At 40.8% G+C, this 72,089-nt stretch overlaps 3 protein-coding genes across 3 annotated transcripts; all 3 read right to left on the reverse strand.

Moving 5' to 3' along the window:
• Window positions 1-11,125: 11,125 nt before the first annotated feature.
• Window positions 11,126-12,208, reverse strand: LOC141601826 (ATP-dependent DNA helicase RRM3-like). The gene has a single exon (XM_074422132.1). It carries the CDS (start codon window positions 12,206-12,208, stop codon window positions 11,126-11,128), a length of 1,083 nt encoding a protein of 360 aa, XP_074278233.1.
• Window positions 12,209-12,325: 117 nt separating this feature from the next.
• LOC141601828 (uncharacterized) lies at window positions 12,326-12,976 on the reverse strand. Its single transcript, XM_074422133.1, has one exon. The coding sequence runs from the start codon at window positions 12,974-12,976 to the stop codon at window positions 12,326-12,328; it is 651 nt and encodes a 216-aa protein (XP_074278234.1).
• A 195-nt stretch (window positions 12,977-13,171) lies between these two features.
• LOC141601829 (uncharacterized) lies at window positions 13,172-13,861 on the reverse strand. The gene has a single exon (XM_074422134.1). It carries the CDS (start codon window positions 13,859-13,861, stop codon window positions 13,172-13,174), a length of 690 nt encoding a protein of 229 aa, XP_074278235.1.
• Between the last annotated feature and the right edge of the window lie 58,228 nt (window positions 13,862-72,089).

Here is a 72,089-nt window from a genome sequence, read left to right on the forward strand (position 1 = left end):
ACTTTCGAGTTGATCCCAAACAAGAGCCAAATCCCATTTGGAGGTTAGGGAAACGGAATCAGAGGGTGAAAGATACACCAATTTTTTCTTTGATTGTTTCGATTTTTTCAGGGGTGGTTCACTGGGTGTTTCATCAGGGGGATTGATTGTGGGGGTTTCAATATCGCTTTGTTCGACACTTTCAGAGATGGGAGGTAATTGGGATGAGGAGGCTTTATCCTTTCTTTTGTTACCTTTGGTTGCCGGAGCCGGAGCCGGAACCGAATCAATAGACATGGTCGGATTTTCATTCAAATCAATAGGGGTTTCTTCAGTGTCATCGATATTCACAGTAACGGTTTCGGTGACAGTCTCGGATGAGGAGCTAGTGACAGAGGTACCCTTCTTTCGGCCTCCTCGAGTACGACGCCCAACCATAGCGGAGATGGGGATGTCGTCAGATGGGACAGAGGTTGGTGGGATCGTGGAGAGCGGTGTAGGATGTGGATTAGGTGGTTCTGGGTTTGGTGATGGAGATGGAGTCGTGGTTGTATTTTGTGGAGGGAAGGCATGGGAGACTTTTTGGGCAGGCATGTTTGGAGAGGTCGGTGGTGGGTCAGATGTGACAGGTGGAGAGGTCATTTTCGTGGGTTTGGTGGGTATATGTGTATTGAAGGAAGTCTTTACCATGGTGGGTTAAGGGTAGGTTTAATGGGTAGGTGAGAAGGAGGTTAGGAGTTTAAAGATTTTTTGTGGGTTATGAAGTTTGGACGGAGGTTAGGGATAGGAAGTGGCCCAATTTATTAAATGTGGTAAGTGAGGTAGTTGGCCCAACTACTTAATTTTAATTATTCGAAATAAAACGCAAGGTAGTATATTATAAACGTAAATTTAGATATGAGGTTGAGTGATTATCGACTCACGAATACGGTGTCAATTTTTGGTCTAAAAATATTATGAATGCACTTAGAACACTAAAGAACATATATCCAATTTTAATTTAATCAATTAAGGAAATTTGTAAAACTCACACTAAAAATCACAAGCAATTAATTAACCCAATTTCTAGTCTAAATTTCTCAAAATGTTCTCTTGCAAGTGGCTTAGTGAAAATATCGGCAATTTGATTTTCGGTTTTGCAAAAGATAAGTTTAACATGTCCTTTTTCCACATGATCACGGATAAAATGGTGACGAATATCAATATGTTTGGTTTTAGAGTGTTGAATAGGATTTTTGGAAATATTTATTGCACTCGTATTATCACACATTATGGGAACGGAGTCAAAAATAATACCAAAATCCAAGAGTTGTTGTCTTACCCAAAGTAATTGAGAACAACAATGTGCGGCACTAACGTACTCACTTTCGGCCGTTGAAAGAGCTACCGTATTTTGTTTCTTTGATCCCCCAGAGATTAAACAAGGACCCAAGAATGTTGCAATTCCGGAGGTGCTCTTTCTATCAACCGTACATCCCGCATAGTCCGCATCCGAAAAGCCTATGAGATCAAAAGGACAATGTAAGGGATACCATAAGTAAAGATTTTGTGTTCCAATCAAATACCGAAGAATTCGTTTAACGACTTTAAAATGTGATTCTTTCGGATTTGCTTGGAATCTAGCACATAAGCAAACACTAAAGAGAATGTCGGGACGACTTGCGGTCAAGTAGAGAAGTGACCCTATCATACCTCTATACACCTTATCGCTAACATTCTTACCGAGTTCATGTTTTGTCCAATTTGGACCCGGCTACCATAGGTGTATCATGAGACTTACCATTAGTCATCCCAAATTTCTTAAGCATTTCCTTAATATACTTTTGTTGATGGATCATGATTCCATCCTTTGATTGCTTAATTTGGAGCCCAAGGAAAAATACTAGCTCACCCATCATGCTCATTTCAAACTCCGATTTCATTAGTTCCGAAAAGTATAAGTAAAGGAGTTCATTTGTTGCACCAAATATAATGTCATCAACATATACTTGTACAACCAACAGTTAAATCTGATTTGTGACTTTAAGAACAATGTTTTGTCAACGGAGCCTCTTTTGAAACCATTTTCAATAAGAAATTTTGACAATCTATCATACCAACACCTAGGTGCTTGTTTTAAACCATAAAGAGCTTTGTCTAATTTGAAAACATGGTTAGGCAAGTCATTGTTCTCAAAACCCGGTGGTTGCTCTACAAAGACATCTTCTTCCAAATATCCATTTAAGAAAGCGGTTTTAACATCCATTTGGAAGAGTTTAATGCCTTTGTGAGCCGTAAAAGCTATAAGTAATCGTATGGCCTCAAGTCTAGCTACCGGTGCATAGGTTTCATCGTAATCAATACCCTCTTGTTGGTTATAACCTTGCCCCACTAGCCTAGCCTTGTTCCTTACAATTTCTCCCGAGTCATCAAGCTTATTGCGAAAGACCCACCTAGTACCAATGACGGTACGATTAGGCGGTCTAGGGACTAAGTGCCATACCTCATTTCTCTTGAATTGATTGAGTTCTTCTTGCATGGCAAGCAACCAGTCTGCATCAGTCAAGGCGACTGTTACATTTGAAGGTTCAATTTGAGAAAGGAAGGCATTGTGGGCACAAAATTCATTGAGATGAGCGAGATTGTTGAGGGATGATCTTGTTCTAATTCCCGAGTTGAGATCACTTGTGAGATTAGTGAGTGGATGAGAACTTTGGTGTTTCCACTTCTTTGGAACAACGGTTTCTTATTCCCCCTCAGCAGCATCAGTCACAGTGACTGTTTCTTTTGGCCTGGAGGAATCTTCATCCTCACTGTTTTGGGTTGATTCAGTTCTGGAGGTGGAGGCAACAGTCATTGGGTCTGTTGCTTCCATAGAGGAAACAGCAGCAGATGTGCTACGTGTTCCCCCTGAACTGCTGATCTCCTTTGAAGGTGACAGTCCCTGTGTCTGTTGCAAGTCAGCGTTGGGAGCTTCTTCATTTTCAAACACGAAGTCTTTTCGAACAAGACCAATCTCAAACTCATCGTCATCATCGTCTTCATCATCCACGTTTTGTACCTGTCCAAGCACACTAGATTCATAAAAAATGACATGGATGCTTTCTTCAATTAACAAGGTTCGTTTATTGTAAACTTTATAGGCCTTGCTATGATCGGAGTAGCCAATAAATACTCCTTCATCACTACGTGGATCGAACTTACCAAAGTTGTTTTTACCATTGTTATGAAAAAAACATTTGCTTCCGAAACATCTAAAATAAGAAATGTTGGGTTTTCTTCCACGTAGCAATTCATAGGGAGTTTTATTCAAAATACTCCTTATCATGACACGATTATGAATGTAGCAAGCGGTATTTACCGCTTCGGCCCAAAAGTTCTTAGGCAACTTACTAGATAATAACATTGTTCTAGCCATTCCTTCAAGGGTTCTATTCATCCTTTCAACCACACCATTTTGTTGTGGTGTTCTAGGAGCCGAGAAGTTATGGTCTACACCATTGTCATCACAATAAGCACCAAATGATGAGTTTTCGAATTCGGTTCCGTGATCGGTTCTCATTGAAACAAGTTTTAAATCAAGTTTATTTTGAATCTTTCTTAACCAAATTAGAAACTCATCAAATGTCTCATCCTTAGAGCTTAAGAAGAGTGCCCAAATGAACCTAGAGTAATCATCAACAATGACACACATATAACGACTACCACCTCTACTTCTAGTTCTCATTGGTCCACACAAGTAGATATGTAAAAGTTTCAAAGGTTGAGATGTACTCACAATTCTTTTGGATTTAAAGGAACTTCTAACATGATTGCCTCTAGCACATTCATCACATACTTTATCAAAATCAAACTTCATGTTGGTAATACCTTCAACTAAGTCAAGTCTTTTAAGGGAATTAAGAGTTTTTGTACTAACATGACCAAACCTTTTATGCCATAACCAAGGATCATTGTTCATTACACTCATGCAAGACATGGTGTGACCGGATAGAGTGTTCAAATTAGTTAAGTAAACGTCTTTGACACGCCTTCCTTCGAGTATTAGTTTATTAGTAGTGGCATCAAATATTCGACACATATTAGCACTAAATTCTACAATATTACCCTTATCACAAAGATGAGAAATGCTAAGGAGATTATGTTTCAAACCTTTGAGAAGCCGCACGTTGTCGACACAAAGTAATGGTGACTTACCAAACTTTCCAATGCCAATCACTTCACCTTTCTTGTTGTCACCAAACCTTACCGTGCTACCATTGTATGCTTTAAGTGAGAGGAAATGGCTTCTATCACCCGTCATGTGACGAGAGTATCCACTATCCAAGTACCAATTGCGGCCGCCTCTCACCAAGCCCTACACAAGATTAGACTTTGAGTTTAGGAACCCAAACAAACTTGGGTCCCCTTTTGTGATCAACATATCTTATGGTATCATTCCTAATCCATATTTGCTTAATTATTTTGATGTTCTTGTTAATGTCATGAAACCTTTTTTCACAAGTGTTGAGGACATGGCCATTCTTACCACAATAATTGTAAATAATGTATTCGGGAAGACCAACATACTTTCTCCTTCTAAAATCGTTTTTAGGCTTCTGGATGTAACAGTCTGTCTGACTGTTCCATTTGAACCCTAAACCAGCAGTTTTGTTACATCTCTCGGTTTGATTCGTGAGGAAATTTAACACGGTTTGACTTCCTTCCCATTTTTCAGTGATGTTTTTAGCACTAACAAGTTCATTGGTCAAGTCATTGACACGTGAAAGAAGATGCAAATTCTTTTCTTTTTCTCTCTTGAGTTCATCATTGTTAACACTTTCAATAGACAACCTTTTCTCAACTATGAAGTCATGGGTGTGGTTGTTGAGTTTAGACACGAGATACATGATTCGTTCTTTGGACTCTTCATACTTAGACGTCATCTTATCAAGACTTTTGTTTAGATCAATGATTTCATCGGATCTATGATGAGGAGAAGACTTAGAAGTGCTACATTCGGGCATACCCTTTTTGAAAAAAGTAAGCCTATCATGAAGGACTCCTATTTCATTCTTGAGACAAACAACCTCACCTTTTAGACACTTGTTTTCATTTTCCAAACATTCAATCTTTTCTTTAGACTTGTCTAAATCTTTGTCAGAAGCAACAGTCTTAGACACTGTTTCTCTTAGGTCTACAACTTCAACTACAAAGTCATAGATCTCATTCTCAAGAGCATCTTTGTCCTTCAAAAGATCATCACGTTCCTTGGTTAGTGAGGAAACTTTCATCACCAAGGTAGTGTTGACATTTTCAAGGTCAGAGACGTCCGTGGGGGTCAACCTAAGACGCTCTAGTTCTTTAGTCAAATCTTTGTTTAACTTGTTGACTCTTTTAACTTCATCATAAGCCTCAGAGGTGACAATGACGCTGTCTGTTGCTTTTAGTTCATTTTTAATATTAAAGTTCTCTTGAGCAATTTCCTCAATTTCATTTTGCATTACCTCAAGCTTATCATTTTGAAACCGAGACTTATCAAGAAGTTGGTCAAGAAGCTTACATACTTTCTCTTTGGAGTAAGTTCTAGCCTTGGCCTTTAGATGATTTACCTCGTTGTCGGAATCGGAGTCGGAATCGTCGGGATTAGCCATGAAGCATCTTAAGTGTTCAAGTTTTGAGGTTTTTGAGACTTTTTCTTTAGAATGATTTGTAAGACACATTTTAGCCTCTAGTTCCTCCTCGATGAGTTCCTCATCTTCCTCGGAGTCGGACATTCCCCAAATAGCACTCATGACTCTATGTTTATAGTCCTTTTTAACCTTTTCTCTTCTTTCCTTTGATTTGATTTCATCCCACTTGGGACATTCTTTAATTTGGTGAGTTTTATCACCACATTTAAAGCATCCCACGGTGGAGTTAGGTCTTTTCTTAGGAAAGCGTTTTTTCGAGTAATTATTAGTGAACCTTTTGTTTCCTTGGCCATTGACCAACCCGGCTAGATTCCTTGTGAACATAGCAAACTCGTCTTCCTCCTCATCTTCTCCATCACTTGGAGAGGATGTGAGGGCGAGACTCTTTCCCTTTGAAGACTCACTAGAATGCTTATCGAGATTAAACTCGTGAGCCATTAGTGATCCCATTAGTTCATGAAGAGATAGGGTTGACAAGTCTTTAGCTTCCTCTATGGCGGTGACTTTGGGTTGCCACTTAGAGGTTAGACTACGAAGGATTTTTCGAATGATGTCCTCGGACTCGAAATTCCTTCCTAGACTTTTAAGCTCATTAATAATACAAGAAAAACGTGAAGAGAAACTATTTAAGGACTCGTCCTTTGACATTCTAAACATTTCATATTGTTGCATGAGAAGGTCAATACGGTGTTTTCTTACTTGGGACGTCCCTTCATAGGCAAGTACAAGGGAATCCCAAATAGATTTTGCCGTAGGACATCCGGAGATTCGACTAACTTCCCCCTCACCAACACAACGTTGAAGAATCGACATTGCTTTGGAATTCTTTTCGGCGAGTTTGAAGTCATTTTCATTGTAATTTCTTTCCTCTTTTGTCTTGGTGAAACCGTTTAAGATATCGGTTTCCTCAATGGCAAGAGGTCCATTTTGGATGATGTTCCAACATTGATAATCGATACTTTTGATGTAATGTTCCATTTGAGTTTCCACCATCCAAAATTCGAACCGGTAAAGACCGGGATCTTGGAGTGTTTCTCGCAATCCATTACCCACGAATCAAACTCTAAGGCGATTAGCCTCGATCAAGAGCACGAGGCTCTGATACCAATTGTTGAGTTTATGGATTCAAGTACCTAAGAGGGGGAGGGAGTGAATTAGGTACTATTTAAAAATTTTAACTTCAACTTTATTGATTTAAAGTGAGTTAAGAGAACAAAAGAGATTAGATAATACTTCGAGTAATATTGCGAGATTAGACGAGTATTGGAATGAATGTTTGCTGAAGTATGAGAGTAACAATGGTTCGGACTGTAGCTATTTGTCTCAGTTTATGAAGTACAGACTGCAGACCAAATGTGACAGCATGATGAACTGTTACTTCGAGGTTCAAGCAAAACAAAACAAAACAAAACAAACACAATAAAATTGCAGCGGAATAAAGTAAAAGAACAAATACGAGATTTTTGAATTGGTTCGGCAAGAAACACAAGTGCCTACGTCCAATCTACTTTTTATTGATTTCTTTTAGCGATCTACTCCGATTACTAAAAGACCCGTACAATAAAAGTAACAACCTACTCCGGTTGTGTTACAAGTCCAAGAACTACTCCGTTCTTGTGACAAGCCAACTCGCAACCTACTCCGGTTGCCAAAGAGTTGAAGACTACTCCGTCCTAACTCTACACACACACTAAGACTGTTTTATGGATCAAGCTTCCACTATCTTATTCTTAGCAAAGAATTGAGGTGGACAACTTTTACAAGATCAACAGTCTTAAGTGAGAGAGTTTAGTAAGTTAAAGTAACAGTAGCCAAGACTGTAACAACTTGAAGACTCTTAGAAGTTTTGCAAAGACACACGGTTTTAAGCTTTAAAAACAATTTGCAAACTTGAAAAAAATTTCAGAAAAGTCTTAAGATTTTTATGGAGAAATGGCTCGCCTTTTATAGAGGAAGTGAGTAAGGGGGTTTCTAGGGTTTTGAAGGGTCAAAGACCTCACATGTGAAGAGCTTCAACAACCACCCAATACTTGCACCAAAGAAGGTTCTTTTGCAAAGGCAAGAATAGAGAAAGAATGTTTGAAAGTTATCCATAAAAGCTCATGCAAATTCAGAAAACAAAGAGGGAAAAACAAGTCACATGATGACAAGTTTACACAAATATGGCAAAAAGCATTTCTTGTTTTCTAAAAGACCAAAGGGTCAAATTTGCACAAAGAGGAAACATTTTGAAAATGATAATTATTCAAACCACTCTTTATTGAAGACCAAATCCTAATAAAAATCTGAAGTTTATCTTTCAAAAAATAAGAGACACGAAAAGGCTTTTGAAAGATAAAAGGATAAAAAGAATTCAAGTGTTACGAATTTAGGCAACAGTCCAGGCAGCTGTTACTTTGTAAAAGTAACAGTCGTCTTGACTGTTTCTATTACTCTAGGATACTCTACTTTCTCACTTGTACATTAGATGACACATAAGACTCAATACAAAGGGATGATTAACAACTTAAACACTTCTTAATCCATGCTTGATTTAATCATTAATCCTGAAAAGGTAAACTAAGATAATACAAATCAAATGGGCATGTTATCATCAATTTAAGGAACCCAACAATCTTGCAGGACCACAGTTTGGTACAGAACATCTCTTGCAGACCTTTGGGGTTTCCCTTTCTGAACGACCTTGACTTTCACCTTATAATTCGTGATGTTGTTGTTGAGAGAGTCCAAGTACACCCACCGTCTGCCATAATAATCCCCTGTGCAGGAGTTAACATACAAATATGTAAGAGATGGTCGTCTCAAATAAGTGTGAAACTCTTGGTGGCCGTATGCTGCCCGAGTTAATAGCAGGATGTTACTCAGAACCTTATTGTCTATACCTTGCAGATTGTTTTCTGTTTTTTTTTTTAAAAAAAAAATCTAAACTGAACATTTTTAAACCTTAAAGGGAACTGCAGTGCAGATGACAACTATTGTAGTGATATTCACCACATGAAATTTACTCATTTCTTGCCTATTGTGAGTATATTGTCCCAAATACGCATCCAATTACATAATTTCCATTCATTGATGAGGATGCTAGAAATTTGTTTTCTTTTATTAACACGAGAAATGCATTTATAAAGTTAACATTTGCAAAGTGAGTGTAAACCTCTGAAGAGCAAAACTACTATAATATACACGTATCTCTGTTTAATCACAAATGAAAGTTAGCAACATTCAGTACATTAACACCGTTAGATTCTAGTATTTTGTATACCATGAAGGGTTTGCCAGTAATTTGCTGAAATAGAAATGTAGAGCTAATTTAAAGAGAGGTTAATGGTTTTAAGAGCGTACCTAGCATTCACCATTGTATTAGGAAAATGGTATAGAAGCACAGGCTATCAGCAAATCTCCCAAACTTGCTCTGCAAAATAAGGTGTGTAATATTGTTTTCTGGAGGGAACAATTGAGAAATGGTAAGTTAGTACACCTTTTTTTTCTTTTTGGCACATAGGGCATGGGCGGGACTGTAGATAGTACATAAAGTAGATTTGTGACAATAGACTATTGAGTGTATTAAGGGTTTTTGGTTTGATAGAATTTTGCATGTGTTGTTAACAAGTCTTATTTTTTGTGGGTTTTTTTATTAGCTCTTCAAATTTATAATAAATATTTCATTTGTCATTTCCATCAATTGACAAAAAATGTCATATTGTCCATACTCGTTCAGGGTAAACGACTTGCCACCCTTTGTATGTGTATTTATTTATGGCCCAAATCATCTTTAACCCATCTTATGATTAATCTTTGATTTCTTTATCTTTTCAAAACTTCGCTTCCACTTATTATATATATATTTTTTTTTCAATCTTAAATTCCCGTATCATGGTCCTTGTGGGACGATTATTCTGAGTACGAAGGAGTATATTATAAGCGATGAATTGTAGACCATGCGATTATTATTCTATAGGTAATTGTTTTTTGTGTGGTTTCTTAGGGGTCGAACTGTAATAATATGTCGTCCGTTCCGTTCATTTCCTTTGTTCCTTCCTTTTTAACTTTCCCCTTTTTAAAAATGTGTGTACACGTTTTAGCTAGTATTTTTTTTTTTTTTGTGTTTTAAAAAAAAAAAAATCTAAAGATGTTACTCGTGTCGGTGGTCAAAAGTTATTTACGTAATCTAATATATCTTACCACTTTCTTAATCGTCCTAAATTTAAACAGTTTCATTGTCGAACTGTAATTGCATGTTTGCTAACTTTAATACAGTTCACTTGCCGAGCTAAACAAGCTATGGCCCTCACTAAATTTTTGTATGTTCGCTATTGTCAACGTGGCCCAACCCTTCCTTTAGGAAATTTAGTACAGGCATTTTCCAGTGCACATTTTGTTTCCTTTTTTATTCTTTTTTACATTGTGTATTTAGTTCTTGTTTTCCTATTATTTGTCTGTCGTTGTTTGGTGTCTATTTTTTCTTCCAGTGACCATTACTTTAGTAGTTTGATCTCGTCCACTTATGCCTTTTACACAAAATAGAGAGTTGGTGTCGTCCAAATAAATACGCTTTGAGATTAAACATTAGTTTGTTCGTTGTGGCAGGCCACCCGCTCAAAAATAACATTGCATGGGAAACCTAATTAAATAACAAGATTGGGGGAGAGTAAGCACCAAAATCAGGAGTACCCAACAAACCTGGACCCTAAAAAGCTAGTAGCACATAGTACACACGTTACGCTGCAATTGGGCGGGCACTGCTAATGTAAGTTGGACGCGCGAAGTTAAGAATATCACGCCTTATGCTGGCGGTTTGTCTGTACACAGGCTAGCAACCACATATGTTGCACTTAAGAATACTTCACGGCTTAGCCTTCTACGCCTAATCTTCTTTTACCTAAATATGGCATACACTCAGTCACATATCAGGTTCGATTTATTATTAGCTCTGGAAGATTGAAATGGAAAACGTGAAGGTGTTAATAGGCTGAAAGTTATTAGTTACCTTTAACTAATAGCTTTGCTATATCATTTCGGCAAGAGTTAGTGCATCATAAGACACAACATTTTTGACAAATGTTGGCGGAACTGACTCTAGCCCTGGAGCTGCAAACACGGTTACTTGACATGCTTTCCTTGCCCTAGACAGTGCGACATAAAGCTGGCCGTGAGAGAAGCATGCTCGTGGTAGGTAAACAGCTACTTGGCTTAAAGTTTGGCCTTGACATTTGTTTACCATCATTGCAAAGCTGAGTTTTAAAGGGAATTGGTTCCGCTGAAATTAGAATGGGTAGTTAGTTGACGGACCCGGCCGTAGCTTGACGCGGGGTATGAACACATGATCCCATTTATGCTGTCCGGTCATTATTACACATTCAATTGAGTTTGGCAAGAATCGCTTGTAAATCAGGCGGGTGCCATTGCATAAACCAGATGATGGTTGGAGGTTCCGGATTAAAATGACAGGACAGTCTTCCTTGAGAACAAGCTCGTGGGGGCTCATTCCACCAGGGTTAAGTTTGTTGATGAACTGAGTAGAATGCACAGTTATCATCTAGCATTGTGTCATGACTTGTGTAGGTTACAGCTTGTCCTGGGAATTTGTCAATCAGTACACTGTTTATGGCATCTACATCGTCGTTCAACGGTGTCAGCACCGCCCGGTCTGTAAAAATGCTTGAATCCAGTGTGGCACTGTTGTCGAGTTCTGGAAATGCGATTGAGGCCAATTCACTGATTGGGTTTGCACTACTCGCCTCCAATGTCTTCACAAGTCCAGCAGGGAGTTCAATATATTCATGCTCTTTGGTTTGCAACTGTCCATTGCCAAGTGAAAGCGAGAACTGCGCAAATTCAGGGTCAGACTGGGCACAAATGTTCTCGGTCAGTCTGAACTTTATTAGCTGCGGCCAAATCTGGGAACTCAACAGGATGGCTTCAACAACTTCTCTTTGGGACTTCCGTGGTAGTATTGGTAAGGTCTGCCAAAAGTCTCCCCCAAAGACGACGACTTTCCCGCCAAAAAGCTGGGGTGGGTCACATAAATCCCTAAGAAGAAAGTCTAGGGACTCAATATTATGCCTATTGGACATTGAGGCTTCATCCCATATTATTAAGCTTGTGTCTACAATCGATGCAGCCAAGCTACTTTGTTTCGGAATGTCGCAGGCTAGCGAAACTTCACATTCAAGAGGAATCTTGAACTGTGAATGGGTTGTTCTGTCGGAAGGAATGTTGGCTGGAGCAATGCCTAACGATGCTGTTGGCAGCACGATCTTACCCATCAGACGGGTTTCAGCGTACAGGGCGTTGTATAAGAACGTTTTACCAGTACCCCCTGGCCCATCTACGAAAAATGCGCCAGGTTTAGCCTGCTGAACATGTTCCATAATTGTTGTGAACGCTTCTCTTTGGGCGGTATTAAGCTGCGACTTATACAATTTACATTCTGTAGGAACTGGTGCGTCAAGTGCGTCGACTATATCCCTGGTACGCCTTAACTCATCATCGATGCATGTATCTAGGTGGTCTAAACCAAAAGTTACCATGTTTTTACCCATTGCTTCCAGGTACCGCTCCATTGCCCTAGCTGTCATCTAGCACACTTTTTGGGGCTGGTTTGGGTATTTGTGATTGAAGTCTTCTGATAATGCTGCATAATGTGTTTCCCATAGCAAACATGGATCCTTTGGGTGCGAAAAAATGAGCAGGGTTTAGAATAGGCGTCTGAGTGCTGCGGGCATTTGTACTGCGCACGCTTCCGCCATGCACAGTTCAGCAGCATCTTCCTCTTCTAGGAGTCCATATCGTAAAGCAGCATCTTGGAACGTTGCACATGTGTACTCTTTCACAGTCTTTAAAGCTTCAAATGACGTTGGTCCACGGATGTGTAAGAGTAATAGCCTTAGGAAGAATCTCTCGCCTTCAGCTGGTGCCACAAAAACAAGCATGCCAATAACAATAACTTTATTCCTGCATTCTTCCCAGGTTCTAGTACTGGTGTCCCTGCGAAAGTGTTCTGTAAATTCGCCATACAAGAGACGCGGACAGCCTTTAGTCGTACTTTTCCTGAAAAACTCCGTAAGGGGAGTGCGTGTCTTTTCGTCAGCGACAATATTAGCTAAGTTATCAGTAGGCCTTAGGCGTATCGTTTGCATGTTGGGTAGATGCACTTGGAGGGGCATTACTGCTAGGTGGGTCTCAAATAGATCGAAACCAAAAATTTGCCATGCTGCTTCACAGGGAGAAACCCATCTTCCTGACTGAAATTGCAAAATCTCATCAATGGTTTTTAGCTCATCACTATCCGTTACACTAAAAGAGATTTTGTCATGGCCTTTGTATAAATACTTAACTGCGTGCATTGTTGAGCATACTTCGACATTCAAGTGGCAGTCGAACAGGGCTAGTAAGTACGGGTTATAAGGGATTACCCATCTGTTATCCAGTTTGTGTTTTCGAATCAGGGCTGTGTCACCCGTGTTCCGCCTTCTATACTCTGGGTATCCAGCAATATTGGTTGTTGTGGTAATCGAAAAGGATTTCGGATACTCATATTTTCACTTGTCAGGAGTTTTTGCATGCTTCATACATGAGCATTTCGGATCCAACTTGCCACACGACCCATGCATTATGTGTTTCAGCACAATCGTGCGTAGGGCAGGATTAGTCGTGCTTGGAATTTCAGCACACACAAATTGGTCGAAATCAGCAGGGCATTTCAGCCTATACCCATCCTTAAGTATTATCAGGAAATGAACATGAGGTAGGCCTCTTTTCTGGAATTCAACAACGTACACATAAGCAGCCACTTCTCCAAAGATGTGTCTATCAACAATTTGATTCTTACGGACTAAGAATTTGACCCGGAAAACTCTTGCCACCAAATCTGGACGGTTGTGCGCTTCCTCTCCTGGAGCAAGCTGGTCTTTAATTTCAGGCCAACCAGCATTGCACGTCATAGTGATAAAGAGATCAGGTTTCCCAAATCTATGTACCAGGGCCATTGAATTGAGATATCTCTTTTTTATGTCTCTAGAGCCACCCAAAAACGTTGGAGGCAGAATGACCCGCTTACCTACCTTTGTTGCACGGCATTCTCCATTCCCAACAGTGTCAATAATTCCTTGGTATAATTCAGCTCTTATTGTCTCTTGATTGTTTCTGAAATAATCAAGCCTCGTGTTCTTGATCTTAACGTACATGTCAACTATGTATTGTTGGAGACACCGGCCGCCTCTTAATAGCATATTTCCAGGGCGATTTTGTAACTTGTAGCTGTAATACTGGTGGCATGATATGACCTTATCCTTAGGACCATACCCCTATTCTGCATCTGTTTCAAAAGGTTTATTCCAAATTAGTAAAGAGCGGGTGTGGGGCATGCTATACTGTGACTTAGTAAATGAAGAGTTAGTTAAACTATGTTCCTACGCTCACATACGACGTAATTCTTCTTCTAACAGGCCTGCAACCGTTAGTGGCAGTTGTAAGGGGTTCCTGCCAGGCGGTCCATTTACTTGTCTGTTACGCACATCTGGAGTGACCTTTCGTAGACCATGTACCCATCCGCATTCCCCGCATGGGAATAGCAACGGGTACTACAAAGGATCATAACATCCATAATAGTGCATAATTATGTGTGTCTAGTTATCTTTTGCAGTTACAGTTATGTGCGGAGTACTAGATTCGCTCGAAGATGAACTGTCTGTCCAAATAACAGCAACCTCATCTGACGTGGGTGCATTATACACCCGTTGATCTAGAGTGGTGTTTCTGCTTAGCAATATTTTGGTATTTTCGTTTACAGGTAATTCTCTTAGAGATCGGAAGAAGCGTGTGCATAAGGATTTGACTCGGCAATTTGCATTAGGATGCTAACTATGTCTGGCCTTACCTCTGAGAAGCAACCTGCTCTATTCAATGCTTCATGCTGGCCATCATAGAAGTAGAGCTGAAGGTACTTTGGCCGACCGTCGTTCGGGAGCAGATTAGGGATGTGATGATATATTTGACCATGCAGCTGGAAAACATAAATACCTTTGTAGGTATTTGCATGATAGGTTCCGCCTATGGAGCGGAATGCAAAGAGGTTGTTGTACATCCTTGCAAACTTTCGGAAATGGATCGCATCTTCATCAGGAGAAGTAAAAAGTCTAACCAGCTGTGGAGGGTATTCATTTGTTGGTAATTGAATAGTCTCGTTTGCACAGCAGGAGAAAGGCGTCTCATATGCATATTTCTTGGCTTGGCATTTAGTACAAGCTTGAGCTCCTGGCAGCTTCAGCGGTTCAGTAGGCAATGGATTGCCAACATGTGCAAGAGGTAACCCTGGTGATCAAACGTGCTGAAGCTGATGAGCCATTTGTTGCTATGTAAAAAAAATATTTCACAAGTACATTTATTTGAGAGCGTTAATAGAGCTTACGTAGTCGGTTCGCTTGGGGTTTCTATCTCTTAATTGGACGCGTTTGTAGCGGTGTCTCAGGGTTGTTGCTGCAAGAAAGAGTTGTGGTTAGCCTGTATCAAGAAGCCTAAAGAATAGAAGCACGTAGGGTTAAGTCTAAACCCGGCTTTGCGACTACCAGGCTGTAGGAAGGTTGCTCGTGACCGCTTTGCACGCATAACTGCTACCAATGTTGTCAGGATCGGGATTCTACTTTGGATCGATGGGGAGGGTAGGATCGAATCGGTAGAATCGGATCGTAGAATCGCAAGATTCTACAAACTCACTAAATATAATTTTTTATTTGGTAAGAACATATAATTGAAAATTAAAACACTTATTTATTAATTTTTATTCATAAAATATTGGTAATTAATGATTTTAATGTCATTGTATGAACATGATTCTACAACTTACACGAAATGTGAGTTTACGGTGTCATTATATAAAAATATATATTAATTTTTTATTATGGAATCGGATCGCAGGATCGTAAAATCGTAGGATCGTGTTATGATCTCATCTCTAGAAATTTTCAAATTAACAGGATCGTAAGATTCTACAACTATGATGGAATTGTTGGATCCAGGATCGGTCAAGCATTTTCGGATCGTAAAATCGTAGAATCGTTGGATCGAATCGCGATTCTGACAAAAATGAGTGCTACAGGTGGTTGAAGTCCTGGACTGCAGTTGTAAGTTGGTGGGCAGGCCTGCGCGGAGCATTGAATCTGTGGCAATAGTAGTGTTAGGTCACGGTTTAATACAAATGATTTGTTTCATACAGGCTGATAGTGTTGGTGGTGGTGAGTGCGCGGGCGTGGTTGGGGGGGAGGAGGTAGTTGTATGTCTAGCAAATATTCCAGCCACCCATACAGGAAGCGTTGTGCGATTCTCGTGATGCACCAAGAATGCAAATGTAGTTATTAAGCAATTTTATTTTCATGACAAGTGCCTGAAATGCCTGTACTGGTTAAATAGCAGTAAGAGAAAATAGGAATAGTTCTGTAAGTACGACCGCCACCCAGACTATGCACGCAAAATGCAACTTCGGAAATACAACATATATACAAGTGACATCACATTTAACAGTTCTGGAGTTGAGCTACATCAACCAAAACCTTCCGTAATAAATAAACCCCATTGAAAATATAATTTCCGTTCACCTAACCAAGTATGGCTAGTTCATTTTACTAACCTACTTCGGGTTCAATGGTTTGAGAGTGACCCATTAACTTTTAAAGCAACCATGCTTGTATTTTAAGGTCTTTTTCTTTTCCTTTATTCAGTGAGGGGAGTCTTAAGCAGCCCAGGTTGTATTCGCGCGACGCTTACTTGAATGGTTAACGGAGTTACCTGTGTTTTTTATTGTCTTTGGACGTGGTAACTCCCTGACTTGCTTTGTGTTTAGATTATATTCTCAGCTACTTATGTTTGCTCTCTGTGTTTAAGAAGCGGTGCTGTGTCTTTTTTCTTTTGGGCTAGGATGCTTAATTAAATAGAATTTCGTAATAAATGTACCAGATGACTTCTACGCGGCAATAGGGTGCCAAAAGCCTTTATTTTTAAACAACAGTAGTACACTAAGCTGCGGAAAGGCCGTCGGGTCAAAATACAGCACACTAACTAGCCCAACAGCCAAAATACATAAAGCAAACCACACTCTTATAGTGTCAAAAAGTTATAGCAGCGTACTTTGCCTACATTAAGCACTAACAAGCACTGAACTACACAGACTACTGGAATAGTACCCGCTCCCAATAGTAGACATTTGTTGAGACTTCAACCCCGTTTTCTTATGCTATTTCTAACATAGCATTAAATTATCCTTTTTTGAAACGGTCGAACATCTCTTCCACATGTTTAGAAACTCTAAAGTACCGGGGGCGCTTTTTTCTTGCAGGTCGAACGTGGGACTTGTGTTCGCAGTTTGAACAAAATTTCAGTTTTTTAGGGGGTGGAGGCGGGCTGTTAGGTGGAGGGATCTGGAAAGCCTTGGCGCGTGGAGTTGTGGCTCCTTCCTCAAGGAGCAGACATGATGGTTCAAACTCTTCTTCTATGCATGTTAGCCTTGCCTTTGCAGCAAGGTAAGTCTCTCGCTCTAGTGCACAATCCAGAATGACACGATTAGTGGTAGAAGTATCATAGTTTGCATATATGATCTCAATGTTAAGTATCGGAGTAACATATTCAATTACTTTCTGGGCTGCGTCATGCTTTGCAGAATCAGGAAATTTGAAACAGACACTTACTGTATCTTTTTTTCCCACTAATCACGCCAGGCAGGGTTACGGTAATAAATGCAGTGTACCGTTCCTGGCCATGGCGAAGGGTCTCCAATCTAATGCTTTGAAGAGGTTGATGAAATAAGGTAAGCTCCAACCCATAAGGCCTACACCTGATCCAGAAAAGAAGTCTAAGTTCTGGACGAAAATTCATATTGCGAATATCATAGAGGTAAGGGACACGATACAGAGAAGTGTTATAAACTAAAACATGTCCTTCAAGATATGATCGAGGATGGTCGCCTACCCATGCCTCCTGGAGGTAAGCCTAACAATACTCGGAATCCTCTTGGAGTTCTGATTATTACAAGTGAAGAATCTACCATTTCTCCTAACATAGATGACTTTGTTGCATGGGCAAGGAGCGTGAATAGACAAGTCTTAGAACTGGAAAGTGTAGTAGCATCCCTCTGCAATCCAAACACCATACCTAAGGAGAGCATGCCACTAAATCTCTCCCGAAATTCTACAATGCAAGAAGTGGTAATTGTGGTTGATAGCCTAATCGCTCAAATAATCCACTTAGAAGCTGAAATCATCAGGTTGAGAGAGCTTACTACCGTCAACGGAATATGGGCCGATGACGATGAAGACGAATACCTCACCGAGCACTACCTAGTCAAGATTAGTGAGGACATAGTCAAAAATAGTGAAGACCAAGATATAGACCACCTTACTCGTTCAGGGTGTCCATATCAAAATGTTTCTCAAAATGGTCCCATAGCTAATGGCCCAGTCACTAACACCAACGTCGTCACACCAAATGACTGCGAAGATACATCTACCGACCACTTGCTAAAACAATTACAGAAGACAAAGACTGATCTTTCAGTCTGGCAACTAGTTGCAAGCTCATTTCCTCATCGCCAAGCTCTACTGCAAGCCTTGGCTAAATTAAACGTGGCACATAACTCTCTACACCTGATGAGGTAGTCAACTTGGTCTTCCAACATTCAACTATGCTAAGTAACCCGGTTACTTTCTCAGATGAGGATTTACCACCTTTCGGCGCTAGTCACAACTTGGCTCTATACATTACTGTCATTTGCTTAAAGAAGAATGTGCCAATGACTTTGGTAGATGATGGCTCCGCTGTCAACGTCATACCATTAAAAACGGCATATAAGTTGGGCATGAAAGAGTCGGATTGGACCCCTACCAACCAAGGTGTTCACGCATACGACGGTACACGATGTAAGGTAGTAGGACTAGTCAACCTTACCATAGCCACAAGGCCGATTGAGCGAAAGGTTAACTTTAAAATAGTGGATATCGAAGCATCATTCAACATACTTCTGGGAAGGCCTTGGATTCACGCTTCCAAAGCGGTAACATCCACCCTCCACCAGAAAATCAAGATTCCATTAGATGGCAAAGTAGTGACGATCACTTCGTCACCTATCAAGGCAGTGATAGAAAAGATGTCAAGCAACCAAGTGGTTACAGATCCAGTATACGATCTTGGGGGCTTCCATAGCATAAACCTCGTAGAAAGTGAACTGGCACTCTTATACTTCAATCCATATTCCAATTTAGTGGTTAACCACATACTCAAGTCTCAGGGATACTTCCCGGGAATGGCACTGAATCCTGTCCGAAGAAATACCTTTGCACCTTATAAGGAAGGAAACTCTCAAAGGATACCATTAGGATTGGGATACAAACCCACGAAAGACGAAGCTCTAGAGATGCTCACACAGTTTCAAAACCGCAAGGACGTGGGAATCCAAATGCGACCCTACCTCCCTACCCTAAATGGATACTTTGTTAGAGAAGGGAATCGCGAATACTTTCAGGGGTTTCCCGAACCTTGGCACTACAAAGGAAGGCAACTAGCTGGAATCAAGATCTTTCACGATTGCTATTTCATTCCTTCAGAAACGGTTCCTACCGTCAAGACTAGTCAAGCACCTTGCTTAGACGAATAGGTTGTTAGCCTTCTGTTTGGAGAAGATCGATTTGTTAGAGCTGCGTAGGATGAGATAATTACCATGATACTTCAAGATGACCATTTCAACCCTGCCGCGTTAATCACCAAAACCAGTTCGAATCAGCAAAAAGGATGGAGAAAGTCGATCAAATGGTCAAACAACCAAAGAAGACTCTTCAAACTCACCACTGGAGAAGGAGAGATGTTCAAAGGAGAACCAAAAGACAACGAGTTCGAGTCAGAGTCGGAGTCGGAATCAGAGTCGGAGTTTAGAGAAGTGCCTAAAGAGTCTCCTCGTGTCGCCACTCTCAATCCCCTTGTTTCTCATAGCATAGTATCAAGTAGAAACAATAGCTTGGGAAATGTCCCAACATCTGTCCCTCTACCGCCACTGACGAGTGAACAGATGGCTTCTTTGTTTCAACTATTTTAAAATTTAGTATGAATAAATCAGATTTTGCTTACTCTATGTGTTATTCTGAATGCAATTCTATTTACGATTATAATGAGGATGATCCAGACCCAGACTCAATCGAACTACCTCCCTACATAGCTAAAGAAATATTAGAAGAAGGGGAAGAGGCATCGGTTATAGAGAACATTGAACCCATCAACGTAAGAACTGAACTAGAACCCCAAGAACTTAGGATAGGGACAACCCTAAGCCCAACCGAAAGGGCTAGTTTCATAGACCTCCTACACGAGTTCAAAGATGTTTTTGCTTGGTCCTACAAAGACATGCCAGGAATCGACAGAGATATTACAGAACACAGAGTTCCAATCAAACCAAGTTTCAAACCTGTAAAGCAGAAGCTTCGTTGAATGAGGACAGAATGGGCTCTTAAGACCAAAGAAGAAGTTGATAAACAATTCAAAGCCGGGTTCATCAAAGTTTCCGAGTATTCAGACTGGGTGGCTAACATACTACCCGTACCCAAAAAGGATGGAAGAATCCGAGTTTGTATTGATTTCATAGATTTAAACAAAGCGAGTCCCAAGGATGACTTTCCTCTACCACATATCGACATATTGGTGGACAATACAGCAGATCACGCGTTATTCTCCTTCATGGACGGATACGCAGGATATAATCAGATCAATATGGCTATAGAAGACATGCATAAGACCGCCTTTGTTACTCAATAGGGCACCTATTGCTATACTGTTATGCCATTCGGGTTAATCAATGTTGGAGCTACGTATTAACGCACTACAACCACACTCCTACATGACATGATGCATAAAGAAGTAGAGGTGTACATGGATGATATGATTGTCAAGTCCAAAGATAGGAAGGGGCACATTGATAATCTTCGCAAATTATTCCTAAGACTACGAAAGTACAACATGAGGCTCAATCCTCAGAAATGCGCATTCGGAGTAACGTCAGGCAAGCTTCTGGGATATGTCGTCTGTCAACGGGGAATAGAAATCGACCCTTCCAAAATCAAAGCTCTAGTCGAAATGCCACAACCTCAGACAGAGAAAGAGGTTAGAGGATTTTTAGGCAAGGTGCAATACATAAGTCGATTCATATCGAACCTTACCATGATCTGTGAACCCATCTTCAAAAAGCTAAAGAAAACAAATCATACCATGTGGGATGATGACTGTCAGAAGAAGATCAACCACCAGTGCTCATGCCTCCTCAAGGAGATCAACCTATTGGTTTATATCTCACAGTGACCGAAATAGCCATGGGGGCTATGCTAGCACAAACCATTGGAAAAGAAGAAAGAGCCATCTACTACCTTAGTAAGAAGTTCTTGGACTACGAATGCAAGTACACACCTCTCGAAAAGACATGCCTCGCTCTTGTGTGGGCAACAAAAAAGCTACGCCATTACATGCTTAGCTACTCCGTCAAGGTGTACTCCAAAATGGATCCTGTCAAATACCTCTTCGAAAAACCCGTTCTCAATGGACGCTTGGCAAGGTGGACATTAATGCTCTCAGAATTCGATCTCAAATAAATACCTCTGAATGTTATAAAAGGGTATGCCATCACCGAGTGCTTTGCATATAATCCCATCAACGACAAGCAGGCAGTAGACACATGGTCATTCCCAGACAAGGACATACTACAAACCAGTGTAGACTCTTGGGACCTTTATTTCGATGGAGCATCGAATCTAAGAGGGTTTGGAATAGGAGTATTGCTCATTTCTCGTGAAGGTGAGCATACGCCAGTATCTGTCAAACTCGACTTCGAGGTGACAAATAATGCAGCAGAATATAAAGCTTGCCTTATTGGACTACAAGCAGCAGTAGGTTTAGGCATCAAAAATCTCCGGGTTCACGGAGATTCTTCCTTGATCATCAACCAAATTACGGGATCTTGGAAAATTCGAAGTGAAAGTCTAGCACCTTATCAGGCCAGGATAGACCAAGTTGCCCAATTCTTTGATCAAGTAACTTATCTACATCTACCTCGAGAAGAAAATCAGTTTACAGACACTCTTGCAAAACTTGCATCACTGATTAACATGCCAGACGATATGGTAGAAATTCCTTTATGCATCGAACGACGGTCAGAACCAGACGATATGGTAGAAGCGGCTTCTTACACTAGTCTCACAGCCAAGAACGTGGCAAAGTTCATACAAACCAATATCATCTGTCGATATGGTTGTCCACATGAGATCATCAGTGATAATGGATCACACTTCCAGGCTGAGACTGAACAATTGCTAGCCAAGTACAAAATCAAGCATCACCATTCCTCGCCATACAGACCACAAACTAATGGCGCAGTGTAAGCAGCCAATAAGAATGTTGTCACAATCCTCAAGAAAATGATCGATGATTATCGAGATTGGCCCAATAAGATACTGTTCGCCTTATGGGATATCGCACATCCGTTAGGATACCCACTGGGGCTACTCCTTTCTATTTGACTTACGGCATGAAAGCTGTACAACCAGTTGAACTAGAGATCCCATCCTTATGTATCCTACTCGAAAGCCAAATTCCAGAAGCCGATTGGAAAAGAGATAGGTATGAAGAAATCATCCTCTTGGATGAACGAAGATTGCGCGCATTGCATAATGTGCAAACATATCAGGCACGTATCAAACGAGCCTTCAACAAAAGGGTTAAGCCAAGAAACACTAAAGAAGGAGACTTAGTCCTCAAATCAGTTAGAGCACTTCTCCTTGTCGATCCACGAGGAAAGTTCAAACCCAACTGGGCCGGACCATTCTTTGTCAAGTCCATACTCCCGGGGGGTGCGGTTAGAATCACAGACCTAGATGGGAATGAATTTGCTAGCCCAACTAACCTCGACCAACTGAAACGATATTATGCCTAGAATAGGACAGAAACGTGCCTCGCGTAACACCCACGTACCGCTCATGCGACACGAAACAAAAACGGCCCATGGCCCGCTGAAATAAAGCTTATGTCACCTTACTCTTGCATTTTGACAATTCATCATCCTCGTATCATCAAATAAATTGAATTGTATTCTAGGAGTAAGTAAAGCTCATGCTCATTTTCTAGTTCACTACAAGCTCTTGCTTAGAACAATTATTCTTTTATATTTACTTGAACTACGCGCAAGGGTTTGATTTCATTTTTTTTAAATGAATACGTAGGCAATCCTTCGTAGGATACAACCCATTATTCTAAATGTAAATAGAAGGACATTTGCATTTGCATTTGAAATTCGACAAGAATAATAAAGGAAAGGAAATCACAACAGTTTCATAACTAATTAATCTTTATTTCATTTCTCCCATAAATAATAATAATACTCCACATAATATATAAATGCTGAAAAAATAAATAGGCTAGGATTCTAAAAACCCCATCATCTATTACAAATAATAATAATAATAAATAATGCTACGACTTAGGCTACTCTTCCATCTTTCCTTTGCCTTTGTCATTTTTATCATACTTCTTGTCTCGACCACGAGCCGGGCGCTCCTGTGCTATTTCGGACCTGATCACCAAAGGTTTCTCTCGCGGTCTAGCCTTACCATTTCGATCAACCACCATCTCTGCGGCAGGAGAAGTCTTTGGTTTCTTCGACGGGTGAACGACTCGGAATCCGGCTTCTTCCTTCCCCTCAGTCAAATACTTCTGGTTCTCCTTTGCTACCTCACGAATCTTGTAGTCAACGGGCTCTCGCTTCCTCAATTTCTCGCGTTCCTCGAGAGTAGTAGCCTTCCTCCATTGCAAATAGGAATCCGATACCCACAATGAACTAACAGAAGGATGTATGAACCACATGTTCCCCTGAGCCCACTTGACGGCCCACTCTCTACGACTCTCGGTAGTATGTGCCACTGCAGTCTGAGGAACGGTATCAAGCTTGGGAATCTTCTGTTTAAGGCCCACCTGCCTCATCAATTTCTCTGGGAAGATGCATACCATGAATTCCAAGCCAGGAATGCGTACTAACCGAGTAAGATCTAAGGATGACACTCCAGTGACTGACTTAAGATGCCACCATGGCACGACCCATCTGATCAAAGGACCACCTTAATTCTTCAACTTGTTCTCCCAATAGTTACAAACCCGAGTGAAGTCCACCATATAGAGCCTGGTTCTCATTGCAATCGACCTAGCATGATATCCTAGAACATTAGCTGAGGGCTCGATCAACCGCAAACGCTCCATGAGCCAAACCTACCAAGAAGACGGAAGTCAATGTCCAAAAAAAAAAACGAACGAAAAAAAAAAGAAAAAAAAGGGGTTCTTACATGCAAAATGATAGGACTTCCCAAGTAAGGAAGCTCGCGGTTGGCTTTCCTATTATCCAGCCCCAAAATGATTTCCCCTAGGCACAGACACGCTGGGCTCCTGCGCAGCTCCATTTGCTCAATCAAGCTCAAATAACGAGGATCTCCTCTCATTTCCTTATCAACATGCCCTTGGAGGACATAACCATGCAGTAGGCAAAACCCGAATGCCGTACGCCGCTACATAAGAGATAGAAGGGTCTTCCCTATTTATAAATCGATCAATAAAGTCAAGCATATGGACTCCTTTTGAGGTCACAAGACGGTCAACCTCAGCTTTAGTCAGTTCAAGCAAATCTCTAAATTTGCTTTTATACCCTTGAGAACTAGAGGGTATGGCAGGCATATTTTCTGGGTCCCATCCTCCAATTGCAGCAATTTCCTCAGGAAAAGGACAAATATCACCTCTAGGGAAGGCAAATACATGGAAATTAGGGTCCCAATATTCGAGACAAGCATCCAAGACAGGGTTCACAACCTTCACCAATTTGAGACTCAAAATCGACCCCAAATTGAAAGCACCCATATCATGCTTCTCAACGTTTGTAAATTCATTTGTCAAATCCTTGAGACGGTTTTCCAAGGCATCCATAATACCGTCAGAACTGACCAATTGAGGAAACGGCGCAGCACCTGCTGCGCCTCTTCGAAAGATCGCAGCTCGTGCTGCGCCTCTTCCTCAGAGGATTTCTGTGATTTTTCCGCGTTGGATCTTTCCTAATTCCTTTTGCTTATAATTTCCTATTCTTATAGGTTATAGTTTTGGTAATTCCGTTAAATTACCATATTTAATGTTTCCTAATTTTTCGGGCATGCTTCTCGAGACGAAATCGACATTTTCGCCAAATAAGCACACTTACCCATTTCATTTTATTTTCTTTTTTGGGGGAATCATTTCACTCCCCATTTCACATTTCATTCCAAACTTATACATTTCTTTTTTTCATTTTTTTAGGGGGTAGCCCTCCCCACCATCCGGTCATTTTTGGCAATTTTTTCCGCTCATTTCTGGGCAATTTTTTGCATTTTTTAGGCCTTTTCCTCGTTTTGCGCTAGTTTAAGCCATATGTATATATTATGTGTTTACGTGTAATTCTATTTAAATTTCGGCAGCATGACGGCGTAAACCGTCATCTACCAAACCTGTTCTAAGCTAACCTGCAGGAACAAATAAACAACCCAGCAGCAAAGGCACTCAGGCCATCACATATACAATCAAAATGCCATACGTACATCAAATTGGGGGCTCTTGCCCAAAGCGAGTCCAAAAAATCCAAGATGAAGTCCTAAATGTACAAAATGTATACAACACAGCCGACGACAACACAAGTAAAGACAACTACACCTGGTCGCCACCTCGCTCGGTGACCCTAGCCTCGAGGGCAGCGATCTCGGCGTCCCTGACCTCCAACTCCCTCAACGGGTGAGCCGTCTCCTCCTGGGACTGTGCCAGCTCCCGCTCCAGGTCGCGCTCCCTCTACAAATGACAAAGAAATGCCTCATTTCAATTACTTCATACAAAATGCGAGAAAATTACAACAGAATTCGAAAAAAAGTGAATGGAAGGTTCATACCACCAACAGAAGTCTAGGGCCGACAGTAGCAGGAGAAGTCCTCTTCTTCAGCAGCTCAGTATGAACCATGGCCCTCATGTAGCGTGTGAGGACCGCAAAGCCAGGAGTGACCCAGTCCCAATGATCTAGGTCGCTCAGGTCAGAAAGGAAGGGGAGAAGCTTCGTCGACAGCCTCTCCCCCTTGTCTCCAACGTAGAGTGAAGACAAGAACCACCAGAGCCACAGACGAGCCCTCTGCTTCGCAGTACAAGGAGGAGGAGCCACCTCCCTCCCATCCATCGTCACCAACGCTGGGGTCTTACCCATAAAGTAATCCCTGACGTAAGTGCTCGGCACTAACCCGGGAACCCCAACAGCACTTGTTGCCAAGTTCCTGCGGATCAGCCTCCTGGCCTCGGCCGAGTCCACCCTCATGGCCGTCGACGGCCACACCACAGCCTCCTCTCCACACGACGGACCAGAAATCATGTCGTAGTCCTCCAACGTGACCCCGACCTCACCAAAAGGCATGTGAAAGGTCGAGGTCGTGTCCCAATACCGATCAAGGAAGGCTCGAATCAGGTAAAGGTTAGCCCAAACCTTCCTTTCCTTGATCTCCCTCCATGCTCCCACTAAGGCTCTGAAAGCTCCAAGCTCGATGATGGCCCGCTCCTCCTCCGACAGTATCCCGTAGGCCTCCATCATTGTCGTGTATCCAGAGAAGGATCTCATGTTTCCAGCCTCCTGTATCGATTCGATGCAAAGCTATCTTTATCTCAAAGTGAAAGAGAAATGAAACAAGAAACAAATAAATAAAGATGATGAGAGAATGACAAGCTCGAGACTTACCAAACTCTTCACCATCATGTAAGACAGGTGGCTCTCCGCTGCCCAAATGAGATGTCGACCATCCCATTTCTCAGCCCACTCAAGTGCCCTTGCTAGCTGGCGACCGCCTCGTCCGGCGTTGGCCCGCCTCGGCGCCTCCTCCTCAGCAGCCTCCTCAATAAACGCCTCCTCTAACACCTCCTCAAAAGTAAGAGAAGGGTCGAAGTCAGTGTCCACGTCCACGTCCATGGGAGACCTCCCTGATGTAGAAGCCATGTCACCTGCAAAATTAGAGCAAATTAGGCCACGTCAAATGACGACGGGCCTCGGTCAAAGTGAATTCCAAGCCTTTTAAGCTCTGAATATGGCCTTTTCCCGCCATCTTTGGCAACTTCTTTCGAAACTTGATCGCTCATGTGGTAAAATGGGTCAATTCAAGTCTAAGTTTGAGCCTAGTAATAGGTTTGAGTCGATATTTCGGCAGCATTTCGCTGTAACGGTGATTAGGCCCTAGAAAGTGTCTTGAAAAGGCCGTCACAAATCAAAAATTCGAGATTGTAGTAAGTTTACCCATCACACAAGGATCCCAAATACCAAATTTTAAAACAAATGGGCAAGCCTAAGGCCATTTTCGAAACAATTTACAAAACAGGTGAGAAACCGTCTCAATTTTACTCAAATGCTCAATACTCAATGAAAATTCGAAAAGAACACATGGTTATGTTCCTTACACTACCAATTATCCATCTCTAATATCAATTTCACAAGACAAATCCATTTGGGGGAAAAGTCCCAAATTTTCGAGTTATTAGGGTTGAAAACCCTAATTTTTTTCGATCCAAATTAAGCAAAATGCGGATGTTAAAGTGAGAATGAGACACATACCTCGATTAATCATGATTAATAGAAAGGATTGATAACTTTGATGGAAAATGGTTGGAATTTGAGAGAGTTTAGAGAGTTTTTGTGTTTTGTTATTATGAACATAATACGAGTTCTGTCGAGTTTTTACTCAGACAGGGACTAACCCAGGAGAGGACCCAGCAGGTGCTGCGCCTCTTCCAAGAGTCACAGCTCTTGATGCGCCTCTTCCTCATCTTCCCTCCAATTCAGTTTTCAAAAGTTCGTTACAAGTTCGTTATTCGTGGGCCCAACTTTGGTGCGCCTATTCTCTAACACCATATATCTTATATTTGGTCCGTTTGATATTTATTCTTTGTCCGGACCAGTATTTTCGAGCAGACTGTGAATTGTCGCAGTACTTTATCAAGACTTCGCTTGCAATAACGAGCGGATTTTCTCTGACGGTGTTTCGACACGCCTCAATTATTTCCTTAGCGAGAGTTCATAACAGTCGATTGTACTTATCAAGGTATGGAGTTCGCTTGAGACCGACTGAAGCAGATTCTCCCAGCAGTTTCTACTGATGTCCTGCTGCTTTCGATATTATATTATACTTTGTTTCCATGCCAACTATCTCATAGGTTCCCAGACTACCCATGTTCCCACACCAAGCCTTCACCAATAGGATCGCACCCCTTTGAAATCGCCTTTTTCGGGTTCATACGCCCAAAACCAAGTTTACCCATAGGCTACCTTCTCGCCGATGTCTTCTTTTAGGGTCCCATACCCTTAACACAACCTTTACATATCCTTTGGGTCCTAACCTTAGCTCTTACGCTTACCCTTGGCTCATACGCACCTCCGGAAGCATCTCGAAAAAGAAGTCTCATGTATAGTTTCTTCTTATGGCTGGTGAGCTTCCTTACGTAGTCTAATGGACTTTAAACGACCCTCCCCGATAGTCGACAGACTCTCAAATGTTCCCGACGACAGGTCCTTGGCTCAGACCCCTTGAGCCGCCTCGCGCCTCCGTAGTCGTGAGGTTGTAATCTTCGATTGACATGATGGCTATACTTTGACTTTCACCTTGTCCAAGCCTCAGTCAAAGTGGGGGCTCTGTAGATACCTCATTTTTGCACCTCCCGCAAGCCACCCGGTGATGATTGGGTCGCATGTTTGGTACACGGAGCGATTTATGACGGTTCGTAAGTTTATCGTCAAGTGATAGCTCAAATACTTGTGTCTACCCCTTGGTCGTCATCTACGTTCCATTACGGTCGCTTTGACAGTAATTAGAGTTCATTTGGAGTCCGGGTCAAAAACCGTCTTCATTTTCTAATAAGCCGTTTAAAATGTCCAGCCGGAGCGTTCTGGAATATTCCGGATATTTCTATTCCATAATTTTAATCTTTTTATCTTTTGGCAAAATATATCCCGAAATCATATTTTAAACAATAAGGAAGTTGAGATCTACCGCAATTCCATAACAGAAACGCGGAAAATCTTTCTTCCGCAGGAGGAAACTTCTGGGGAAAGGACGCAGCACCTGCTGTGCCTCTTCCAAGGGTCGCAGTGGTTGCTGCGCCTCTTCCCCAGCCCTTTTCTGCGTATTTTAAGATCTTTTCGAGATTTGTTTCCAAAGTTTTACCGTAACCCTAATTCCTCCGTGTGATTAGTATAAATAGGGACCTTCGTTCCTCATATTTCTCACGCGAGTGTCCGCCCTTCTCTTCTCCCTTTGCATTCTAAGACCGCGCTCTTTGCTTATTGACGTCTACGTGCTTGAACTTTCGACCACGTAAGCTCGGATCCTTCTGAGTACCAGTCTCGTTTTGCATGCCGATCAATTTGACTAACTCCACTCAATTAATCAAATCAATTTAATTTAATTCCTCTTACGAGGGCACTTTCATCATACATTCGAGTCGAGCAATCACTAATCGTTAACTTAGTTAATTTCGTTTCGTCAAACATGTAAGTCTGAGGGTGTGAATCCCATGTTTTATTATTATACTTTTTATTGTATAAATTATTGTAAGATTTACGTCGAAAGCATGTTTAAAACCGATTTATAAAACCCTTTATCAAACCTATTTTCACGGATTAACAGAAGACAGACGTCCAGAAAAAACGCAGCAACTTCTGCGCCCCTTCGAAGAGTCGCAGCATCTGCTGCACCTCTTTCTAAGGATGCCGCAGTTTCTGCCTTTCTTCTTCTTCCTTTATTCTTCGTTGGTTCGTCTCTTTTGTTTCGTTTTGTCTTATTTTCTTCATATTTCCACTCGCATAATTATAATACATAATTTATAATAATTTATCACCCTTTAAATATCCGACTTAAATCCCAAGTAATCAATATTTGCGGGTTTTCGTCATTAAAATCAAACTCGGGTTTTAGAGATTCGATTTGTTCATATCAAGTCTCTGGAATTCGCCTTTTGTATATCTTTCATCTGTTTATCACCATCCTCATCAATAGTTTAACATAGCAAACCTAATTAATTTGTATTAATAAACCTAATTTGCGATTAGTCTATAATTCACTTTAATTCGTTCTAATTAATTTAAGTTCGTTCTTTATCGCTTTTATGACCAATTCACATGTAACTAATCCGTTAATTCACTTCTACTTGAGTCGAACATTAATAATCGATCATTAAATTCACCAACGAACATTAACAATATGCAGTTCCGGCTTCACAGCCAAAACTCACCTCAGGAACAGACGCAAGGACCACTGCCCCTCTTCAAGGGACGCAGCACTGCTGCGCCTGTTCCGGGGTGATTTCTGTCCCTGAACTGTCATTTCTGCTTTGACCTAGTTTGTTAGTTTTATGTATTAATCGTAGTATCACCACTAATCTGTCCATTTTCTAACCTTAATTATTTTACTTTTCTTTTCTAAAATTATCCGTTTTAAATGTATTTTCGACGTAAAACATTGAACCATTGTAATTATTGTAATTTTTTTTATTATTGTTTTTTTATTTATTTATTGTACTCTTTATTATCGTTTGTTTGCTCTTACATGTAATCAGCCTTAAATCCTTACTTCGACCCAAGTGTATGCTAAATTACATGTTCACCGACTTAGTTAATTCTCACATGGTAGGATTAATTTATTGGATGTTGCATTGCATGCATATAATCGACAACATATCAAGTATAGGTTATTTCCCTAATCATTAGTAGAGGCCGCTATCGAGGCGGGCGGGATTAGGTGTTCGATCAAAAGAGCTTCCTAATACGTACCCTCGCTCCTTACTCCAGATCTCTGTGAACATCCGTGTTCATTGGCATCCACGAGAGTCATTCTAGACATAGAATGCTAAGGGTAACGAGTTCTTGGTGTCTATGTCATTACTTTGTGTCTTGACATGACGCGAAGTATTCGAACGGTTTCCAATTTTCCACAATAAATTGGTGGCGACTCCACAAATGGAAACGCTTGTTTTCCCAAGCGCCCCGTGGGCCCCCCGTGTCCACAGGCTAGAAAATAAAAGTGAATTTCATTCAAAAAGTAGTAATACTATGTATTTAATTCCTGGAATTATTTTTCACAAAGAGCATTTTTTTGCAATAAAAAAAAATATATACCATTTGCTTTGTTCAGCAATACATTTAATAAGTTAAATTAATATGTACATAAAAGGGGGTGGCTTACATGGTCCATGTGGTGGTGCGGGAATGCATGGGCCCGCTGGGATTCAACCCCCTCGTCATCAAAAAAAAAAATATGTACATAAATTAACTATATGGTGTTCTACTATGAACATTCCTAATGTACTATCGAGTATCTGATATGTATATAGCTACTATGTCAAATATTCAAAGTAATGGCAAAAAACCATGTTCAAATGCACAATTTTCCAATTTTTCATTCAAACGAGTAATATTTTCATTGAAGGTAACTCATATCTTTCCATTGACTATTTTCTCTTCGCTCCATTACTTACCCTATAAATTTATCGTCTAACATCATATTTGAGTCACACCCTTCTCTTTCTCCTTATTTTCAAAAAAAATGCACAAGTGTATAATAAAAATGAGCATTCTCAGCAATCACATTAAAATTTACAGAATATAAACTTACTACGGAGTATTTCTTAGATCATATGATCATTTCCTAAATGACATATGTTTTGATAATTGATTTGAGTTATACCCGTATTTTATAATTATTTATAATATTAAATTGCATTTATACGAGTTATGTTTGAGACGAAATAATAAAATAATAATTATTATTATGAGATGGTAACGATAATAATAATAATAATAATAATAATAATAATAATAATAATAATAATAATAATAATAATAATAATAATAATAATAATAATAATAATAATAATAATAATAATAATAATAATAATAATAATAATAATAATAATAATAATAATAATAATAATAATAATAATAATAATAATAATAATAATAATAATAATAATAATAATAATAATAATAATAATAATAATAATAATAATAATAATAATAATAATAATAATAATAATAATAATAATAATAATAATAATAATAATAATAATAATAATAATAATAATAATAATAAGGGTGTGGGAGCCCAGATTGTCTCTCGGCTCCCCACCAATTTCATGTAAACTTTTATTCTTATTTTAATGAAAGCTGTGCGCATCCCTTTATAATAAAAAAAAAAAATAATAATAATAATAATAATAATAATAATAAGTTGTAATAATAATAATAATATGTAATACGATAAATGTATAAAATACGTATACTATACTCACCTTACATACTTTCACCTACCTTATATATACTTCACCCTTATCCACTCATCACCTTATCCACTCAAAAATCTTACAAAATCCACCAAAAGATGAGAGAAGAGAGAAGAGAGAAAATGGAGATTTTGCCCCTCTACCTCAAGATCGTAAAGTAATATCGTCTTAAACTTGTTTATATATTATTTAATTAATACCGTTAACCCGCCTCGACCTTGACCCGTCCTAGGACCATCATTGACCACCCATTTGACCACCATTGACCACCAATACGGGGTTTGACCGAGTATATATATAATTGATTATAGCTGTTTTATGCAACCGTTTTAAGACGGATTTTTAACCCTCTTACCATGACTGACTGGCGTTGGTTTTGGGATGGTTTTGTCGAGGGTAGTGAGGAGAAGCTAGTGGTGGTCTTGGGTGGTGGTTAGGGTGGCTGTGGTGGTCGAAAATCGAGTCTAAAAGAGGGTGTACGGACTATTTTGGTCGTGTGTATGGTTGTGGTTGTTGTTGTTTGTTGCGGTTGCCATGGTTGGTGGTGGCTACTAGTAGCGGTGCTGGGTGTGCGGTAATGTCTTGATCACCGTGGTGGTGGTGGTGGCCATGGTGGTGGCTACATTAGGCGGCTTTTGGTGGTCTTTGTGTCAGGTTGTGTATGTGTCGGGTTTGTTGTTGTTCTCGGGTATTGTGGATATGGACGGAGGCGTAGCTACCTAGTAGCATGGGGTAGCAGTCGCTACCCCAAACCCCGAAAATTTGACTAAGAAGATGAAATTCTGCTACTCCATATATCGCTGATAATTGTCAAAGGATAAATAAATAATACGTTTCTAAGGTAGCATTAGGATGTACATGGTCTAGTGGTAAAGTACAAGTACATGTCTCAGTGGATGCGGGTTCAACTCCTATAATAAGGAATTTTTTTTCACTTGTTGAGTTGTATATTGCTTGTATATGGTACCCACATTATCTTTTAACCTAAATAATATCTCTCCTAATATTCTATTCTCTAATTCCCAACTCCATTTCCCTAAAAAAAAAATTCTCAACTCATTAGATTATATAAATTGTTACGTATTAATCTATTACATATTTTATCTTTTTTATTAGTTACGTTTAATGGTCATACGAATTGTTCTCGCAAAACAAATGCTTGATGAAAGGTCTTAACTACCTAGGATTTGAGGCATAGTCATTCTCGTCAACAACAACCACGTCAATTATCGCGAAAACATTTTTTTTCGTATTTTCAAATTGAAAGTGTAGTTCTTATTGACAATAAAAAAACAAATTGTTTATAAAAAAATTCTATGTTGTTATTGTGTTCACGGCTTCACGCTACTTTCGCTACCCCAAATTTTCAATCTTGGCTCTGCACCTTCGTGGGCCACGCCGTGGTGCGCGCGGATGCGCTTGGGACAAGCGTTGCATTTGTGGAGTCGCCACCAATTTTTATGGGAATTGAAACCGTTCGAATACCTCGTGCTATGTCAAGACACAAAGTAGTGACATGAACACTAAAACTCGTTACCCTAAGCATTATATGTCTAGAATGACTCTCGTGGATGCCAATGAACACGGATGTTCACAGAGATCTGGAGTAAGGGGTGAGGGTACGTATTAGGAAGCTCTTTATTTGAACACCTAATCCCGCCCGCCTCGATAGCGGCCTCTACTAATGATTAGGGAAGTTATTCATATTTGATATGTCGTCGATTATATGCATGCAATGCAACATCCAACGTTTTAGTCCTAGCATGTGAATTAAACTATGTCGGTGAAAACGTAATTCGCACTCAATTATGTCGAATTGGGAATTAGAATTCATTACATGTGAGGAACAAGCAAATAAACCATACAATAAACAATAAATAAATAGCGATAAATAAATAGCAATAATTAATATTACAATGAATTACAATGATTACATGATTTACGTCAAAAATACACTTAAGACGGAAATTTGAAGAAAAGATAAAAGTTTGAAATTAAAGTGACAAAATAGGATAAACTAAAGGTGATATTACGATTAGTAGTTAATTAATACCTAATTAAAGCTACGGCAAAGCGAGAACGGAAATTCAGGGACAGAAGTCACCTCAGAACAGGCGCAGCATCTGCTGCATCCCTTAGAAGAGGCACAGCTTTTCCTGCGTCTGTTCTTGAGTTGAGCTCTGGCTGTGAAGTTAGAACCGCAGATAGTTAATGTTATTTGGCATGTTTTATGATTGATTATCGATATTAGACTCGAGTGAAAGTGATTTAACATATTAATTACATACTGACATCGTCATAAAAGCGATAAACACGAACTAAACGAATTAAAACGAGTTAAAAACGAATTAAATTTATTTACGATACCGGAAACGCAAAAGGAACGAACTTTGAAAGAAATTTGATAAACTGAAAATAAGCAATGGGAATATATACAAAGAACGAATTCCAGAGACTTGATATGGACAAATCGAGTCTCAAAAATCTGAATTTAATTTAGTGACGAAAACCCGCAAATATCAGTTTATAAGGGATTTAAGTCGAAAATAAAACATTACAATTGAAAGGAGTGATCAAAATATGGTTTATATACGGAGGAATGAAAGAAAATAAGAAAAATAAGACAAAAATAACAAAACCACAGAAACCCGAGGAAGAAGAAGAGCAGGAGCAACGGCAGCCTCTGGAAGAGGCGCATCAGGTGCTGCGACCCTTCGAAGAGGTGCAGCTGCTGCTGCATTTCTTCTCGACGTCTGGTAACTGCTGTTTCGTAAAAACGGTTTGTAATAAAGGTTTTTAAAATCGGTTTTAAATGTATTTTTGACGTGAATCTTACATTAATTGATACAAAAATAAAAAAAAAACAATAAAAAGATGGGATTTACACCCTGAGACTTATATGTTTGACGAAACGAGATTAACTAAGTTAACATTAGTGATTGCTCGACTCGAATGTATGTAGAAAGTGCCCTTGTTGGAGGATTTTAGATTAATTGATTGATTCATGTGTAGTGGTCAAATTGGTCGGTCATGCAACGTGATTGGAACTCAGAATGATTTGAGTTTACGTGGTCGATTGATCAAGCACGTAGGCATCGAAAGCTTAGAGAACGGTCTAGAATGCAAAGGGAGAAGAGAAGGGCGGACACTCGCGTGAAAAATATGGAGACCGGAGGTCTCTATTTATACTAAACAATGTGAAGAGTTTTGGAATGACTCAAACTTTGGAAAGAAATCACGGAAAAATTATGTAAACAGTGAATACGAGCTGGAGAAGAGGTGCAGCAGCTGCTGCGATCCTTCCAAGAGGCGCAGCACCTGCTGCGTCATTTCCCCAGAGGTTTCCTCCTGCGGAAGAAAGATTTCCGCGTTTCTATTATGGAATTGCGGTAGATCTATACTTCTTTATTCCTTAAAATATGATATACAGGATATATTTTACCAAAAGATATAAATTTAATTTATGGAATAAATATCCGGAATATTCTAGAGCATTCCGACTCGGCATTTTAAACGGTTTTTTAACAAATGAAGCGGTTTTTGACTCGGACTCCAAATGAACTCTAATTACTGTCAAAACGACCGTATCGATGTGTAGATGACAACCAAGCGGTAGACATAAGTGTTTGACCTATCACTTGACGATAAACATACGAACTGTCATAAATCGTTCCGCGTACCAAACATGCGGCCCAATCATCACTGGGTGGTTGGCGGGAGGTGTAGAAATGACGTACCTACAGGTATTGTTGTTGTTGCCACGGTGTTTAGGCTGGCCTTTGACCACCATGGCCGGTGGTGGTGAGTCACGGTGGCAGCGGGGCGTGGTGGTTGTCGGACTAAGAGGAAGTATGGGTACGAGTCGGGATTTTTGAATAGCTTTAAGACGAGTTTTATTTAATTAACTAATTAAATATTTAATTTAATTAGATTAGATTAGTTAGTAATTATATTTAATTAATTATATTTAGGTGACGGTTTTTGTGGAAGATTATTTTATTCGGATTGCTTATGGAGATTTGTTAAAAGGTAGGTTTATCCTACTCAGTTTTAATAATTTGTCTAATTGTTAAATGAGTCATATGTCATTCATTTGCATTGAATGAGTCGGTAATTGGTATGTTATACGTTATCTTGCATTTATTGTATTGTCTTGTATGTCGAAGGACTTGGTGGCGTACTTGTTATTATTGAGACGTGAGGCGGTTGGGAGACCTTCTCACGCTCGATTCGCCTCTTGGAGCTTCCCACTCCAAGAGGGATGTGCACATTAATGGCTTGAGTTACGGAGGAACTCGTGTGGTTGAGACACGACGTCTGACAGGGGATCCGGTTGGCTTCCTGACCCGGTACGTCTGGGCGTCTCTCGGTACCTGTTTGTGGTTGTTGGTATGTCTGGGCGTGTCCCGGTACTAGTGTGGTTGTCGGTATGTCTGGGCGTGTCCCGGTACCATGGTGGTGATTGTTGGATAGCATGTCATTTATATCATAGTCATGTTGCATTTTCACACACTCGAGTCGTGTCAGAATTTATTTATTGAAACTGACGTTTGTCTATCTTTGTAATTATTACCTATTTTTGGGTAGCCTCTGTCGATCCATATGATATTTCCGATCATATGGGGAGCAGGTTAAGTACAAGTTTTGGTTGTTGGCGTGATCGGGATTTGGGACGAGCCTTGATGACATCCGAGTCGAGTATAGTTGGCTAGAAGAGTATAGTAGTCACGAGTTGTATTCTTTCATTTATTCAGTCATGGTTATGTAATTAACTAAATTTATCATTTATAATAAATGTTTCTTGATTGTATCTCCGATTTACCGCCTCGGGAAACCGAGATGGTAACATCTCCTAATTACCTTGACCGGGTAAGAATGGGGTGTTACAAAGTGGTATCAGAGCGACGATTTTGGAACCTAAACCAATGAACCAAAATGAACATAGGTGTGTCTAATAAAATGAACCCGACATGAGTACAGTAGGAGGTCGGTTTTGGGTGAGAAGGATCCCTCATTTCAAAACTTGATCCTATTGTTTCAGTTGGTCACTACGTGGGTGGTTATGAGTCGGGAACCGTGAAATGTTGCATGATTATACTTGTGTTATAATTTTTTTGAACATCTTCCATGGTCACTCACTCAAATGAAATGTGACCATGTTTGGAAGTTGGATAAAATAATCGAGGAGCGTGGCATGTTTTGGATCGGTTGTTATGCATCGTTATGTGGGAACTACGTGAAATGTGGTGTGGGTACATGTGTTCTATAATAAGTTGATAGGATTGTCTCATGCGAAATGGAATTGTTTGCATGATTGTTGCGAGTTTGAATATGATGAGTTTGAAACCATAAATTGCATAGTTGATAGGATTCTTACATAATGTAGTTATTCAGTTGGTAGATGTTAGTTAATATGTGAAAATTGGATGAAAAGAGTAATGTGTATAACATGTTTTGAAGATGGTTGTTATGTGTTGGTATGTGAGGGGCAATAGCCCGCTCTTTAGTATTTCAATACCCCATAAATGTTTGGATTTCACTAGTACTATAGTAGGGTATGGTTAGTGATAGTTGTTAGTAAAGTAATCACTAGTATAAGAAGTAGTCCTTAGTCGGAAATTGCAAACCATAGAGAGACACCCAGCCGAGTGCGAGCTAGTAGGGATGTCAATGGGGCGGGGTGGGTGCAGAGGAGGGGTAACCCGAACCCGCATCTGCGAACTATAATGTGTACCCACACTCGCCCCACGACCCGCAGCGGGTTAAACTTTTCAAACACATCCCCGCCCCGCGGGGACCCGTTAACCCGCCAAATTATCTATCTCCTCACAAAATAATTTTTAAAAATATAAATCTTGAATCTAAAACATACTAGTCTCGTACTCTCGCACATCTTATACAAATAAGTTTCCACAAAATGTTCTAACATTTAATTAACTAGTACACAAGTTTTTCAAACAACGAAATACTTTGAGTATTAGCATTTCTTTTTTTTTTCGTTTTAGTTTTTTAGATATTTGGGTGGGTAAGAACTAAAAATAGATGGAATTTGTCTAGGTTTATGAAAAAATGGTTTAAACTTTTTATTTAAGTTATAAATTTTATTTTTATATATTACAAATTTGTCTAGGTTTATGAGTAAGGCGGGCATAAGCGGAGCAGGGACATGCGAGGCGGGGTGGGTCTCACGTGATACCTACACCCGCCCCACGACCCGCGACAAATGACACTTTTGAAACCCATCCCCGCCCCACGACCCATCAAATCATTACACGAACACGCCCCAAGTGGGGCGGGTGTGGGGCGAGACCCGCCAAAACCCGCCCCATTGACATCCCTACGAGCTAGTACTCGACCGAGTACCAGTCACTCGACCGAGTGAACCCTACCACTCGACCGAGTGGACCAATTTCAAGAAACTTGCAAATTTCTTGAAATGAGTCACTTGACCGAGTGGAGAAGGCACTCGACCGAGTGGACTCAGCACTCGACCGAGTGTCATTTTCTGGGTTGTGAAATTCGCAAGATATGCATTATTACCTTATTTCTTGCATTTCTTCATCGTTTCTAATGACAAAAATACCAAAATCTTTTTAAATTTCTCTAAAACTCCATTTTTTATGCTTATTGCTTAGACTTAAACCTTCTACTCCATTTTATTCTCTTAATTCTCACTAATTAACCAATGTGAGTGGTTTTCTCCTTACTTTAGTTTTCCTGGTTTGATTTGTTTAAATCTACGCTAACTCCTCCAAATTCTATCAATTAATGGCATGTCTTGTTTGATTCTTGACATTAATCACTTTTTTTTTACATTATTTACGATGTCAAGTGTAAATTTTCATGTCGAAATTTGCTCAATTTTTTTTTTATATGAACTCGAAAATACGTGTTTTCTTGAGTAAACAATTTGAATTTTGTGTTTATTGCTTGGTTTAACGGTTCAATAAGGAATTAACCTTGGTTGTTAATACTAAATCTTGTCTTGCAATTGAAGTTTTACCTTCGATTATTGCCCCAAAGCTTCGAAATTTTAGTATTCATACCAAAATTTAATGGTTTCATTTAAAACATGGTTTAGTTGCTTTATCGATCATGTTTCAAACCGTGTTGGTAGTATCATGTATAGTTTTAAAGCTCAGAATGTATTTTAAATTCTCCCTATGTTTTAAAAAATGGGTAGGATACATACCTAAGCCTTGACTCCCATGTGTATTTCTTGTCCCAATTGTGTCACAAGACTTCAATTTCTATTAGTATTGTTAGGTATTGTCTTATGTTGGGAATTTTGCCTTAAAACCTTGCCCAAATTGTTGGATTTTCCATGTGTGAAAACTTTGCTTGATTGTGCTATGAGACCACCTTCTTTGTTAGTAAAACTATGCATCATCTTCAAACGAAAATTATGTCTTGAAAATTTAACTCAATTTTTCGAAATCTACTATGACCATGACCAAATTTTTATTTATATGCTTGAAACTTGGCTTAATGGTGATGTGTGTGGGGAAATTATAGTGTTGATGCTTAAATTTTGATTTTTATGTGCTTAATACTTGATTTTATTGTGCCGCAAGCTTACCATTTTGTTAATAACGAGATGCATTGTCCTAAATTGGAAAATTTTATCTTAAATTTTCTTCAAAGATATTTTATATATACCCAACATTCATGCAAAAGTTCGATTTCATGTTTCGTCATTGGTTCAATCGTGACAATTGTCTTGTTGTTCACTAATCTGTTGTGTATTGCCTCGAGTTAGTATCATCATGTTGTGTGATTTCACTTTAGTTCATCTCTCCATGTGTGTCTTGAAGGTCATAAACACGAGACATGTGTTTTAGTAGGGTTAATATGAGCTTAGCCTTTGTTGTGGATTTGAACCGTGTAAGTGGATAAGTGTAGGATTCATATTTGAAAGTTAGGAATAGAAGAAACTAACTCTAGCTTACGTAAAGTATCTTGAATTAAGTAAAATGATTGTGTGAAGTAATTTGTGGATAGTGAGTGATGGGTAATCTAGGTTGGGTATTCGTTAAGTGTTTGGACTTATGGGTACTGAATGAGGTTTGAATCGCATGGTAGAGGATATTGATATTGAGCATGACTTGAAAACTTTTGTTGGTAGATAATTGAGATATATAATGGTAGATTTAGTATTACCAAGTTTGATTTTCCCGGTCATGAGAGTAAGAGTGTGGCTTGTAATACTTGAGGATTTAATCATATTGTTGAGGTATTTGATCATTCGTGTTATTGAGTGTAACCGTTTAATTTAAGTGTATACGCATGAAGTGTGAAAGTGGTTGTGTGGGAATCCGACCTCATGAGTGGTAGTATAGATATTGTGGTAAACTTGCCTCCCAATCGTCAAGTAAAGCGTCTGTGGTATACGCAGTGATCTTGTGATAGTGTCCAACTGAGGGGTGATGATGTTGTATTATTCCTTGAGAGTAATGAGTGGTTAGGGCCATGTCCATGAGATAGTATAAGTGTTGTGGCTACCGACGTGACTATTGTGGTTGTTGATGACGGTATGGTGATACCGTCGCCGGGTATGGGGAGAAAATAGAATGGTTGTGAAAAGAATTATGAAATAGTATGTTTGTGTCAGTAGTGTCTCAGATATTTTATCTTAATTGTGTAATGATGATGGCCATAGGGCCAAGAATTATGCTTAAACTCGGTTATTTAATGGTGTAGTAGTCACCAACGGAGTCTATTAGCATTTATGTGACGAAATAGGGAAGTTTGGAATCGAGTTGAGAATGAAAACATTCTGCCCCAGGTGACACTCGACCGAGTGCACCATACACTTGACCGAGTGGTCGCCTACACGGTCGAGTGCCCTTCTACACTCGACCGACTGGTCTGCCTTGACCCTTGTTTTGTTGATATTTGACCAAATATTGAGCGTGTACCCCCATTTCGCGGTTATATTGGTTGACTTGTGCTTGGATGAGCATGTTGACCTTACATGCGGATATCTGTGAATTGTTTACGTTTGATTACATGGTGTGGTATTTTACAAGTAAATGGACATTGTTGATTCGACATGAGTGGATTAATGATAGAAATGATATGATAATCTTGTTTGATGTGTGTTAATCGACATGATTGATTTGGTTGAGTAAAAGTAAGATGAAATATGCAAGGTATGTGTCGCGTAGTGGTCATTTGCATGATTGTGATTATGGTCGTCCGTATGAGCGGAAGTGTTGATGATGGATAGGAACGGATATGGAAAAACACATGTGTGATCATGTGGTAGATTGGACGCGGTATATGCGTGGCATGATGTCCAGAAATGGGAATGTTGAATATTGTTGAGTCACATAACGAGCAAATTTTTGCATTAATTGATTGTTTTCTAGAGTGCGCATATTCGTGATTGATGTGTATACATGTTAATGTATGAAATTTGACGTGATATAGATACGTAATTGTGGGAAATATCGGTATACTTCCTCTATAAATTTTAGGATTATAATGAAATTATAATAATGAAAACTAGTCATAAACGAATTTACATAAACAAAAAGAATGAGATTAAGAATCAACCTTCGGTCCTAGCAAATATGGCCTAAGAACACTTTCAAATTGATATTCTCCTAATTGTTGCACCCAAGATGCTATGAGAAATGCCCCTCAATTTGCTAGAATGAGATCCCTAATTTTCTTATGAATTTTTAGGGTTTTAGTTTTGTGTGATGAGTGAATTAGGTCAAAAAGAAATAGCACCTACCAAAAATAAGGGGATTAAATCTACTAATTTTTGGTAGTTTACAAAATGTACATAAAGTGTATTATTTATAAATTGTCATTTATTTTATTCCGTATTAATAAGTCTACACACAACAGCTTGCAGTCGATTTATTAATACCGGTCTGTAATAATATATTATTGTAGATACCTCATTTCTGCACCTCTCGCAAACCACCCGGTGATGATTGGGCCGCATGTTTGGTACGCGGAACGATTTGTGATAGTTCGTAAGTTTATCGTCAAGTGATTGCTCAAATATTAATGTCTACCTCTTAGTTGTCATCTACGTCCCGATACGGTCGTTTTGACAGTAATTAGAGTACATTCGGAGTCCGGGCCTAAAACCATCTCCATTTTCTGATAACCGTTAAATCCCGAGTCAGAATGTTCTGGAATGTTCCGGATATTTCTATTCCATATTTCATAAATTTTATCTTTTGGCAAACAATTTCCGTAATATTCACATAAGATATTAAGGAAAACCGAATTATTTCCGTCCTACCATAACTCAAACACGGAAATCTTTCTTCCGCAGGAGAAAACCCCTTGGGAACAGACGCAGCAGGTGTTGCGCCTCTTCCAAGAGACGCAGTGACTGCTGCGCCTCTTCCCAGGCCCTTTTCTGCATATTTCTCTTATCTTTTTCATATCTTTCCGAGATTCACTTCCAAAGAGTCTCCGAAACCCTAATTCCTTCACGTGATTAGTATAAATAGGAGCCTTCGCTCCTCATATTTCTCACGCGAGTGTCCGCCCTTCTCTTCTCCCTTTGCATTCTAGACTTTGTTCTTACTTTTCGGCGTCTACGTGCTTGAACTTTCGACCACGTAAGCTCGGATCCTTCTGAGTACCAGCCTCCCCGTTTGCATGACCGACCAATTTGACCAACTCCACATCAATCAACTTAATTAATCTAATCGTTTTCCTCTTACGAGGGCACTTTCTTTGCATTCGCGTCGAGCATCACTAATCGATATCTTAGTCCTTCTCGTTTCGTCAACATGTAAGTCTGAGGGTGTAATCTTTCTTTCTTTTATTTATTGTCATCATCAAATGTAAGGTTTATGTCGAAAATACCATTAAAACCGATTTCTAAAACCATGCTTTAAAACCTCTTTTTACAGATTTCCAGCAGACAACCGTCGAGAAAGGACGCAGCAACTGCTGCGCCTCTTCGAAGGAGCGCAGTTCCTGCTGCGCCTCTTCGTGAGGCTGCCGCAGTTCCTTCTTCCTTTCTTCTTCGTTCGTCCTCTGTTGTTCGTCAAATTCTTTCTTTTGTTTTGTTTGTTTGTTAATTCTTCATCACGATAGCATATAATTCACATGTATATTTATTATTCATCATTAACATGTTTTAATCATCACAAATCTGACTTAAATCCCTAATAATCCAATATTTGCGGGTTTTTCGTCATTAAATTCAATTCCGGGTTGTAGAGATTCAATTCATCAATATTGGGTTTCTGAAATTCGTCTTTGATATAGTTTTCATCTGGTATTTATCATATATTCGTCATTAATCCACCGTATTTAACCTAATTAGTTGAATTAATTTGTTTAGTTTGTTAATATTTTTCACTTCTATCATTAATCCATCTTATGTTAATTCGTTTAATTCCGTATTATTCATGTTTTACTGTTTTCACGACCCATTCATATGTTACATAACATGCTAATCACTTTCATCCGAGTAAATATCACCAATTGATCATTAAATTCACCAATTAACATTAACGGCTTGCGATTACGGCTTCACAGCCAGAACTGAGCCAAGGAACAGACGCAGCGTCTGCTGCGCCTATTCCAAAGGACGCAGCTCTGCTACGCCCGTTCCTGGCTGAGTTCTGTCTCTGAACTCCGTTGTTGCGTTGACCTAGTTTAATTAGTTTACGTATTAATCAACTATTATCCGTAATATCACATTAATTCCTGTTCGTTAGTTTTGTTCCTTTATTCCTTTTTCTCAAATTATTCGTTTTAAAGGTATTTTCGACATAAATCGCCTATCCCAATGTAATTATTGTAATTTTCATTATTATAATTCATAATTATCACTATTTCTTGTATCATTTGTATGTTTTCACATGTAATTGAACATTAAATCCTACTTCGACCCAATTGTATGCTAATTATGTGGGGTAATATCCGTATAAGACCCTCCAAATTTAGGACTATAACGTAAATTTAACATGTGAAATATGGTCATAAACGAAAAACAACAATGAAACGATAAAGATAAAGAATCAACCTCGGGTCCTTTGATGCGCGGCGTAAAGAACAGAAATCAACAGAGATTTCCTCCTAATCGTTGCACCCAAGACCGTCTGAGACTATGCCCTTGTGCTAGAAATGCTCTCTAATTGACTTGCAATATCGAGAGAGCTATTGTGAGTTTTTCAGATGTGAGATCTAGGTTTCAGAGAGAAAATCTCCAAAACCCTAGTTTTCTGTAAAATGAAATTGTCTCCGTCACAAAAGAGTGGAGCTCTCCTTTTGTGTGTTTCGGCCAACCGTGGGTTTTCATGGGGAAGTGGGCTTCCACTTCCTCTTAATTTTACCTCGTGGACCAGCTCGGAAAATTGCTAAATGTATATGACGCGGTTCATTATAAATCGTCATCGGTTATCGGCTATTAAAATATCAACTAATAACACGGGTTAGTTGAAGTATTAATACATGTCCGACAAAGACGATATTGTATAATTTATTCAATATACATTAATTAAATATAATCGTTTATATTTAATTTTCGAATTAACTGTTTAATTCGCCTTAGCCCATTTTATTTAATCCGTATTAAATATAATATCTCAACATCACATTTTGACTAATTATTAGTCAAATAACTCGGACTAACTGGTTAGTCAAAATTGGCATCAACATGATTTGTATTTTCATCTTTGTCACATCTCTCAAACGTATCCTATAGGTGTGACTTTTAGGGACCAGTTGATCACCGCCATCTGTATGACAATAACGTCAAACTTATCTAGCAAGCCAACCGTTATTGATAAACGTGGATCAACTGATAATAATACCAAAAGTATGCCCTTTGATACTTTTAGAGATTTATAAGTCCTTGCACTAACTGTTAAGGACACCAGCCCCAACAAACTCCCACTTGTCCGTACAAGTGTATGTGCAATGACGTTATCCGCACTAACTGGAGGACACAAGCTCCAACAAACTCCCACTTGTCCGTACAAGTGTATGTGCGATAACCGATTCTCATATTCATTTAAAATTTCTCCCACTCAATGTAAAACAATTTGCAGATCCGGATCCGCAAAGGTCGTATTATACAATCGATCTGTATCAAGAGTGGTTTCCCCGACTAGAGAGTAACTTAACTGATAAAACGAATCCGTATTCGAGCATGGCCATGCATTTCGATTCTGACTCCTCGAGTGGCCCTGAGAAATATCGAGTACCTGATAAAGGCTGAATATTTCCTTCAACTCGACTCCTTCCGATCTAAGCACAGCATGAAATGACCCAGAAAAAATCTACTTGGCCCCCTGTTACGGATGACCGTGAGAAAGAAACCAAAGTCACCCAAAATCCGCCTTAGTCTCAAGAGACAATCGATAGTCAAAAGAATCGACTCTTAGGATCACCATGGAAGTCCTATCCACGACCGGGCACCGAATGTTATAAAACATTTAGGACTCCACGTCGATGTCACAATTGTGTCCTACGAAATATCCGTATAAATCGCCTCTGTGATTGGTCAGTCAACCGGTTGACTTATGGCTCGTTGAACCCACCATCAACCAACGTCACAAAATAATTGCCGAGTTATCACTCATGTGGGCAATTAAGGACTAAAAATATAATGTTTGTTCAATTCACTTTGTGGTGTTCAAAATTGTCGTACAAATCCACATGAAAAAACAAAATATATATAAATATCAAAACGATGATGTTGTATAGAGTACAAAAGAGAATGAATCTAATCCATAAAAGTGTACTACAACTTAGGAACACGTTTAATTCCCATGGAATTAACGTGCCCTTCATGCTTATCTTGTCGTAATGGTTTAGTGAGAGGATCTGCTATGTTATCATCGTAGCAATCTTTTCTATCACTACTTCCTTTTGCTCCACGTAATCTCGGATTAGATGAGCTTTCCGTTGTACATGTCTAGACTTGTTGCTAGACTTTGGCTCCTTAGCTTGGAAGATGGCACCACTATTGTCGCAATAGATGGTGATCGGGTCATTCGAACTAGGCACTACAGATAGTCCATGTAAGAATTGACGCATCCATATCGCTTCCTTTGTAGCTTCATACGCGGCATAGTACTCGGACTCGGTCGTAGAATCTGCTTTATGTAACAGTTTGTTTGGAACTCTTCCAATGATGCAGCGCCATTAAGAGTAAAAACGAATCCAGACTGAGATTTCGAGTCATCACAATCCGTTTGGAAGCTAGCATCTGCGTAACCGGTTGCGCATAGCTTTTGCTCGCCTCCATAAGTCAATGCCCAATCTTTAGTCCTCCGTAGGTACTTAAGAATGTTCTTGACAGCCAGCCAATGTGATTCACTTGGATGCTGTTGGAATCGACTTGTCATAATGCATATGCCACGTCCAGACGTGTGCATGTCATGGCATACATGATTGATCCTATAGCCGAGGCATAAGGAATCCGTGTCATGCGCTCTTTCTCTTCCGGTGTCTCTGGTGCCTGAGACTTGCTCAAATGCACCCCTGGAGCCATAGGAAGAAACCCCTTCTTGGAGTTAGTCATGCTGAATCTCTCTAGGACTTTGTCTATATAAGACTCATGACTGAGAGATAACATCCGTCGTGATCTATCTCGATAGATACGGATGCCCAAAATTCTTTGTGCCTCACCCAGATCTTTCATCTGGAAATGGTTTTTCAACCATACTTTCACCGAAGTTAAGAGAGGTATGTCATTCCCAATCAGGAGTATGTCGTCAACATACAATATTAGGAAGACAATCTTGTTCCCACTCGACTTGATATATAGACATGGTTCCTCGACCGATCGAGTAAATCCATTTTCTTTTATCACTTGGTCGAAGCGATGATTCCAACTCCTTGATGCTTGCTTAAGTCCATAAATGGAACGCTTAAGCTTGCACACTTTCTTAGGGTGTTCTGGATCGATGAAACCTTCGGGTTGTACCATGTACAACTCTTCCTCCAAAAAGCCGTTTAAGAAGGCGGTTTTCACATCCATTTGCCAAATTTCATAGTCATGAAAAGCGGCAATCGCTAAGATAATCCGAATGGAACGCAGCATGACTACGGGTGCAAAAATCTCATCGTAGTGCAAACCTGGCACTTGGGTGAAACCTTTAGCAACTAATCGTGCTTTATAGATATCTTGTTGACCTTCCACAGAATGCTTTATCTTGTAAAGCCATTTGCATTGAAGGGGACGAACCTTAGCAGGTAAGTCAACAAGATCCCATACGTTGTTCTCATACATAGAGTCCATCTCGGATTGCATGGCCTCAAGCCATAGCTTTGAGTCGGAACTAGTCATGGCACCTTTATAGGTTGCGGGTTCACTACTCGTTAAGAGTAGAATGTCATCTATGTCATGTTCCTCGACCATACCAATGTATCTGTCTGGAGGAATAGAGACTCTACCCGACCTCCTAGGTTCCTCAGGAATGTTAACCGCAGCCGGGATTGAAGGAATAGGTTCCTCCAATAGTTGCTCGGTACTTGGTTCTGGAATCTCCGACAGGTCGAAGGTTCTATCACTCTTTGCATTCTCGAGAAATTCCTTCTCCAAGAATGTCGCACTAGCCGCAACAAAAACACGTTGTTCGGTTGGCGAATAGAAGTAATGACCAAGTGTTCCTTTAGGATAACCTATAAAGTATGTCTTGACCGATCGCGGGCCGAGCTTATCCTCGTGTCTCCACTTGACATAAGCCTCGCAGCCCCAAACCCGTATAAAGGACAAGTTAGGGACCGTTCCCTTCCATAGCTCATATGGAGTCTTGTCAACAGCTTTAGACGGACTTCGGTTAAGTATTAGAGCAGCTGACAGAAGAGCATAACCCCACAATGAGTCAGGCAACACGGTGTGACTCATCATGGATCGAACCATATCAAGTAGTGTTCGATTTCTCCGTTCGGACACACCATTCAATTGAGGTGTTCCGGTGGAGTTAGGCTGTAGGGCAATCCCACAGTCCTTTAGGTGTTGATCAAACTCATGAGAAAGATACTCGCCACCACGATCCGAACGTAGTGTTTTAATCTTTCTACCTAATAGGTTCTGTACCCTATTTCGGTATTCTTTGAATTTCTCAAAGGATTCACTTTTGTGCTTCATTAAGTAGACATAGCCATATCTACTTAAATCGTCCGTGAAAGTGATGAAATACTTATAGCCTTCTCATGCGGTGATTGACATAGGACCACATACATCCGTGTGTATGAGTCCTAATAGGTCGGCGCCACGCATTCCAACACCTTTGAAGGAAATACGAGTCATCTTACCGATGAGACATGATTCACACGTGCCAAATGATTGAAAATCAAAGGCCGAGATAGCTCCATTCTTGATGAGCTGTTTTACGCGTTTCTCATTAATGTGTCCCATACGGCAGTGCCATAGATACGTTTGATCTTTGTCACCAACCTTTAACCTTTTATTCATTACGTGTAATATTTCGGTGGTCTGATCTAAAACATAAATTCCGTTCATGGAGACTGCCTTGCCATAAATCATATTGTGTAATGAGAAAATGCAAGAATTATTCTCTATTACAAATGAAAATCCAAGTTTGTCAAGTGCAGAAACAGAAATAATGTTTTTCGAAAGACTGGGTACATAATAGCAGTTATATAAAGATAACTCAAATCCGCTAGGAAGCTGGATCACATATGTTCCCCTCGAGACGGCAGCCACTCGTGCTCCATTCCCGACACGCAGGTCCACCTCACCCTTTACGAGGGGTTCGATGTTTCGGAGCCCCTGCACATGATTACACAGATGAGAACCACAACCAGTATCAAGTACCCAAGTTCCGTAACTTGCGTGGTTAATCTCAATCATATGAATAAAAGTAGAAGAAGAAGAAGACATACCAACAGGTTTAACACGACCTGCCTTTAAGTCCTCATGATAAACAGGACATGTACGCGTCCAATGCCCAGTCTTGTGGCAATGATGGCATTCCATGTTTTCATTCTTGCTCTTTGCCGTGCCTGATGAGGTGCTCGACTCACCAGGCCCACTCTTACCTGAACCCGACTTCTTGAACTTCGGTTTACCTACTGCTAGGTTTGCCTGAGCTTTGCCCTTACCCTTTCCTTTGTTTGTCACAACGAGAACATCCTATTTCATGCTCCCACTGAACTTCATGTCCTTCTCGGTCTGTACGAGAAGGGAGTGCAGTTCATGGGGACTTTTCTTCAAATCATTCATATAGTAATTCGCTCTAAATTGCGAAAAACCATCGTGGAGTGAATGAAGCATGCGGTCAATCACAATGTTCTCGTTGATCTTACAATCAAAGGTCTCCAGCTTCTCGACATTCTCAATCATGCTGAGAATGTGTGGGCTAACTGGTTGGCCCTTCTGGAGTCTCGCATCAAAGAAGCGAGTGGTATGCTCATAGGTCACGATTCTCGGTGCTTTCGAGAATTCCTTAGTGAGCGTGGTGAAAATCTTGTTTGCACCATGGGCTATGAAGCGTTTCTGCAAATTGGGTTCCATTGCAAAAATGAGTACGTTTTTAATCGCACCCGCTTCCATACAGAAATCATTAAACTTGGTGATTTCATTAGCTCTAGCCGTGGGACCTGGGTTTGCCGGGATGGGCTCTAATAGATATTTGAGCTTCCGTCGCGCCGCGGCATTAAAGATTCCGTAATGCCGCCTCCCGATCCGCGAAGTTTGATCCATCGTTCTTGATCGAGTAGACTGATTCATCTGATTCATGAAGATCCGAAGCCAGGACTCACGGTCCAATGTGGCACTTGGCATTGGGTTGTCAGTAGAACCAGCCATTTTTTATTAGCAGTTTAAAAGTTCGTGATCTACACTGAAAAGAAAGAAAAACAAAAACGAAATAAGCAACTCATCGAGGTGATTTAAGTCTATTTTAAAATATATTAACGTGTAGACTCAAGCACTTGCATAATTGATCTCCCTCAAGAACAATACAAGTGATCCCAAGACTCAATTTCTGTAAATTGATAAGCCAACTGTTTAGCTAATTCTTCCGTAAGAACTCTTGGTCGATAGATTTCCGTAAATCCTATCTATAGTCCACCATAATCACAGGATCGTACGAGTGACCATAGTGTTGAGATAAAATAGGTCAATCGGTTCCAACTTACCCGGCGTAGAAGGGGTCATATTATGCCTACCGACGAAGAAGGGACTCATTGGAGTTTGACCTATAAAGACCGTCCTCAATTTTGGTTTATACGAGGAAGATCCCATCAACAAAATTATAATTCATTTTAAGTGAACGAATAACTAGCGTCTGCATGAATGAATTAATTTAGGTGATGGCTTAGCATCGTGTGACATAAGAATGTCAAAGAAAACTAACTCGTGACCTCTATATGTGTCAGTTTTCATGCAATAAATAGGTGGTTTGGTTTTTAGGCGGAATATGATGCATATTATCGTTACGAAAATAAAAAGAAGAATGCAATACGTAAATAAAATTCCTAGTGTGGCCTATCCTAGTAAAAGAACATAATACAACTTTGGAATCCACCGTTGGACCCGAAAAGCATGTCTTGATGTTCCATCTTGATCCAAGTAGCGGGAGTGAGCATCCGGTTCTCCATCTTAGGTCTTCTCAAAATTACAATTAAAATTACAAAATATAAACCTATTTACATTCTAATTAAAAACTGTAATTACAAGTGAAAAATCCAAAAAGGAGATACGAGATCTCAAAATACAACCAAGACCGTGTTCCGTCATTACGGTAACACGTTCTACTAAGGCCACACTAAGTTACAACTGATTGTAAAAATAAATACGTAATAAAAAGCATTCAAAAGTATTCAAAATTAACGATAAATAAAAATGCATCAACTAAAAACAAATTCATTCGTGACATAATTCCGTAATTATGTTAAATTTATCCAAACCACCTTTTAATGATTAAAATTCATGTGATAAAACCGCTTCTATCAATTTAATTTTAATCTAATACAATCCGTTACTTTAAATACGCTTTAAAATAACTTAATGGTACGTGTGTGAACCGTTTCACAATCATAGCGAGTGTACAATATCCGTATAAAGTACATATTAAGGCCAACAGAAAATTTAAAACAAAAGAATAAATTTTCAAAGCTGCCAAACCAAAAATCACTCGATCCAGGGACATAAGTGCTCGACCGAGGAATAAAAGAGCTCGATCGACTGAACTGCTAGTCGATCGAGAGGATTTGCCAAACAGAAAGTGCTCGATCGACTAAACTGGAGGTCGATCGAGTACTTTTATTAGCAAAACTGTTCGATCGAGTACGAGGAGGTCTCGATCGAGCAGTCAGGGTTTTAAAAGTGGTTGATCGAGTGCATCAAGGACTCGATCGAGTAAAACAAGACAGAAAAAACCACTCGATCGATTAAAAACTTGCTCGATCGAGTACAAAAGTTTCTGGAAATGTAAAACCCTCGTGAAACAGTTTGTCAAAACAAAACTTATTGCAATTATGATCAAAACCTCGTAAAATTAAATCAACAAATTGCAAAACATTAACATATTGCTATAATGATCGTGTAAAATAACAATATGCATAATATCAAATCGAAAACAATATCAAACAACCGTGTAAATACATGTCACGGTTTCAAAATTTGCAACAGCCGAAAAAAGAATTCCTGCCGAGAGAAGAAAAAAAAAAAACGCTGCTGCCGCACGAATTTCAAGGCAATAAAAATCGTTTCAAGATCGTTTGATGAAAAATCACAATGATAATTTACGTGGCCTCGCTCTGATACCACTTGTGGGGTAATATCCGTATAAGACCCTCCAAATTTAGGACTATAACGTAAATTTAACATGTGAAATATGGTCATAAACGAAAAACAACAATGAAACGATAAAGATAAAGAATCAACCTCGGGTCCTTTGATGCGCGGCGTAAAGAACAGAAATCAACAGAGATTTCCTCCTAATCGTTGCACCCAAGACCGTCTGAGACTATGCCCTTGTGCTAGAAATGCTCTCTAATTGACTTGCAATATCGAGAGAGCTATTGTGAGTTTTTCAGATGTGAGATCTAGGTTTCAGAGAGAAAATCTCCAAAACCCTAGTTTTCTGTAAAATGAAATTGTCTCCGTCACAAAAGAGAGGAGCTCTCCTTTTGTGTGTTTCGGCCAACCGTGGGTTTTCATGGGGAAGTGGGCTTCCACTTCCTCTTAATTTTACCTCGTGGACCGGCTCGGAAAATTGCTAAATGTATATGACGCGGTTCATTATAAATCGTCATCGGTTATCGGCTATTAAAATATCAACTAATAACACGGGTTAGTTGAAGTATTAATAAATGTCCGACAAAGACGATATTGTATAATTTATTCAATTCACATTAATTAAATATAATCGTTTATATTTAATTTTCGAATTAACTGTTTAATTCGCCTTAGCCCATTTTATTTAATCCGTATTAAATATAATATCTCAACATCACATTTTGACTAATTATTAGTCAAATAACTCGGACTAACTGGTTAGTCAAAATTGGCATCAACATGACTGTATTTTCCTACTGTCACATCTCTCAAACGTATCCTATAGGTGTGACTTTTAGGGATCAGTTGATCACCGCCATCTGTATGACAATAACGTCAAACTTATCTAGCAAGCCAACCGTTATTGATAAACGTGGATCAACTGATAATAATACCAAAAGTATGCCCTTTGATCCTTTTAGAGATTTATAAGTCCTTGCACTAACTGTTAAGGACACCAGCCCCAACAAATTACGTGTTTCACCGACTTAGTATTAATTCTCACATGCTAGGATTAAAACTTGGATGTTGCATTGCATGCATATAATCGACAATATATCAAGTATGAATAACTTCCCTAATCATTAGTAGAGGCCGCTATCGAGGCGGGCGGGATTAGGTGTTCGATTAAAAGAGCTTCCTAATACGTACCCTCACCCTTTACTCCAGATATCTGTGAACACCCGTGTTCATTGGCATCCACGAGAGTCATTCTAGACATAGAATGCTAAGGGTAACGATTGCTTAGTGTTCATGTCTTTACTTTGTGTCTTGACATGACACGAGGTATTCGAACGGTTCCAATTTCCCATAAAAATTGGTGGCGAGTCCATACAAAAATGCAAACGCTTGTTCCTCTTTTCCTCCCAAGCGCCCCCGTGGGCGGCCCCGCTGTCCACAGTTTGGCGACTCCGCTGGGGAAGATACACTTACGTGTAGCAAGGGTGAAACTTGAACAAGGTTAGGGAATAGTTTGTACAAGACAATTGTCGGTTTTCATAACTCGGTCTTCCTAGACCGTTTTATTCGGCCTTCCTAGGCCCAACCCAACCCATTCGACCAATCGTCCCGTCTAAACGATCCTAATTCTTATTTGGGCCTAAGGATGGATAGCGATTGACGTCATCCGTACCATGATGCTTACTCTTGTTTGTATCAAGGGCCTTCACTACTTGAGTAAATGGACTAGGAATCGGCCTTACTCTTGTTTGGTACGAGCCTCTCCACAGACTTCGGGTTTGATGGTTCGGTATGGCAACCCACCCTTTAAACCAAAACCCTTTTAAATGCACTCAGCATCCCATTATAATGCTTGTATAAATGTTTGTACCTTACGTGATCACCGCTTCTAAACAAAACCATGACGATTTTTTCAAAAATCAAAACCCATTTTCAAACAAAAATTTCGAAATAGGCTTTCTATTAGCGCAAGATCCGGTCAAAACTCTGTCCGTTTGTCGTGTCAAAATTCGGGCCACAAGCCCATTTCAAAACCTCACTTCGAGTCCACTCCTACAACTACACTACAGTTGGCTAGGACACACATTTTCAAAAAACCTTTGTCTTTCTTCAAAGCTCACTCAACACAAGTGGCACACACCCACTTCACGAGTCAAAACATTTCTTCTTTTAGCAAGTGTGTTAGAATGGTCGATCGTGTTTTGATTCGTCGCCGATCACTTATCCAGTTTTCAAGATGCCCGGATCAAGTGATGAAACAAACCTCCACCAACTTCAAGATGGTAATGATCGAATCCTAGCCGCGCTAGCCCAAATGCAAGTCACCCAAGACCAAGTCTATGACCGCCTTGAACTCATTGAAGGCCGTATCTATGCCATAGAGGGAAGGTTGCCTCCTCATGAAAGTGAAGTACTACGTGACTCTGACAATGAATCCAAGGATGAAAATCCTCTCATGGGGATGACTGTAGCTGAGAAAAGACTCCAATACTTAGAGGAGCAATTGATGTACCTTAAGGGGGATGACATTTATAGGGAGAACAATCGCAAGTATGAGGCCGTAAATTCCAAATTGCCAACTAACTTCAATATGACGGATATCCCTAAGATCAAGGGACACGAGAACCCTTTGAACCACATCCGTGCTTTCAAGGATTACATGTCTATCAAAGGCATCAAACCCGAGATGTTCTTACGGATCTTTCCTTCATCTCTTGACACTATCCCAAAGCAATGGTTCTACTCCTTAGATCACAAGAAGGTTGCTACTTGGGAAGACGCCGCAATCGAGTTCTCTAAACAATATGCGGATAATGCCGAGATCCAAGTCAACATGCGTACTCTAGAGGTTCTTACCCAAAATGACAAAGAAGGATTCACCGACTTCCTAAGTAGGTGGAGGAAGACTAGCACCCAACTAGTTGAACGCCCGGATGAGGCTACCCTTGTGGAAAAGTTTGTGGACAATCTCAAACCCATCTATGCCAATCATTTGAGATACCAAAACATCAAAACTTTCAAGGACTTAACCGTACTAGGGACAAGGATTGAAGATGACATCCGTAAAGGACTCTTGTCCAAAACGGTAGGTCGAGGATATCAAGGGTCCACAAGTCGTTCATACGGCTCTACTAGCAAGACCGGTGAAGTTAACCTTCTCGAGCCATCCAAGAAAAGTACCCCACCAAGAAAATTCACAAATCTTGGGGACACTTACTCCAACGCTCTAAAAAGGTTAATGAAGCAAGGTAAACTCCAACCCATCGGACCTACTCCCGAACCCAAAAGAAAGTCCAAATTCTGGGACGAGAACTCGTACTGTGAATACCATAGGGGCAAGGGGCACGACACAGAAAAATGCTACAAGTTAAAAAACGTGCTTCAAGACATGATTGAGGACGGTCGACTACCAATACCACCAGGAGGAAAGCCCAACAACACTCAGAATCCTCTTGGAGTTCTAGTGATCACAAGTGATGAATCTACCTTAGATTGCTCACACCTCATTTCTCCATGTGAAGATGAAATTTATGCAATCGAGAATGAAGGGCTCTACTCTAATATCTCCCCTACCATTTCCGACTTCATCACATGGGCAAGGAGTGTGGATAGACAAGTTTGGGAATTAGAAAATGTGGTGACAACCTTACGCAATCCCAACGCAACACCCGAAGAATATGTGCCACTAATCTTCTCTCAAAATGCTACTATGTAAGAAGTAATCACCGTGGTTGATAAACTAGTTGATCAAATCATACGACTAGAAGGTGATATCATGAGAATGAGGGAACTAACTGCAATCAATGGAGTTTGGGCCGACGATGACGAGGACGAGTATCTCATTGAAAACTCCCTAGTCAAAGAAATAGTCCAAAATGGTGAAGACCAAGATGTGGACCACCTAACTCGTTCGGGTCGTCCATATCAAAGCACTACTCAAAATGGTCCATCCAACGTCATCACACCAAGTGACAACGAAGAGGACTCCACTGATCATTTGCTCAAGCAATTACGAGAAGACAAAGGCCGATCTTTCATCGGCAATTAATAGCAAGCTCATTCCCACATCGCCAAGCTTTACTGCAAGCTTTGGCCAAACTAAATGTAGCACATAACTCCACTCCTGAAGATGTAGTCAACTTGGTCTTCCAAGAATCACCAAAGCTAAGTAATCCTATTACTTTCTCGGACGAAGATTTGCCACCTTTTGGCGCTGGTCACAACCTTGCTCTATACATCACTGTCATTTGTCTAAAGAAGAATGTGCCAATGACCTTGGTGGACGATGGCTCTGCAGTCAACGTCATACCCCTCAAAACGGCATACAAGCTAGGCATGAAAGAGTTGGATTGGACCCCTACCAATCAAGGTGTGCGTGCATATGACGGTACACGACGAAAGGTGGTAGGACTTGCTAACTTAACCATAGCCACAGGGCCAATCGAACGAAAGGTTAACTTCCAAATAGTAGACATCGAAGCTTCCTTCAACATACTTCTGGGAAGGCCGTGGATTCACGCTTCCAAAGCGGTAACATCCACCCTTCATCAAAAGATCAAGATCCCACTAAATGGCAAGGTAGTGACGATCACTTCGTCACCCATCAAGGCAATAATCGAAAAACAGTCAAACAATCATGTCCTTGCGGATCCCGTGTACGAACTTGAGGCTTCCAAAGTGTAAGTGTCATAGAAAGCGACTTGGCACCCTTATACTATAATCCCTACTCCAACTTGGTGGTCAACCACATACTCAAAACCCAGGGATACTTCCTTGGAATGCCTTTAAACCCTACTCGAAGAAACACCTTCGCACCATACAAGGAAGGCAACTCAACGAGGATACCACTTAGACTAGGGTACAAACCCACAAAAGAGGAGGTTCTCGAAATGCTTGCCCAAGTCCAAAACCGTAAGCACGTAGGAGTCCAAATGCGACCCTATTGCCCTACTTTAAATGGGTATTTTGTTCAAGAAGGAAGTCTAGAACTCTTTCACGGATTTCCCGAACCTTGGCATTATCTCGAGAGGAAGCTAGCCGGAATCGAGATCTTTCACGATTGCTACTTTATCCCTCTAGAAACGGTTCCTACCATCAAAACCCGTCAAGCACCTTGCTTAGACGAGCAAGCTGTTAGCCTATTGTTTGGAGAAAATCGATTCGTTAAGGCCGCACAGGATGAGATCATTACCATGATACTTCAAGACGATCGCTTCAACCCCACCGCGTTAATCACAGAAACCAACGCAAGACAGCAGAAAGGATGGAGAAAATCAATCAAGTGGACCAACAATCAAGGAAGACTCTTCAAGCTCACCACTGGAGAAGGAGAGATGTTCAAAGGAGAACCAGAAGACGATGAGTTCGAGTCGGAGTCGGAGTCAGAGTCGGAGTCTAGAGGAGTCATTAGAGAGTCTACTCCTGTCATCATCCCCACTCCCTTTGTTTCTCCTAGCTTAGCCTCGAGTAGTCACAGTAGTTCGGGAAATGCCCCAACCATCGTTTCCCTTTGCCGCCACCGACCATGGATCAGTTGGCTTCTTTGTTTCAACTTTACTCAAATTTTGATATGAATAAATCAGGTTCTGCTTACTCTTTGTGTTATCTTGAGTGCAATTCTGTTTACGATGATACTGAGGATGACCAAGACCCAGACTCGATCGAAATACCTCCCTACGTAGCCAAATAAATACTACAGGAAGGGGAAGGGGGACCAGTATAGAGGACACCGAACCCATCAATGTAGGAACCGAACTAGAACCCCAAGAACTTAGGATAGGGACTACCTTGAGCTCTACCGAAAGGGCCGATTTCATAGACCTCCTAAACGAATTCAAAGACGTTTTCGCTTGGTCCTACAAAGACATGCCAGGGATCGACAGAGATATCGCCGAACATAGGATTCCGATTAAGCCAGGTTTCAAACCTCAGAAAACGAAGCTTCGACGAATGAGAACAGAATGGGCTCTAAAGATTAAGGAAGAAGTTGACAAACAATTCAAAGCCGGGTTCATCAAAGTTTCCGAGTATTCTGACTGGGTAGCTAACATAGTACCCGTACCCAAAAAGGATGGGAGAATCCGTGTTTGTGTTGACTTTAGGGACTTAAACAAAGCAAGTCCAAAAGATGACTTCCCTCTACCTTACATCGACATATTGGTGGACAATACTGCAGACCACGCGTTACTATCCTTCATGGATGGATATGCGGGATATAACCAAATCAAGATAGCCATGGAAGATATCCATAAGACCGCCTTTGTCACCTAATGGGGAACCTATTGTTATACGGTAATGCCGTTTAGATTGATCAACGCCGGAGCTACATATCAACGCACCGCAACTACACTCCTACATGACATGATGCACAAAGAAGTTGAGGTATATGTAGATGACATGATTGTCAAATCCAAGGAAAGAGAGGGACATATTGCGAACCTTCGCAAGGCTACGAAAGTACAACATGAGGCTCAATCCTCAGAAATGCACATTCGGGGTAACATCTGGCAAACTCCTGGGATACGTTGTTAGCCAACGAGGTATCGAAATAGATCCTTCCAAAATCAAAGCTCTGATCGAAATGCCACAACCTCAAACAGAAAAAGAAGTCAGAGGATTCCTGGGAAAAGTGCAGTACATAAGTCGATTCATATCGAAACTTACAATGATTTGTGAGCCTATCTTCAAGAAACTCAAGAAAACAGACCACACCATGTGGGATGATGATTGTCAAAAGGCATTCGACCGAATCAAGGAGATATTGGCTAAACCACCAGTGCTCATGCCACCACAACGAGATCAACCTCTTGGTCTATATCTCACAGTAACCGAAACAGCCATGGGCGCCATGCTGGCTCAAACTGTAGGAAGTGAAGAAAGAGCTATCTACTACCTTAGTAAGAAGTTCTTGGAGTACGAGTGCAAATACTCACAACTCGAAAAGACATGCCTCGCTCTTGTGTGGGCAACGAAGAAGCTACGCCATTACATGCTTAGCTACTCCGTCGAAATATACTCCAAAATGGATCCAGTCAAGTACCTCTTCAAGAAACCCGTCCTCAACGGACGTCTAGCAAGATGGACCCTGATGCTCTCAGAATTCGACCTCAAATACGTGCCACTGAAAGTTATAAAACGTCGCGCCGTCGCCGAGTTTTTCGCAGAAAATCCTATCAATGACGCACAAACAATAGATACTTGGTCATTTCCAGACGAGGATATACTCCAAACTGATGTAGACTCCTGGGACCTGTACTTTGATGGGGCATCGAACTTAAGAGGATTCGGAATAGGAGTGTTGCTCATTTCTCCTGAAGGCGAGCATACACCAATCGATGTCAAACTCGACTTCGAGGTGACAAACAATGCTGCAGAATACGAAGCTTGTCTCATTGGACTACGAGCGGCAGTGAGTTTAGGCATTAAAAACCTCCGAGTACATGGGGATTCATCACTGATCATCAACCAAGTTACAGGATCTTGGAAAATCCGAAGCAAAAGCCTCGCACCTTATCAGGCTAGAATAGACCAAGTCGCTCAATTCTTTGATCACGTAACCTACCTACACCTACCTCGGGAAGAAAATCAATTTGCAGACGTTCTTGCGAAACTTGCATCTCTGATTAATATGCCAGATCACATGATGGAAATGCCTTTGTGCATCGAACGACGGTCAGAGCCGGCTTACGTCCACCAAATCACCAATGAAGAAGAAATCGCGCAGGAACCCTGGTTCCAAGCAATCCTGAATTTTAAGCTTAATGGTACCTATCCACCGGATATGGACAAGAGGGGACAACGTGCTATACGCCTACTAGCCTCCCAATACGTTCTCATGCAGGAGAATTGTACAAAAGAACACCTCTTGGTGTAGTCCTACGTTGCCTTGATCATTCACAGGCACGAAAGGTGATGGAAGAAGTCCACGACGGAGAATGCGGTCCTCACATGAGCGGGCCCATGATGGCAAAGAAAATCACACGTCTGGGGTATTATTGGACCACAATGGAATCCGATTGCATCAAATACGTAAGACATTGCCACAATTGCCAAATCTTCGGGAATGTACAACATGTCCCTCCTTCATTACTCTATACAATGACATCCCCTTGGCCATTTTCTCGCATGGGGAATTGACATAATCGGGAAGATAACCCCGGTAGGAACAGAGGTCACTGTTTCATTCTAGTAGCAATCGACTATTTCACCAAATGGGTAGAAGCGGCTTCCTACACTAGTCTTACAGCTAAAAATGTGGCAAAGTTCATACAAAATAACATCATCTGTCGATATGGATGCCCACATGAGATCATTAGTGATAACGGATCACACTTCCAAGCTGAGACCGAGCAATTGCTAGCCAAATACAAGATTAAGCATCACCACTCTTCGCCCTATAGACCACAGACTAACGGCGCGGTAGAGGCGGCAAACAAGAATGTTGTCACAATTCTCAAGAAAATGATTGACAACTATAGAGATTGGCCAAGCAAGATACCCTTTGCTTTGTGGGGGTATCGTACATCTGTCAGGACGCCCAATGGGGCTACTCCTTTCTATTTGACATACGGCATGGAAGCTGTACAACCAGTCGAGCTAGAAATACCATCCTTGCGTATTTTACTAGAAAGTCAAATCCCGGAAGCCGATTGGAAGAAGGATAGATATGAAGAACTCATCCTCCTGTATGAACGTAGGCTACGCGCCTTACATAATGTCCAAACATATCAAGCACGTATCAAACGAGCTTTCAACAAAAGGGTTAGGCCAAGAAACATCAAAGAAGGAGACTTAGTACTCAAATCGGTTAGAGCTCTTTTACCTGTCGACCCACGGGAAAATTCAAACCTAATTGGGCCGGACCATTTCTAGTCAAATCCATACTCCCAGGGGGTGCGGTTAGAATCACAGACCTAGACGGGAATGAGTTTTCAAACCCAACAAACCTTGACCAATTGAAACGGTACTATGCCTAGAATAGGAACGAAAACGCGCCTCGCGTAACCCCACGTGTCGCTCTTGTGGCACTAAATAAACGGCCCCTGGCCAAGCTGAAATAAGCTAAATGTCACTGTGCTCTTGCATTTTGACAAATTTGTCATCCTCGTATCATCAAATAAACTAAATTCGCACCTTCAGAGTAAGCAAAAGCTCATGCTTATTTTCTACGTTCATTACAAGCTCTTGCTTAGAACAATTATTCTTTTACATTTACTCGAACTACGCGCAAGGGTTTGATTTCACTTTTTAAGTGAATACGTAGGCAATCCTTCACAGGATTCAACCCGTTATATCTAAAATGTAAATAGAAGGACATTTGCATTGCATTTGAAATTCGACAAGAATAATATATAGAAAATCACAACGGTTTCATAACCATTTAACCTTTTTATTTCATTCATTTTCTGATAATAATAGTACGCTACATAATAAAAATAGAATAGGCTAGGATTCTAAAAACCCCACCTTTTTTATTACAACAACAAATAAATAATAATAATCAAATAATAAATAAAGACTCGGGCTATTCCTCCATCTTCCCCTTGCCCTTGTCATTCCTATCATATTCCTTGTCACGACCTCGAGCTGGACGCTCTTGCGCCACTTCAGACCTAATCACCAACGGTCTTTCTCGAGGCCTAGCCTTTCCATTCTTGCCAATCACCATTTCCACGACAGGAGTAGTCTTCGGTTTCTTTGAAGGATGAACAAATTGAAACCCGGCTTCTTCTTCTCCCTCTGTCAGATGCTTCTCTTTCTCTTTCTCTCCCTCGCGCACCTTGTAGTCAACAGGCTCGCGTTTCCTCAGTTTCTCGCGCTCTTCCAGAGTAGTAGCCTTTCTCCATCTCAGATAAGAATCCGACACCCACAAGACATTGGCAGAGAAATTCAAGAACCACATGTTTCTTTGGTCCCATTTAATGGCCCACTCTTTTCGGCTCTCTGGAGTAAGCGCCATAGCAGTCTGCGGGACGGTATCAAGCCTCGGGATCGTCTGTTTCAGACCAACTTGTCTCATCAGTCTTTCCGGGAAGATACACACCATAAACTCCAATCCAGGAATGCGCACGGACCTAGTGGGATCCAAAGAAGACACTCCAGTGACAGATTTGAGGTGCCACCACGGTACGACCCACCTAATCAACGGGCCATCATCGCTCTTCAGCTTGTTCTTCCAATAATCACAGACCCGAGTGAAGTCCACCATGTACAACCTCGTCCTCATCGCAATCGAGCGGGCATGATAGGAAAGCACATGAACTGAGGCTCGATCAATCGGAGCCGTTCCATAAGCCAAACCTACCAAAAAGCAGGTATTAGACATCAAAAAAAAAAAAAAAAAAAACAAAAAAAAAAAAAAAAAAAAAAAAAAAAAAAAAAAAAAAAAAAAAACGTCTTTTACCTGCAGAAGGACGGGACTTCCCAAATACGGTAGATCGCGGTTGGATTTCCTATTATCCAAACCCAAAATAATCTCCCCTAAGCATAAGCAAGCTGGGCTCCTGCGCAGCTCCATGTGCTCAACAAGGCCCAAAAGACGGGGATCACCTCTCAAGTCTTCATCAACATGCCCTTGGAAGACATACACATGCAACAAACAAAAGCCAAATGCCCTCCGCCTAGCAACATGGGAAACGGTGGGGTCGGCTCTGTTGATGAATCGATCTATGAAGTCCAACATTCTCACGCCCTTCGAGGTAACTAGACGGTCCACCTCAAGTCTAGTCAATCCAAGCAAGTCTCTAAATTTGCTCTTGTACCCCTGCGAAGTAGAAGGAATGGCAGGCAAAAGTTCGGAATCCCATCCACCAATAGCAGCAATTTCTTCAGGAAATGGGCATATATCACCTCCAGGGAACGCAAAAACATGGTAATTCGGGTCCCAATAGTCAAGACAAGCATCCAAGAAAGGTTTAACAACCTTGATGAGTTTTAAACTCAACAAAGACCCAAAATTATAAGCACCCATATCATGCTTCTCCATATTCGAAAATTCGTTGATCCATTCCTTCAAGCGGATCTCCAAAGTATTCATGATGAAAAACTTCTTTTGAGAATTTTATGTAAATAGACGAAGAAGAGACGGAAGAATTGTGCGAATTAAAGCTCCATCGACGCTTCTATTTATACTAATTTCTGTTTCCAAACATCCGTCAGAACAGAACAGCTTGGGAACAGGCGCAGCACCTGCTGCGCCTCTTCAAAGGGACGCCGCTCATGCTGCGCCTCTTCCTCAGCTTCACTTCTGTGATTTTCCGCGTTGGATCTTTCCTAATCCTAAGACGAATAATTTCCTATTCCTACAGGTTATTATTTTGGTAAATAAGAGAAGATTACCATGTTTTAGGTTTCCATGTTTCGCGGGCACGCATTTCAAGGCGACATCGATATTTTCCCATTTTATCACATTTGTATATTTTCATTTTAGGAAGTAATTTTCATTTTAATTCATCATTTTAGAGAATAATTTTCGTTTTTAATATTTCTCATTTAATTCATTTCTTTTACCGAATCTCCACATTTATATATTAATTTCAATTCCTTAATTTCATTTCTACATTTCTAACTTATAGATTCCTTTTTTTCTTTTTTTTTTAGGGGGTAACCCTCCCTACCGTCCGGTCATTTCCGAAAAAATTTCCGACAAAATTTTTGCATTTTTTGCATTCTTTTGAGTCACTCATTTTGCGCTAATTAAGGCCATATGTATATATAAATGTATGCCTTGCGTGTTTTCTATGTAAATTTCGGCAGCATGACGGCACAAACCGTCATCTACCAAACCTGTTCAAAACTAACCTGCAGATACAAACAACACAACCCAGCAGCAAAGGCACTCAGGCCGTCGTATATACACCAAACAAAGGAAATGTACAACAAACTGGGGGCTCGAGCCCCAAACAAAGTCCAGAAAATGTTCAAAATGATGGTCCAAATGTACAAATGTACAAAATACAGCCAACAAACAAAAAAAAGCTACACAAAACTACTGCTGGGCGCCCTCCAACTCTGCAACTCTCGCCGCAAGAACGGCGATCTCGGCGTCCCGAACCTCGAGCTCCCTCAACAAGCGAGCTGTCTCCTCCCGAGACTGGGTCAACTCTCGCTCCAGCCCACGGTCACCCTATAAACAATAAATTGGCTCATGTCAATCGATTCAAGCAAAATCGGAAAATCAAAAATCAAAAATGGAACTAGGCGTAAGGTTCATACCTGACGACCTCGACCGCCGACAAGTGCCTCGACGGCAGTAGCTCGCAGCCGGTTGGCCACCCTCCACAACGCCACGAACCGAGACGGCGCAACCTGCATTTTCAAAAAGAAATTCTCAACAATTGAGCAAACTCAATCAAATGTGTTCTTACACAAAAGTTATACAAGTTAGAGGCTCACCCTTCGAATCAGATGCTGCCAATCGTCCAGGCCAGCATCCGTCACAGCTACGTCAAAGTCACGCAGCTCGGAGATCGTCGTCCTCCCGGTCGCGTCAGTGTACTCGAGGGTCTCGGGGTACTCTGGGGGCTCGATGCCCGCCGCCTCGACCTCCTGCAAAGACAAATGGTTCTCGTTAATCGATGATCTTTCATCATAAATCTCAAAATCAAATCAAGAGGAAAAGTAAAAGATGCTCACCACTACCGGCCAGTACGCCAACCTCCCGTAAAGGAACGCCGAGTAGTCCTCGCCAGGAAGAAGAAGAGCGTCACCACTAGCACCAGCTAAGTCCGCCTCCCTCTCAGCCTCAGAAGGCTCCCTAAACATCGTCCTGGGAGGATCGACGGGAACCGTCAACACGTCCCGAGAGCACTGGCGATCCAAGCGCTCGCCCAAGTACCACACAGGACCCATCGACGTCCTCAACAGCAGTCGGCTCGAGCTCCTAGGCCGAAGGACCTCAGCCACGAAGGGAGGTGCTCCAGCGTACTCCGCCCAAGGTCTGGGCACCCACTGTGACAAGATAAAGAAAGGGTCATTCCTATGATCAAATTAAAAGCAAATATAAGAAGCACGAGTGAATATAAGTAAGATACTCACGCTGCTCAGCTGAAGAGCGTTCACGTCCCGCCGGTAGACATTGTGAGAAGAACGCTTGCTCTTCGTCCGGCACATCACCCAATCCCTCACCACGGGATAGGCCCTTTCCAGCGGCTCCGTCCTCCTGGGCGCGAGGCTCGGGAAGTAGGAGTACACCCAGGCCTGTAAAGCAGAATAATCAATGACGATCTTTCGTAATTTGATAAAGAAAAGGAATTTATTTTGGTCTAAAGGAAGGTTCATACCTCCAACAGTAGTCCAGGTCCAACAGCACCAGGAGAAGTCCCCTTCTCCATTAACTCCGGACGAACCATGGCCCTCATGAAGCGGATGAGGACCGCAAAACCAAGTGATGACCCGGTCCCCAATGCCCTAGGGAACTCGGTCGAAAGGAAGGGAAGAAGCTTCGTCGACAACCTCTTTCCCTTGTCTCCGAGGTAAATCGAAGACGAAACCACGAGCCACAAACGAGCCCTCTGCTCACCAGTGCAGAGGAGGAGGAGCCGTCTCCCTCCGTCAATCATCACCGGCGGGGGTCTTCCCCGCAAAGTAGTCTCGAACGTAGGAACGGGTATCAAACCCGAAGATCGTGACAGCCTTCGGCGACAAGTTCCAGCCGATCAATCTCCTCGCCTCGGCCGAATCCGCCCTCATGGCAGTCTCTGGCCACTCCACCTCCTCGGTCCCGCACGGCAGACCAGAAATCATGCCGTAGTCCTCCAGAGTGACTCCCACCTCACCGAAAGGCATGTGGAACGTGGAAGCGTATCCCAGAATCGGTCCAAGAAAGCGCGGACCAGGTTAAGCTTAGCCCGCAACTTCCTCTTCGCGATATCCCTCCAGACCTGAACCAAAGGACCAAACGCTCCACGCTCGATCATGGCCCGCTCCTCCACCGACAGCCGCTCATAGTGCTCCATCGCTATCGTGTACCCTGAGAACGACCTGATGTTCCCAGCCTCTATTGTGATTTGAAACAAAAAGCTATCTTTAGTTTTGAATAAAATTTGAAAGGAATTTAAACAAATGAATGAAAGAGGATGAGTAATGAGTAATGAATTCCTATTTACCAAACTCTTCACCGTCCTATAGGACAGGTGACCCTCTGCAGCCCACACCAGGTGCCTACTCTCCCAAGTCTCAGCCCACGCAGGAGCACCTCTCAACTGACGACCTCCTCGCCCGACGTTGGCCCGTCTCAGGGCCTCCTCCTCCTCGACGGCCTCCTCCTCCTCATGGACCCCGTCCCCAGCAGCCATCACCGCAGCGGTGAAGGCCTGCTCCAAAGCCTCCTCGACAGTAGCAACGTCTATCTCCATGGGAGCTCTCCCAGAAGTAGAAGCCTCATCACCTGCAACATTAAAGCAAATTTAGGCCGCGTCACATGACGACGAGCCTTGGTTAAGGGATTTTCGAGCCTTCGGAAGCCCTGAAATCGCTCTTTTCTTGCCATCCTTGGCCATATTCCCACCAACTCGATCACACATGTGGTAATTTGGGTCAAGTCAAGCCTAATTTGAAGCCTAGTCTCGGGTTCGAGTCGAAACTTCGGCAGCATTTCGTTATAACGGCGATTATGCCCTAAAAAGTGTCCTGAAAAAGCTGTCACAAACCAAAATTCCGAGATGGTAGAAAGTTTACCCATCATTCAAGGATCCCAAATATCAAGTTTCATCACAAATGGGCAATCCTAAGGCTATTTTCGAAGCAATTTACGGTTTAGCTATGAAACCGTCTTAAATTTCACTCAAAGGCTCAAAACTCAACAAAAATTCGAGACAAATACATGATTATATTCCTAATACTACCTACTATCCATTTCTAATGTCAATTTGGCAAGACAAATGCGTTTGGGGGAAAAGCCCCAAATTTTCGATCAAATGGGTCATAAACCCTAGTTTTTTTCGGCTCAAAATTTGTCAAATACGGAAGATTAATGCAAGAATGAGACACATACCTCGATTAGTCATGATTAATGCAAACTTTTGGATCAAACCTTGGCGGAAATGGTGAAGATTTGAGAGAGAAATCGTGTGAATTGTGTTTCGAACAAATGAACATAAACCTCTGGTTCATCGCGTTTTTACGCAGAAATGACACTTTGGGGAATAGACGCAGCAGGCGCTGTGCCTCTTCCAAGAGACGCAGCTCTTGCTGCACCTTTTCCCTGTATTCCCTCCATACGGATTTTCAAAAATTCGTTATGAGTTCGTTATTTGTGGGCCCATCTTTGGTGCGCCTCTTCCCCGATGCTATTTTACTCTTTTGGTCCGTTTGACGATTTTCTTTCGTTTCGGCCCGCATTTCCAAGCCAGCAGCAGACTGTCGCACGTTATTTATTCCTTCCAAGGCCTTTTGTTTGTCGCAACGAGCATTTATTCCTTCACAGAATTCGACACACCTTCACTATGTCTCCAGCGAGAGTAAGCGGATACACTTTCCCTCTCATGACAAGAAGAATAATTCCCGATCATGTCTCCAGCGAGAGTAAGCGGACGTACTGTCCCTCTCAAGACGTGAGGATTAACATCTACCTAAGCAGATTTCCCATCAGCAGTTCCCGCCTGTGTCCTGTTACTCGCAATTATTTCTCGAAGACTACCCAAGCAGTTTTCTCTCGGCAGATCCCGCCTGCGTCCTGCTACTCACAATATTTCATGTTTCCCCGCGGAGTTCGACGAAGGTATCGTTCTCCAGAAGTTCCCAAACCAATAGAGTTCCTATACTCAAGCTTTAGTTACCCTTAAGTTGAACTTATATTTGGCCTCCTTCCGTCGATGCTTTCCTTTAGGGTCCCACACCCTAGCACAATCCTTATATATCCTTTAGGTCTTAACCTTAGCTCCTATGCTTAACCTTAGCTCCTATGCAACCCCGGAAACATCTCGAGAAAGAAGTCTCAGGTATGGTCTCTTCTTATGGCTGGCGAGCCTCCTAACGTAGTCTAATGGACTTTAAACGACCCTCCCCGGAAGTCGACAGACTCTAAAATGTTCCCGACGACAGGTCATTGGTTAAGACCCCTTGAGCTGCCTCGCGTCGTCATAGTCGTCAGGTTGTAATCTTCGATTGACCTGATGGCTATACTTTGAATTTCGCCTTGTCCAAGCCTCAGTCAAAGTGGGGGCTCTGTAGATACCTCATTTCTGCACCTCTCGCAAACCACCCGGTGATGATTGGGCCGCATGTTTGGTACGCGGAACGATTTGTGATAGTTCGTAAGTTTATCGTCAAGTAATTGCTCAAATATTAATGTCTACCTCTTAGTTGTCATCTACGTCCCGATACGGTCATTTTGACAGTAATTAGAGTACATTCGGAGTCCGGGCCTAAAACCGTCTCCATTTTCTAATAACCGTTAAATCCCGAGTCAGAATGTTCTGGAATGTTCCGGATATTTCTATTCCATATTTCATAAATTTTATCTTTTGGCAAACAATTTCCGTAATATTCACATAAGATATTAAGGAAAACCGAATTATTTCCGTCCTACCAGAACTCAAACACGGAAATCTTTCTTCCGCAGAAGAAACCCCTTGGAAAACAGACGCAGCAGTCTTTGCGCCTCTTCCAAGAGACGCAGTGGCTGTTGCGCCTCTTCCCATGCCCTTTTCTGCGTATTTCTCGTATCTTTTTCATATCTTTCCGAGATTCACTTCCAAAGAGTCTCCGTAACCCTAATTCCTTCACGTGATTAGTATAAATAGGAGCCTTCGCTCCTCATATTTCTCACGCGAGTGTCCGCCCTTCTCTTCTCCCTTTGCATTCTAGACTTTGTTCTTACTTTTCGGCGTCTACGTGCTTGAACTTTCGACCACGTAAGCTCGGATCCTTCTGAGTACCAGCCTCCCCGTTTGCATGACCGACCAATTTGACCAACTCCACATCAATCAACTTAATTAATCTAATCGTTTTCCTCTTACGAGGGCACTTTCTTTGCATTCGCGTCGAGCATCACTAATCGATATCTTAGTCCTTCTCGTTTCGTCAACATGTAAGTCTGAGGGTGTAATCTTTCTTTCTTTTATTTATTGTCATCATCAAATGTAAGGTTTATGTCGAAAATACCATTAAAACCGATTTCTAAAACCATGCTTTAAAACCTCTTTTTACGGATTTCCAATGAGATAACAAGTCGAGAAAGGACGCAAAGAATCGCTGCGCCTCTTGAAGGAGCGCAGCTCTGCTGCGCCTCTTCGTGAGGCCGCCGCAGCAGCCTTCGCTTCCTTTCTTCTTCGTTCGTCCTCTGTTGTTCGTCAAATTCTTTCTTTTGTTTTGTTTGTTTGTTAATTCTTCATCACGATAGCATATAATTCACATGTATATTTATTATTCATCATTAACATGTTTTAATCATCACAAATCTGACTTAAATCCCTAATAATCCAATATTTGCGGGTTTTTCGTCATTAAATTCAATTCCTGGTTGTAGAGATTCAATTCATCAATATTGGGTTTCTGAAATCCGTCTTTGATATAGTTTTCATCTGGTATTTATCAAATATTCGTCATTAATCCACCGTATTTAACCTAATTAGTTGAATTAATTTGTTTAGTTTGTTAATATTTTTCACTTCTATCATTAGTCCATCTTATGTTAATTCGTTTAATTCCGTATTATTCATGTTTTACTGTTTTCACGACCCATTCATATGTTACATAACATGCTAATCACTTTCATCCGAGTAAATATCACCAATTGATCATTAAATTCACCAATTAACATTAACGGCTTGCGATTACGGCTTCACAGCCAGAACTGAGCCAAGGAACAGACGCAGCGTCTGCTGCGCCTATTCCAAAGGACGCAGCTCTGCTGCGCCCGTTCCTGGCTGAGTTCTGTCTCTGAACTCCGTTGTTGCCTTGACCTAGTTTAATTAGTTTACGTATTAATCAACTATTATCCGTAATATCACACTAATTCCTGTTCGTTAATTTTGTTCCTTTATTCCTTTTTCTCAAATTATCCGTTTTAAAGGTATTTTCGACATAAATCGCCTATCCCAATGTAATTATTGTAATTTTCATTATTGTAATTCATAATTAACACTATTTCTTGTATCATTTGTATGTTTTCACATGTAATTGAACATTAAATCCTACTTCGACCCAATTGTATGCTAATTACGTGTTTCACCGACTTAGTATTAATTCTCACATGCTAGGATTAAAACTTGGATGTTGCATTGCATGCATATAATCGACAATATATCAAGTATGAATAACTTCCCTAATCATTAGTAGAGGCCGCTATCGAGGCGGGCGGGATTAGGTGTTCGATCAAAAGAGCTTCCTAATACGTACCCTCACCCCTTACTCCAGATATCTGTGAACACCCATGTTCATTGACATCCACGAGAGTCATTCTAGACATAGAATGCTAAGGGTAACGATTGCTTAGTGTTCATGTCTTTACTTTGTGTCTTGACATGACACGAGGTATTCGAACGGTTCCAATTTCCCATAAAAATTGGTGGCGACTCCATACAAAAATGCAAACGGTTGTTCCTCTTTTCCTCCCAAGCGCCCCCGTGGGCGGCCCGCTGTCCACAATTATGACAATCTCGTATAATATATACTTTAACTATAAATATCGCATGTTTATAATTAGCTAATTAAATATAACCGATTACGTTTAATTACGAATTAACATCTTAATTCGTTTAAGCTAACATTATATACATTAATTAAATATAACAGTTTATATTCAATTTACGAATTGACAGTTAATTCGTCTCAGGTAATATTATTTAATTGTATTAAATAATCGTCTCATCATCACATTGACTAACTTTTTAGTCAAATACATCAACTAACCTTTTGGCCATATAAGGCATCAATGTGATTATATCTTCATACAATCACATCTCTCATACACATCCTTTAGGTGTGACTTTTAGGGACCAGTTGATCACCGCCATCAGTATGATAATAACGTCAAACTTCTAGCAAGCCAACCGTTATTAAGTAAACGTTAATCAACTGATAAAATACAAAGTATACCCTTGTGAACCTATAAGAGATTTATAAATGTTATCACACTAATTGTGGAGGACACAAGCTCCAACAATCTCCCACTTGTCCTCACAAGTGTATCTCCGATAACCGATTCTCATATCCTAAAATTTCTCCCACTCAATGTAAAACAATTTGCAAATTCCGTATTCACAAAGGTCGTATTTTACAAGTGATTTATATCAAGAGTGGTTTTCCCGACTAGAGAGTAACTTAACTGATAAACAAATCATCATTCGAGCATGGCCATGCATTTCAATTACAACTCCTCGAGTGGCCCTGAGAAATAACTAAACCTGATAAAGGTTGGATATAAGCACAGTATGAAATGACCCAGTGACAATCTGCTTAGCCTCCTGTTACTGCAGACCATGAGAAAGAAACCAAAGTCACCCAAAAACTGCCTTAATCTCAAGAGACAGTCGATAGTCAAAAGAATCGACTCTAGGAACACAATGGACGTCCAATCCACGACCTGGCACCGAATGTTTTTAAACATTTAGGACTCCATTACGTTGTCACAATTTTTGTCCTACGAGGTATCGTTTAACTCGCATCTGTCATCGATCAGCCAACTGTTTGACTTATGGCTCGTTGAACCCACCATCAATCAACTTCACAAAATAATGGCCAGAGTTATCAGCTCATGTAGGCGATTACGGACCAAAACAAATATAATGTAATTCAGTTCACTTTGTGGCGTTCAATGTTGTCGTACAATCCACATGAAAGACAAAATATTATAATAAAACGATGAATTTATAAATAGCATATGAAAAAGATAATGTATCGAATCCATAATCAACTACTACAACTCAAGAACACGTTTAATTCCCATGGAAATAACGTGCCCTTCATGCTTATCATATCTTAATGGTTCAGTGAGAGGGTCCGCGATGTTGTCATCCGAAGCAATCTTGTCAATCACTATCTCCTCTTGCTCCACGTAATCACGGATCAGGTGAGCCTTCCGATGTACATGTCTAGACTTATTTCTAGACTTAGGCTCCTTGGCCTGGAAGATGGCACCTCTATTATCACAATAGATGGTGATCGGGTCATTCGAACTAGGAACTGTGGTTAGTCCTTGTAAGAATTGACGCATCCATATAGCTTCCTTTGCTGCTTCCGAAGCGACATAGTACTCGGATTCAGTAGTAGAATCTGCTACAACTTCCTGTTTGGAACTTTTCCAGCTGACCGCAGCACCATTAAGAGTAAAGACGAACCCAGACTGAGATTTTGAATCATCTCGATCCGTTTGGAAGCTAGCATTTGCGTAACCGATTGCGCATAGCTTAGTATCTCCTCCATAAGTCAATGCCCAATCC

Source organism: Silene latifolia, chromosome 9, assembly GCF_048544455.1.
Source record: "Silene latifolia isolate original U9 population chromosome 9, ASM4854445v1, whole genome shotgun sequence".
NCBI classification, from domain to species: domain Eukaryota; kingdom Viridiplantae; phylum Streptophyta; class Magnoliopsida; order Caryophyllales; family Caryophyllaceae; genus Silene; species Silene latifolia.

Excerpts from the sequence above, each read along its gene's own strand:
- LOC141601828 (XM_074422133.1), bottom strand. The coding sequence starts at position 12,976 with ATGCACGCAGTTAAGTATTTATACAAAGGCCATGACAAAATCTCTTTT.
- LOC141601829 (XM_074422134.1), bottom strand. The coding sequence starts at position 13,861 with ATGCTATTAAGAGGCGGCCGGTGTCTCCAACAATACATAGTTGACATG.
- LOC141601826 (XM_074422132.1), bottom strand. The coding sequence starts at position 12,208 with ATGACAGCTAGGGCAATGGAGCGGTACCTGGAAGCAATGGGTAAAAAC.